General features: G+C 44.2%; 2 protein-coding genes across 6 annotated transcripts; both read right to left on the bottom strand.

Moving 5' to 3' along the window:
* Positions 1-54,408: 54,408 nt before the first annotated feature.
* On the bottom strand, positions 54,409-61,289 carry LOC125530702 (uncharacterized). 5 transcript variants are annotated; one of them, XM_048695098.2, is made up of 10 exons: positions 61,005-61,289; positions 60,739-60,936; positions 60,282-60,381; positions 60,073-60,187; positions 59,787-59,895; positions 59,416-59,581; positions 57,294-57,387; positions 55,967-56,671; positions 55,698-55,871; positions 54,409-54,690 (listed from the first exon to the last, which is right to left on the bottom strand). In XM_048695098.2, the coding sequence occupies exons 2-9, from the start codon at positions 60,905-60,907 to the stop codon at positions 55,698-55,700; spliced, it is 1,632 nt and encodes a 543-aa protein (XP_048551055.1). In that variant the 5' UTR covers positions 60,908-60,936; positions 61,005-61,289; the 3' UTR covers positions 54,409-54,690. The 5 variants fall into 5 exon arrangements, with proteins under 5 accessions (XP_048551055.1, XP_048551056.1, XP_087370313.1 ...); XM_048695099.2 differs by having other exon boundaries at positions 60,739-60,947; positions 61,005-61,267; XM_087514187.1 differs by having other exon boundaries at positions 60,739-60,947; positions 61,092-61,266.
* Positions 61,290-63,193: 1,904 nt separating this feature from the next.
* LOC125530705 (electron transfer flavoprotein subunit beta, mitochondrial) lies at positions 63,194-66,798 on the bottom strand. The gene is given in 7 exon segments (XM_087514185.1): positions 63,194-63,471; positions 64,232-64,298; positions 64,790-64,899; positions 65,039-65,135; positions 65,846-65,945; positions 66,034-66,134; positions 66,137-66,798. Coding segments are annotated over 4 exon segments (393 nt in total). The 5' UTR covers positions 66,309-66,798; the 3' UTR covers positions 63,194-63,471; positions 64,232-64,298; positions 64,790-64,899; positions 65,039-65,115.
* Between the last annotated feature and the right edge of the window lie 5,291 nt (positions 66,799-72,089).

Here is a 72,089-nt window from a genome sequence, read left to right as displayed (position 1 = left end):
AGGATATATCCCCTGACCCGGCCGTCTGCCGTCTAAAGTCTTCTTCCCCATCGCCGACAGCCATCGCACCCGCAGCACCCTTAATGTATCAGCATAGGCCTACATGGCGTCGCAAGGGAGGTGGTACTCTTCCATATGTGCTAAAGTTATTAATCTCACCCGGAAAATAGATCGTAATTTGTTTACTGTACTTTTCTTGTCCGTACCAAATTGTAGTGGCTAGTTGAAAGCAAACATTGGTTGCGAAGTAGCTTTGTCCGGTTTGCACCTTCAGATCTGCCATGGCACGGACACTATACCCGTAAAGCTAATGGTTTCCCCGCTTAATATTCACTACCATCATCGTAGGCGCTTCGTGTCGTGCTAGCACTGCTCCTCAAGACCTCAACCCAAAGCTTACGTGTTGAAATACGAATCTGATATGATGCTCATATCACTAAAACAGAGAACGTTTAATTGGTCACCTAATGTTCCTATATTTGTTTCGAAAAGCATGTGTGCCACCCACTGGTCCAGCTAGTTCCACTTTCCTGATTTTTCTCTTGATGCTTAGGGTTTTCCCCTTTTATCTACTCTACTATGATCTGCGTAGGTGCTTTCTATCGTACTAGCATTACTCCACCCTTCAAGCTAAACAACACAACAGTCAGAATTCGAAAGCTTAGTTGTTCAAATATGATTGTGATATGATACTGATATTAGTTAACCGACACATTTAATTGGTTAGCTAAAGGTCCCACTTGAGTTTCCAAATGCATGTCGCGACATATAGAGAGACAGCATAATTGCATTTCTTTGTCACTTGTTGACCGTACTTTCTTGTCCATACCAAATCTTAGTTGTTATTTCAAAGCAAACATTGGTTGCTAACTACCCTTTGTGCGGTTTGCAGCTTCAAATCTACCATCCCACTGCCACGGTCAACATTGTACTCGTCATGCTTATGTTTTCCCCATTTTATGTTGACCACAATCAGCCTACGTGGTTCGTGTCGTAATAGCACTGCTCCACCCATCGACCTAAACAAGCTCAGCTGTACAATTCATATCTGATATTATTGCTGATATTAGTAAAATTGAGAGATGTTTAATTGGTTAGCTAAATGTTCCTACTTTAGTTTCGAAATGCATGTGAGCCACATATGGAGAGACCAGAAAGAATAGTATTTCTCGGTGCGCTCTGGTTCATCATGGGTGGCCAACCGACATTATATTAAAAGACTTGTAATATCTTCAATCTGCTTGCTCTTCTGCTCTTCTTTAAGATGATACTCTTCTCTTGCGGTCGACTGGTCAGGTCGAGTTGTTCTCCCTTAGAATATTTTGAATCTGTCAGGTCAGGTCGACTTGTTCTTCTTTACTATATGTTGAAGCTATCATCTGCGAAGTGTCATCACTTCTGGAGCTCTCATATTTTGAGTAGTAGGCCACATTATATTAATGCACACAACAAATTACAACATGCATGGCATCTTTTAAAAGAATTGCAGAGATAGCACAAAGGGGTTTACAGGGAGGCAGTATTGGATTAGAATCACTTCTGCATTAGAAAGAAAATCTCGCTTGTTTTTATGTTTTCATGCATGTCAGATATTGAACATTATCAAAATGAATATGAGAATGGGCGCACGAGAGGAATATTGCGGAATGATCCACTGCCTAACAAACTTGGCATGGTGGAGGATGGCCTATCTTATTCACCCATGAAGGTGCTTGCTCTAATTTTGCAAAGTTGTATTGGTCGCACATATTTTGCTTCTGACCTCTTGCATTACTTCTACTTTGTTACACCATCTGCTTAGTTTAAGCATCATATATGAGTATATGCCATACCTATCCATTTTCTGTACCTATTCCATGTGTCGTCACACTATGTTTTTCCAGTCAAATGTTGTTCTTTCGTAATAGGTGTCCAAAAGAAGAGGGTGAGTGCAGGTCGTCAAGGAGTACAAACTAGGTATTTGGGAAAGGTAGTGATACCTGTTAAATCAGATAGATCAGTAGCCACAGAAAACACAGGCCCAACTGTACCACACTTTACCCCTACTCCAGTGGCCAAACCCCTATTAGAACTGCTGGGAGCCCAGCGTCAGGTACTGTCTATTATATCAATTCAAAATTTGAACTCCTAAATTTCTGCTTGTGCCTTACCTTCTCTCTTGTATGAAAACTAATTTCAGATGAATCTCCTTGCTCAAAGGATCATACGATCTCAAAACAATAATGGGCTTTGCATTGCTCTTGTCAGTACCTCTCTCCCTTTTGCCTTGTAACGCTGTACTTAATTAATTTCTATTTGATTATGTATCATCAGTCTGCACCTGAGCTTCATTATCCTCTGTTTCTTCCAATATTATTTGATCTATATTTACTCTTTGCAAAATGTAGAATAATGGCAACGCTTATAAAGAATTTTCTTTGGGGAATTTATTGAATTATCCTTCCATCAATATGGAGAAGGGCTTTGTCCAGCCCGTGTTAACATGTAATGTAAGTTCATCCTTCTCAAGCCTTCAAACTTTGTTCTAGTATAGATTTGGATAGGAATCATTTACTCCATTGTTGTTTGCTTTGCTGTTTACATCTGATTGGATGTTTGCAACAACTACCAGTTTCAAATTGTAGTTGTAAAAACATGTTCCTTATGCAGAACAGATCCATTTATTTGCTTATATAATTGTGAAACCTGTTACGTGTCTCCTTGTTTCTCTTTCAGACTCATTTCTCTTACGCCAGGCAGAACTTTAGGGAAGATAGTGAGCCAAACCATCTTGAGGACAGCGAGATGACCCCAAGGTCCTGTCTTGATGAAGACAGTGAGTTGAAGCTACTCACCAGCAGGTGTGAGACAACCTCTGTGCAGTCGTTGTCTCAATCAGTTCGACTTCTTCAGTCTCAACTTAAAGCGGAAAGGCTTGCTTCAGCTCAGCTCCGACTTGAAGTCAAAGATGCAATGAAGATGTCAGAGGAGTGTCGTGCGCACCATCATGCCTTAAATCTAGTGTTGATGCATCTATCGTTGACACAACTGAGGTCTACTCAGCTTCTTCAGCTGTTTGGGGGGACCCGATCTGGCCAGGCCTAGTGCCTTCTGAAGTGCTCTCAGTTTTGTATATTCTTTTGTCGGCGTGTTTATTTGCACTGGTGGCGAACCTGGATGCCCAGTGGATGTAATATGTGTGATAGCTGTGATAGCCTAGCGTAAGTTGCTTGCTTATTTATTTCCTTGTTGTCTTGTTTATTTGTTTGCTTCTAGTCATTGCAGTTCTTTTTCCGTGGTTTGCTAATGTCTGTAATAACCTATTTTTTAAAACTAGGCCACAATAACCATGGGCTAATATTTACTGTAGTGACACTGGGCCTCCTACGGGCCGTAGAAACAGTGGGCCTTCTACGGGCCGTAGAAACAATGGGCCTTCTACGGGCCCTATCATCAATGGGCCTTATACGGGCAGTATGATCGATGGCCAAACATGGGCCAATAACAGGCCGCATTATGGCCGTAAACGGGCTAGAGTTGGAATCGTCCGTTCATGGGCCGACCATAATGGGCCATCGTTAATAGGCCGTATTTGATGACGCTATGAAAACGGCCCAACGTATTAACGGACCACAAACGGGCCGACTGTAACCACGGGCTGAATTTGGCCCACAAGCAGAAAATGACAGTAACGGGCCGTAAGTAAATGAATGCTGGAAATGAGCCCAAGAATAAATGGGCTCTGAGAAGGCCGAAAGATAACATGGGCTGGAAACGGCCCAACGGAATAACAGGCCGTTAATGGGTATAAAGTGATACACTGTGCATTACGGGCCAGTTTCACCACGGGCCATTAATGGGTGTAAAGTGATACATTGTTCATTACGGGCCAGTTTCACCACGGGCCGTTAATAGGCCAAGAGTTACATAGGGCCTCATATGGGCCCAAAGACGTCATGGGCCATACATGGGCCAGAAGTGAAAACGGGCTGGAATCATATTGGGAGGCCCAGATGACGCTACTGGGCCTAATTCGGATAGGGCGTAATGGGCCTTGGGTTAGCGGGTTGTAAATGGGCTATATGCGAACAGGCCGTTAACAGGCTTTACATGGGCCGGCCCGCTACCTTTTGACCAAGTCAAACGGGCCGGCCTTTTCACAGGAATGGGCCTCTGTTGGGCCGTGCCACGTGTCGACGTATCATAGGCGCCTATCTAACCCAATGACGAGCTGACACGTGTTTCGTCCGGCCAATAAGAATTTTACACGTGGAAATTTCCCATTGGTCGGGGCTGTTAATGGGTTATCGGATCCAAAACCCGACCTGATAGCTTAACGGCGTTCCGTTACGGTGGATGCCACATGTCGGTCACCTTTGATGAAAGCACTTCTGTGACGCGCGATTTGTCGTCATGGAAGTGGACACTTCCGTGATGATAATTTTGGTAATGTCATGGAACACTTCTACGACAGCACAGGTATGACTATCTTGATTATGTCATAAATTTGTCATGGATGTACATGCATGACAAAAAACGCGACCTACTATGACAAACATGTATCATCACGGAAGTGTATTTTTTGTAGTGTCGGGAGGTATATAAAGATTTTTATCTTGGGGAACAAGCAGAACGGAAGGAAAACGGAGTCCGAAAAGTACCCGAGGTGGGCACAACCCACCGGGGCGCCAGGCGCGCCCTGGTGTGTCATGCCCACCAGGGTCACTTTCTTGGAAGTTTCTTATTTTCCTAATTTTTTAAATATTCCAAAACTGACAAAAAATATTTTTGCAGATTTTTTGGAGTCCGTTTACTTACCGTATCACGTACCTCCCTTTTTTCATGATTCTGGGGTAGTCCGGAAGATTTCCTTTATGTGTTCTTCCGATGTAAAAGTTTGGATAATATTGCTTTCAACATTAATGGGCGTACCTGAGATATAATGTTTTATTCGTTGCCCATTGACAACCTTCGGGTTAGTACCTTCGGCATTATTTATTTTGATAGCTCCGGATCGATAGACCTTCTCGATGACATAGGGTCTTTGCCATTTGGAGAGGAGTTTTCCTGCAAAGAATCTAGAACGAGAGTTGTACAAAAGAACATATTCTCCAACTTTGAACTCACGCTTTTGGATTCTTTTGTCATGCCATCTTTTAACTTTTTCTTTGAATAACTTTGCATTTTCATAAGCCTGGGTTCTCCATTCATATAATGAGCTAATATCGAATATCCTCTTTTCACCAGCATGTTTGAAATCATAATTGAGTTCTTTAATCGCCTAGTAAGCTTTATGTTCTAACTCAAGAGGCAAATGACAAGCTTTTACCTAAACCATTTTATATGGAGACATACCCATAGGATTTTTATAAGTTGTTCTATAAGCCCAAAGTGCATCATCTAATTTCTTAGACCAATTCTTCTGGGACCTATTGACAGTCTTTTGTAAGATTAGTTTTATTTTTCTATTGCTAAGTTCAACTTGACCACTAGATTGAGGATGATAAGGTGATGCAATTCTATGGTTAACATCATAATTAGCAAGCATTTTACCGAAAGCACCATGAATAAAGTGTGAACCACCATCAGTCATTAAGTATCTAGGGACTCCAAACCTTGGGAAAATAACTTCTTTAAGCATTTTAATAGAGGTGTTGTGATCAACACTACTGGTTGGAATAGCTTCTACCCACTTAGTAACATAATCAACAACAACCAAAATATGTGTATACCCATTAGAGGAAGGAAAAGGTCCCATGAAATCAAATCCACAAACATCAAATGGTTCAACAGCAAGTGAATAATTCATAGGCATTTCATGACGCTTACCGATATTACCTATTCTTTGACATTCATCACAAGACGAGACAAACTTACAGGCATCTTTGAAGAGAGTAGGCCAATAAAACCAGATTGCAATACCTTATGAGCGGTTCTGTCTCCCACGTGATGTCCTCCATAAGCTTCAGAGTGACATTTCCGTAGGATTTTTTCCTGATCATGCTCACGTACACAACGTCTAATAATACCATCTAGTCCTTCTTTATAAAGATGTGGGTCATCCCAAAAGTAATGTCTTAAATCATAGAAGAATTTTTTCTTTTGCTGGTATGTGAATCTAGGTGGTATGTATTTAGCAACAATATAATTAGCATAGTCAGCATACCAAGGTGTACTATTAGAAACATTTATTGCAGCTAATTGTTCATCAGGAAAGCTATCATTAATAGGTTGTGGGTCATCAAGAATATTTTCAAGCCTAGACAAGTTACCAGCTACGGGGTTCTCTGCTCCTTTCCTATCAGTGGTATGCAAATCAAATTCTTGTAGTAGAAGAACCCACCTAATGAGTCTAGGGTTAGCATCTTTCTTTTCCATAAGATATTTTATAGCAGCATGGTCGGTGTGAACAATCACTTTAGAATCAACAATGTAAGTCTGAATTTATCACAAGCAAACACCACTGCTAAGAATTCTTTTTCAGTAGTAGCATAATTTCGTTGAGCACTGTCTAGAGTTTTACTAGCATAATGAATAACATCCAGTTTCTTATCAACTCTTTGTCCTAGAACGGCACCAACAGCATAATCACCAGCATCACACATAATCTCAAAAGGCAAGTTCCAATTAGGTGGTTGAACAATAGGTGTAGTAATTAAGGCTTTCTTTAGTGTTTCAAAGGCTTCCAAGCAATCATCATCAAAGACAAAGGGAATATCCTTTTTGCAAAAGATTCGTAAGAGGACTAGAAATTTTACAGAAGTCTTTGATAAACCTCCTATAGAAACCAGCATGACCAAGGAAGCTATGAATACCTTTGATATCTTTAGGACATGGCATTTTCTCAATTGCATCAACCTTGGGCTGGTCTACTTCAATGCCTCTTTCAGAAATTTAATGGCCCAAGACAATACCTTCGTTAACCATAAAGTGGCACTTCTCCCAATTCAAGACAAGATTTGTTTGTTCACATCTCTACAAAACTCGATCAAGATTGCTTAAACAATCATCAAAAGGCTTCCCATAAACGGAAAAGTCATCCATGAAAACCTCAACAATCTTTTCACAAAAATCAGAGAATATAGCAGTCATACATCTCCGAAAGGTAGCTGGTGCATTACATAAAGCAAAAGGACAAGTAAAAGTGGTATTTTGTTGATCAGGTTGTGAAACAGGTATTTGTGAAAAACCAGAATATCCATCAAGAAAGAAAAAATGTGTGTTCTTAGATAATCTTTCTAACATTTGATTGATAAAAGGCAGAGGGTAATGATCTTCTAGTTGCTTTGTTTAATTTTCTATAATCAATTACCATCCTATAGTTGTGACAATTCTTTGTGGAATAAGTTCATTCTTATCATTAGGAACAACAGTTATACCTTCCTTCTTAGGGACACAATGAACATGACTTACCCATCTACTATCAGCTATAGGATAGATTATACCTGCTTCCAGAAGTTTCAATATTTCTGTTCTTACCACTTCTTTCATCTTCGGGTTTAACTGACATTGGTGCACTACTGCAGGATGCTGCTAACGCGACACAACAATAAGAGACCCTTTGACGAAACTATGTGCGATGCATTAATCGCAAACGGTGGTGTAAAAAATGTCAAAAATGGCGCAAAATGTTTGCTATGACGGATGCATCAAACACGGTTCAGATTTTAGTTCCGTGTGTGATGTAGGGCATACGGTTCAGTGCAATTAATCGTTCGCGATGAGAAGCAACAAAAGAAACGGGCAGCCAAATGAAGGTGTGTGTGATAAACAGCATATGGTTCACTAGGATGAACTGTTTGTGATTAGGCAACACAAAAGAAACAGTCAGGGAAATCAAGGTGTGTGCGATATATGGCATGCGGTTCACGCAGATGAACAGTTTGCGTTGAGACAAGAGAACATAAACGGTTCAATATAACAAGATGTGTGTGATACGCGGCAAACAGGTCTGTAATCAGAAATGTGTGGGAAGACCGATAATAACACAGACGATTGCTGCTAATAAGACATGTGTGTTGTGCAATGGGATTGCATATAGAACAACAACATATATATTACATGCATGATTAACAAATTAAACATCCAATTACATAGGTGGCTACTACAACCATGGCATTTGCACACACCAAAGTAAACTATTACATGCATAATTTCATAGGTGGCTACTACACACATGACACTTCCACACACCAATAAAGTAAACTATATATTACATGCATGATTAACTAGCATAAACGATCATCTGATCATCATCTACTTCTTGTGACACTTGCTCTGATTGTGGCTCGATCTGGGCTTGTCGATTTGGGTAACGAGGCACTTCCTCATGCCAACGATCTACTTGTGCATCTCGTAGCATGTGCACATGCTCTTGGCCATGAACCTGAGATGAGGTTCATCAAGTTGCCGCATCCAGGCCATGTGCCAGGATACGGGATTTGTTCTCTGGGCATCCTGCTTCATCTTTTCGTAGTAGGGGTCGATGATGGCCAAGGCAAGTTCGACCAGGGAGTCCTTCTTTGTGCTGCCCCAGACCCTGTAGTGGTCACGGATTTCGACAAGGTTCTCGCAGGCCAAGCCCATAATAGTGAGCGCTTTTACATTGTCGGTGATTTCCACCATGGCGAACTTGTAGTCGGTGCTATTGACAGACCTGTTGAAACGGTTGCAACGCTCTCTGGCCATGCAGTAGTGGTAGATGAGGACATGATGGTGCACGCACAACTGGGTGACGACAACCTTCTGATCTATGCCGGGACTATCGGCGGTGTACTGGAGGTCGATGGCGACCACCTTGTACTTGTCTCCAGCAAGCAACTACTCAATGGTGTTGATGTAGTCGTCAACCACGGTCGGGTCGATGGTGTACACCACCGAGAGATCCGTCTTCCTCGCGTTGGTCTCCACTTTATGCTCGCCGAACTCCATTGGAGCGCCGCTAGACATCCCCTCTCTATGTGTCGTCGTGGGTGTGCTTGTTGTGTTGTGGGGTGCGATCGAAAGGTTGAAGAGACTAAGGTTATAATGGCCGCGCGAATTAAAGGGGAGGCCGGACGGCACGTCCTGATGGCAGTTCTAATTCGCAGCGCGTAACTCCATTGTGACACACGTAACTGCATCGCGTGGCAACGCGCGCGGCGCAACCGCATGCATATGGGGCCCCCGACGTGATCATGCGCAGGCCCAACCACTGGCAAAGCGCGCGCGGAGGGACACGAGCAGAGCGCTCCGCGGTCGCCTCAACGGCGAGCAACCATATATATGAATATAGCAGTTGAACACGCAAGGAAAAGTTGTCCACAACCCGAGCGTGCCAACGGACGCGAGCAGAGCGCGTCGCGGCACCTAATGGTTGAACTGTTTGTACGAAATAAGCACGACTGCTTAATCTATGAATGAAATATGTGCATAATTACTGAATTTTAGTTGCAAAAATTAGATAGTGCTAGTGATTTTTAGCTGCATATTTTGACAAATCGCCATTGGAACCGCTGGATGTCCTCTCTGTATGTGTCGTCGTGGGTGTGCTTATTGTGTCGTGCGCCGGCCCCAAACACTGGTAGCACAACTTATAAATTGACGAATGGAGTACTAGTTACAGTGATGCATATAATTAAGCAAAGGGATCACACATGTCTATATTGACTGGAACGAGAATGCAAATAGCACAATAAGAATTAAGGAGGCAAGAAGAAATATGCATCCATCAACGTACGACCTCCTCCTCCTCAACTCAATGCGCCGGGCCACCGACCGGCGGCTAAGGAGCGGCGGCTTTTGTGGCGAGTTCAAGGTGCTTCTCAGCAAAGGCATCCAAGGCTTCCAGACGGTTGAGGAAGGCCAACATCGTAGCGTCCTCACTGGCCTTGTAGATACCTATGTACACGATTTGCTCGTACACGTGGATGTGTAGGTCGATGAATTCTTGTAGAGCGAAGCACCTCGCGGCGAGCGCGACCTCCAGGTGGACATTCTTTCTGGCGTCAGCGGGTAGTGGCAGGGCCACCAGTGCTTGAAAGAGGTTCCGACCATGGAGGCCGATCAGGGAGGCAGGCAATGAGGAGCCCGGGTGCGCGGGCTGGAGGAGTACGGCGATGTCGTCTGCGAGCTTATTGACGACAGTGAACTTGTTGGTGGTGGCAACGATCATCTGGTCCAACCTAGAGTCGTAGCTGGCATCGACGGCAGCCATCCACCAGCCGATCATGAACACCGTCTGGAGACGATCCTCTGTGCCATGCCGCAGGCCGGCGCCGTGGACCGTCTGGCACAGCCACTGGCCGCTCGCGTGCATCACCGCCATGGGTCTGGAGTGAGCACTTTTGTGCTTAGTGTACGTGCTTAGGCAAATGCTTAGGTGCGTACGATGTGGTAGATGCATTGGAATGGAGAGGTGCCTTTATATGAGTGCAAACTGTTTTGCATTCACATCGTGCTGCCTCTTTTCCCAGTCCTCCTCCCATTACTTCCCTCATGCATTCATGATGCTAATTGAAGGAGGATGCATCATTGGCCGTTCAATATTTCGGGAACCACTACCCTCTCCCTCGTCTGCATTAAAACCATATCGGGAACTGCACCACCCGCTGTCAAATCGAATAGTACTGCGACGCCCGTTGCACGCCCGGCTGAACACGCCTCCTCGCCTCCATCTATGCTTAAGTACTGAATTTTAGTTGCAAAAATTAGATACTGCTAGTGATTTTTAGCTTCATATTTTGACAAATCGCAGTGTTACAAGGTTGACAAATGGCAATGTTACTAGATCAGCAAATGTCAATCTTTCCAGTTTGACAAATGGCAACATACCCAATATGACAGATGCAAATCTTACCAAATTGTTTGTAAGTGGTTGCACACGGGTCATCCAAAACAACCGTTTGCATTGAAGAGATGCACAAATACTGCTCTCACTTTGCATACGGGTGTTCTTTCTAAAACGTTTGCGATCAAAAGCCATTAAAACCAAGACACGTGGCGCCACGTGAATGGTTCAGATTTGAATTATGCACATAAATGCAATGAGAACTCAATTAATGCATAAAAATGTCCAAACGAACCCCGAAAAATCCCAAAATTTGACACAACACTCATGTTGTTCTATATTGACATGAGAAAATTTTTGAAAGCAATAAGAGGCAATGGATATTGTTTCGTCCGCAAAGGTGGGACGTTCCCTATCGAAACCATCATGCTTGTTGTGAGAAGCTCTGGTTTGTAAGAAGCACATACCCAAACCTGCCCCAAATGGGACGAAAAATTTACCATGGCATGTTGATGCTGCTCCATGATAGCATGCCAAGTTTCATGAATTTCAGACTAGTTTTGGATTTACTAGAATTTAAAAACCAGGTATCTCAATGTTTGCGGTCGAGTGACGGTGGCAGGGTGTTTGACATTCATTCTCATTTCTTGCATGGGACCTAAGCATGCAACCAAGGACACATATTTGAATTTTCAACCAATTTATATGCATTATGGCATGTGCATGTAGTTCAAATTTGAATTATGCACATAAATGCATTGAAAAACTCAATTAATGCATAAAAATGTCCAAACGAACCCCGAAAAATCCCAAAAATTGACACAACACTCCTGTTGTTCTATGTTGACACGAGAAAAAAATTCAAAGCAATAAGAGGCAATGGATATCATTTTGTCCCCAAAGGTTGGACGTTCCCTACCGAAACCATCAGCTTGTTGTGAGAAGCTCTGGTTTGTGAGAAGCATATCCCCAAACCTTCCCCAAATGGGACAAAAAATTACCACAACATGTTGATGCGGCTCCATGATAGCATATGCTAAGTTTCATGAATTTTAGACGAGTTTTGCATTTACTAGAATTTAAAAACCAGGTATCTCAATGTTTGCGGCCGAGTGACGGTGGGAGGGTGTTTGACATTCATTCCCATTTCTTGCATGGGACCTAAGCATGCAACCAAGGACATAGATTTGTTTTTTCAACCAATTTATATGCATTAGAGCATGTGCATGTAGTTCAAATTTGAATTATGCACATAAATGCATTGAAAAACTCAATTAATGCATAAAATGTCCAAAGGAACCCCGAAAATCCCAAAAATTGACACAACACTCATGTTTTCTATGTTGACACGAGACAATTTTTCAAAGCAATAAGAGGCAATGGATATCGTTTTGTCCCCAAAGGTGGGACGTTCCCTACCAAAACCATCAGGCTTGTTGTGAGAAGCTCTGGTTTGTGAGAAGCATATCCCCAAACCTACCCCAAATGGGACAAAAAATTTACCACGGCATGTTGATGCCGCTCCATGATGGCATGCCAAGTTTCATGAATTTCAGACGAGTTTTGCATTTACTAGAAGTTAAAAAAACAGGTATCTCAATGTTTGTGGCCGAGTGACGGTGGCAGGGTTCCCATTTCTTGCATGGGACCTAAGCATGCAACCAAGGACACATATTTGAATTTTCAACCAATTTATATGCATTAGAGCATGTGCGCCTATAGTTCACATTTGAATTATACACATGAATGCATAGAAAACTCGGGTTAATGTATAAAAATGTCCAGCGGAACCCCCAAAATCCCAAAAATTGACACAATACCCCTGTTGTTCTATGTGGACACTAGGAAAAATTGAAATCGAGAAGAGGCAATGCATATCGTTTTGTCCAGAAAGGTGAAATGTTCCCTACCGAAACCATCGGGCTTGTTGTGAGAAGCTCTGGTTTGTGAGAAGCATATCCCCAAACGTGCCCCAAATGGGACAAAAAATTTACCACGACATGTTGATGCCGCTCCATGACAGCATGCCAAGTTTCATGAATTTCAGACGAGCTTTGGATTTACTAGAATTTAAAAACCAGGTATCTCAATGTTTGCGGCTGAGTGACGGTGGCAGGGTGTTTGACATCCATTCTCATTTCTTGCATGGGACCTAATTAAGCATGCAACCAAGGAAACGGATTTGAATTTTAAACTAATTTATATGCATTAGAGCATGTGCGTGTAGTTCAAATTTGAATTATGCACATGAATGCATAGAAAACTCAGTTAATGTATAAAAATGTCCAAGCGGACCCCGAAAAATCCCAAAAATTGACACAACACTCCTGTGTTCTATGTTGACACTAGGAAAAAATTAAAATCGAGAAGATGCAACCGATATCGTTTCGTCCAGAAAGGTGAAACGTTCCCTACCGAAACCATCACACTTGTTGTAATAAGCTCTGGTTTATGAGAATCTTATACCCAAACCTGCCCCAAAGGGACAAAAATTTTACCACGGCATGTTGATGCCACTCCATGATAGCATGCCAAGTTTCATGAATTTTGGTCGACTTTTGGATTTACTAGAATTACAAAAGCAAGCACCTCAACGTTTGCCGGAGAGCCACGGTGCCATGGTGTTTGAAATTCATTCCCACTTCTTGAATGGTACATAATTAAGGATCAACCCATGGACACATATATCATTTTACAACCCATTTTGGTGCACCGGAGCATGTGCATGCTATTTAATTTTGAATTGTGCACCTGAAATGCCTAGAAAAATCAAGTTACCGTATAAAAATGTCCAAACGAATCCTGAATAATTCCAAAAAATTTGACGACACACCTATAGTTGCATGTTCACTACAGATAGAAGTTCTAGCAATTCAAACACCATCCTTTGCAGCTGTGACCCCATTATGTATTTCAAATCAAGATGAAAAATCAAGTAGATCGCACATAGTTTATCATCACCAACCATGTGAGATGCAGTACAAAATATCCTAGAGCACCGTCGGTGTATAGTACGCCTATGGCTTACTCGAGAAGGTTCGTTGGCTACAGTCCACAGCCTGCTCTGAATAAGGGACAGTGTCTGATGACACTTTGCGCACCAGTTTTTTCATTGAAGCGATTCCAAATTTTCGGCTTCCGCAGAAATATCTACCTCCCCGCCCCTCCCCCTTACCAAAAGCCACATTTCCCCTGTTTTCTCCTTCCTTTCCAAGTTCAAACCAACACTCCTTGCTTGCAGCGCCGCCTCCTCGCCGGTGACCCTCCTTCACGCTGCTCGGCCTCGCCTATCTAGGCAGGTAATCCACACCTGAACCCCATCCTCCTCCTCCTTCCACATCCCACATGCCTTGACCGCCGGCACGAGCGCGACACCTTCGACCCAAATCACCGACCCCTCCACCAAATAAGCACTATCCTAAGCCATAGTGCATGCAGTATAGCCAGCATCTCAAGGAGCATTTGGCAGCAGAGAAGCAAATTGCGGCCGCACGCGCGGATGAGGTCGCGATGGCTGCCATTCGTGCGGACCCCCAGATCTTGGTGGAGCACCTCGCCATCTAGGCCACCATCGACACCTCGCGCACCGACGCCGCGGCGCGGTTGGCTGTTTTAAATGACAGTTCGTGGCGTTTTCTCGAGGCCACCGTCGGTGCCTTCGACGAAGACTATGAGGTGTTTTCTCAGCATGCACGTGCTTACCTCATCTCGAGAGCCAGCAGGTTGGTGCCCGGAGCGGCTCGAGCAACTCACCACTACGATGAGGGCACCCACGATGCGGAGGCCTCACCCTCTTCCATGTTCAAGGAGCCAATCGTCATCGATATCTCCGACAATGAGTAGCTTGTCTTATTAGCTCACTATAAGGACCCATGTTCAGTTTGCTAGCTACTGCCCTTCCTTAACAAATTCTAGTGAATTGTGATATCTACTTTTACCATGCAATCTTCTGCTCTACTGTATATGTTCTATATGTTGTGCAATGTGGTGTTCAGTTAACTGTTTGGTTCAATTCTGCAAATGTGATGTTCAATTCTTTAGGGTGCAATTTTCCAAGTTGTCAAGCATGCTTGGTTTGGTTAACTGTCTGATCTTCTATTAGGAGTATGTTATATTGTGCAATGTGGTGCTCAGTGAACGTTTGGTTAATTTGTTGTGGTGTTTAGTTAACTGTTTGGTTCAATTCTGCAATGCGATGTTCAATTGTTGTGTGTGCATTCCGTTATTGAATACCATGCGAGAAATAAATCAATTTTGGTTGTACTAAATACATGAGAAACAAATACAATTGCTATATTTCCAAGTTATTAAGCATGCTTGGTTTGGTTAACTGTCTGATCTTCAATTAGGAGTATGTTATATTGTGCAATGTGGTGCTCAGTTAACATTTGGTTCATTTGTTGTAGTGTTTAGTTAACTGTTTGGTTCAATTCTGCAATGCGATGTTCAATTGTTGTGTGTGCATTCTGTTATTGTATACCATGTGAGAAATAAATCGAATTTGGCTGTACTAAATACATGAGAAACAAATACAATTGCTATATTTCCAGGTTGTTAAGCATGCTTGGTTTGGTTAACTGTCTAATCTTCTATTAGGAGTATGTTATATTTGTGTAATGTGGTGCTTAGTTAACGGTTGGTTCATTTGTTGTGGTGTTTAGTTAACTGCTTGGTTCAATTCTGCAATGCGATGTTCAATTGTTGTGGCTGCATTCTGTTATTGTATACTATTATACCTTGTCTTTTTATTCCTTTTCCCCATTTCCAATATAGAGAAGATATTTATGCACAACCTTGTTTTCAGGCCTTTCCAAAACAGTTCACTGATGGTGACCTCTCAAACCACCTGTATGGACAGGAGGCGATGAAGGTATTCATACAACACCCACGGTTCAATATTGAAGTGTTCCTGAAGAGGAAGAATGATGGACGGTCAATCATCCACAGGCACTGGCCTAAAGTTGCAAAGACCTTCAACATCAATGAAGGCTCAATATTCACCTTCCGCTTCAGCAGTTTTCCTGATGAGATGCATCTGTCTATGTACCGTCAATGATGCTTATTTCGAAAGGTTCTAGATGTTGCATGTGAAACTTGGTGTTGGTGCAGTTGTGTAATGGGGTAGCTGAGTGCTGAAGCTATATCATGATGTACTCTGATGTATTTCAATTATGAAATACTGCTTCCGTAATATGGGAATGAAATATATTATGTGTTTAATATGAATGGCAATTAGATTAATAAATGGACTATTAATAATAGGGCAATTAGTCTGCTAATTGGTTTTTGCTATTGCAAACGGTTATTGAGAAAATACCATGGGTGATGACCTAAGGAAACACACATAGTTTCTTGGGATAAACCGTGTTGGATCGATGAGCAATTACACACGACATTCTCTTCAAAACTGTTTGCGTTAGGCCACCTTGCGCAAACGTTACCGCATAACAGATGTGTGTGATGGATAGCCTTTGCCACACAGTTTCTTCTACGCACCGTGTGTGATGCATTCAATAACGCAAACGATAAAATTATTAATATTGTGTGCGATGGGAAGGCCATCACAAACGATTTAACGAGGAAAATTTTGATGTACCTACGAAAGAAAACATTTTCCTTGCAGCGACTGTGTGGGATGTACATACGAATGGAAACGTTTAGCGAGGACTGACTGTGTGGGATGTACTTACGACCGGAAATGATTTCGCATGTATAATTATATTTTTTAGCAGTACTATACGTATAACCGTATTTTCTCGCTGGCCAGTCGCACACGACCTCATTTTGCCGAGCGTATGTGCCAGGAGGGAATATCCCCGATGCTTTCTGGGTTGTGTGGGAAGGACCCCCCTATCGCACACACTCACTAGGTGACGGTTCCGAATGCCGTCACGGAAAGGGGTTAAAGACCGTTTGTATAGCACCGACGTGTACCAGTGGTGATCAATAACGGGTTTAGCATCAGGTTCCATATTAATCTTGTGCTGACATAGAGTGGGTCTAATGCCCTTAAGATCGTCAAGAGTATATTCGATAGCAGCTCTGTGCTTCCTTAGAACTTTCAATATTCTTTCTTCTTCATGTTCTGAAAGGTTAGCACTAATAATAACAGGATATATCTTTTTCTCATCAAGATAAGCATATTTCAAAGTGGCTGGCAATTGTTTTAATTCAAACACAGGATCACCCTTGAGGACCTCCTAGAGTTTCAATAGGCAAATTGTTCTTAAGCAGAGGTTGTTGTTCGAAAAAGATTATATCTATTTCATTTCTTTCACGCATATGCAAATCATTTTCATGGTCAAGCAAATATTGTTCCAAAGGATTAGTAGGAGGTACAACAATAGAAGCAAGACAAATAATGTCATCCTTACTAGGCAAATCTTTCTTATGAGGTTGTCTACTAAACTTGGAAAAATTAAATTCATGAGATTCATCAGCAAAGCTAACACCGAAAGTTTGTTTCTTACAATCTATTCTGGCATTGATGGTGTTCAAGAAAGGTCTATCAAAGATAATGGGACAAAAGTCATCTTGTGGGGAACCAAGAACAAGAAAATCAGTAGGGTATTTTATTTTCCCGCACAAGACTTCAACATCTCTAAGAATCCCAATGGTGATATAATATCTCTATTGGCATGTTTAATAGTGACATCTATGTCTTCTATTTCAGCAGGTGCTATTTCATTCTTAATATCTTCATATAAGGAAAAAGGAATAGCACTCACACTAGCACCTAGGTCACATAACTCATGATAACAATGGTCTCCTATCTTAACTGAGACAACAAGCATGCCAACAACTGGTCTATGTTTATTTTTTTCATCGGGTTTGGCGATTCTAGAAGCTTCATCACAGAAGTAAATAACATTCCCATCAATATTATCGACCAAGAGATCTTTAATCGTAGCAACACTAGGTTCAACTCTGATTTGTTCAGCTGGTTTGGGTGTTCTAACATAACTTTTGTTAACCACAGTTGAAGCTTTAGCATGTTCCTTCATCCTAACAGGGAAAGGTGGTTTTTCAATATAAGTAGTCGGAACAACTGGATCAACATTGTAAATGGTAGTTTCTTCTTTAGCTTTTACCAGTTCTTTAATTTATTCTTTAATTGGTGGGTGATATTTAAACCACTTCTCCTTAGGGAGATCAACATGAGTAGCAAAAGATTCACAAAAGGAAGCTACTATCTCAGAGTCAAGTCCATATTTAGTGCTAAACTTTTGAAAAGCATCAGTATTCATAAAAGATTTAACACAATCAAACTTAGGTTCAATACCTGACTCTTTACCTTCCTCGAGTTCCCAATCTTCAGAGTTGCGTTTAATTCTTTCTAAAAGATCCCACTGAAATTTAATAGTCTTTTTCATAAAAGAACCAGTACAAGAAGTATCGAGCATGGATTGATCATTACGAGAAAGCCAAGCATAAAAATTCTGAATAACAATTTCTCTTGAGAGCTCATGATTGGGGCATGAATATAACATTGACTTAAGACTCCCCCAAGCTAGAGCGATACTTTCTCCTTCACGAGGCCAAAAATTATATATATAATTCCGATCATGATGAACTAGATGCATAGGATAATTTTTTTGCTGAAATTCCAATTTCAACTGATTCCACAAGATCCAATATCATCGCATAGCCTATACCATGTCAATGTTTTTCCATTCAAAGATAAAGGGAAAACCTTCTTCTTAGCTTCATCTCCGGGTAAACCTGCAAGCTTAAACAATCCACAAATTTCATCAACATATATCAAGTCCATATATGGATGTTCGGTTCCATCTCCTGCATAAGGATTAGCTAGCAGTTGTTCTAACATACCCAAAGGAATTTCATACTCAATATTTTTAGTAGGTGCATTAAGTTGAGGGCAACTAATTGTGGTTCCGGTCGAGGTGAAGATACCTCGAACAAACCCATCAAAGGATTGTTTTCCATAGTATCAAGTGACAATAAATTTCAGCACGTAGTAATAATGTTTCCTTACCAAGAGCGCTTCACTCCCCGGCAACGGCGCCAGAAAATAGCCTTGATGACCCACAAGTATATGGGGTCAATTGTAGCCTTTTCGATAAGTAAGAGTGTCCAACCCAACGAGGAGCAGAAGGAAATGACAAGTGGTTTTCAGCAAGGTAATGTCTGCAAGTGCTAAAATTGTAAGTAGCAGAGTAGTTTGATAGCAAGATAATTTGTAACGAGCAAGTAATGATAGTAGTAACAGAAGTGCCGCAAGGTAGCCCAATCATTTTGAGGCAAAGGAAAAGCCAAAACGGTCTCTTATGGTAAGCAAAGTGTTCTTGAGGGTACACGGGAAATTCATCTAGTCACATTCATCATGTTGGCTTAATTCATGTTCGCTACTTTGATAATTTGATATGTGGGTGGACCGGTGCTTAGGTGTTGTTCTTACTTGAACAAACCTCCTACTTATGATTAACCCTCTCGCAAGCATTCGCAACTACGAGAAAAGTATTAAGAATAAATTCTAACCATAGTATTAAACTTTTGGATCCAATCGGTCCCTTACGGAAAATAGCGCATAAACCAGGGTTTAAGCTTCTGTCACTCTCGTAGCCCACCATCTAATAACTACTCCACAATGCATTCCCTTAGGCCCAAATATGGTGAAGTGTCATGTAATTGGCATTCACATGACACCACTAAGGGAATCACAACATACATATCATCAAAATATCAAACACATATCAAGTTCACATGATTACTTGCAACATGATTTTTCCCGTGACCTCAAGAACGAAAGTAACTACTCACAAATGATAACCATACTCAAGATCAGAGGGGTATTAAATAGCATAATGGATCTGAACATATAATCTTCCACCAAATAAACCATATAGTAATCAACTACAAGATCTAATCAACACTACTAGTCACCCACATGCACCAATCTATAGTTCCGGTACAAAGATTGAACATAAGAAATGAACTAGGGTTTGAGAGGATTGGTGTTGTTGAAGATGTTGATGAAGATAGCCCTCCCCAAGATGGGAGAGTTGTTGGTGATGATGATGAAGATGATTTCCCCCTCCAGGAGGGAAGTTCCCCCGGCGGAATCGATCCGCCGGAGGGCAAAAGTGCTCCTGCCCAAGTTCCGCCTCGAGACGGCGGCGCTTCATCCCGAAAGTCCTTCCCTTCATTATTTTAGGCCAAAATGACTTATATAACAGAAGACGGGCACCGGAGGTGGGCCGAGGAGGCCACCACCCAACAGGGCGCGCCTGGGCCTCCAGGCGCGCCCAGGTGGGTTGTGCCCATGCTACCTCTTGAGCACTGCGTTGGATTTCCCCGAAGAGGAGAGGATGATGCAGCAAAGCAGCGTAAGTATTTCCCTCAGTTTTTGAGAACCAAGGTATCAATCCAGTAGGAGGCTACGCTTCAAGTCCCTTGTACCTGCACAAAACAATAGCTCAACGCAACCAACGCGCTTAGGGTTTGTCAATCCCTTCACGGTCACTTACGAAAGTGAGATCTGATAGATATGATAAATAATATTTTTGGTATTTTTGGTATAAAGATGCAAAGTAAAAAGTAAAACCAAAGCAATAATAAAGTGATGGAGATTGATATGATAAGAAAGAGACCCGGGGGCCATAGGTTTCACTAGTGGCTTCTCTCAAGAGCATAAGTATTCTACGGTGGGTGAACAAATTACTGTTGAGCAATTGACAGAATTGAGCATAGTTATGAGAATATCTAGGTATGATCATGTATATAGGCATCACGTCCGAGACAAGTAGACCAAAATGATTCTGCATCTACTACTATTACTCCACTCATCGACCGCTATCCAGCATGCATCTAGAGTATTAAGTTAAAAACAGAGTAACGCCTTAAGCAAGACGACATGATGTAGAGGGATAGTTTCATGCAATATGGTAAAAAAACCATCTTGTTATCCTCGATGGCAACGATACAATACGTGTCTTGCTGCCCCTTATGTCACTAGGAAAGGACACCGCAAGATCGAACCCAAAGCTAAACACTTCTCCCATGGCAAGAACAACCAATCTAGTAGGCCAAACCAAACTGATAATTCGAAGAGACTTGCAAAGATAACCAATCATACATAAAAGAATTCAGAGAAGATTCAAATATTATTCATAGATAAACTGGATCATAAACCCACAATTCATCGGTCTCAACAAACACACCGCAAAAAATAAGATACATCGAATAGATCTCCACAAGAGAGGGGGAGAACATTGTATTGAGATCCAAAAAGAGAGAAGAGGCCATCTAGCTACTAGCTATGGACCCGTAGGTCTGAAGTAAACTACTCACACTTCATCGGAGAGGCTTGGATGATGATGTAGAAGCCCTCCGTGATCAATGCCCCCTCCGGCGGAACTCCGGAACAGGCCCCAAGATGGCATCTCATGGATACAGAAAGTTACGGTGGTGGAATTAGGTTTTTGGCCCTGTCCCGGATCGTTTGGGGATACGTGGATATATATAGGAGGAAGAAGTACGTCGTGAAGGAAATATGCCCTAGAGGCAATAATAAAGTTATTATTTATTTCCTTATAATCATGATAAATGTTTATTATTCATGCTAGAATTGTATTAACCGGAAACATAATACATGTGTGAATACATAGACAAACAAAATGTCACTAGTATGCCTCTACTAGACTAGCTCGTTAATCGAAGATGGTTATGTTTCCTAACCATGAACAATGAGTTGTTATTTGATTAACGAGGTCACATCATTAGTTGAATGATCTGATTGACATGACCCATTCCATTAGCTTAGCACCCGATCGTTTAGTGTGTTGCTATTGCTTTTCATCATGACTTATACATGTTCCTATGACTATGAGATTATGCAACTCCCGTTTGCCGGAGGAACACTTTGGGTGCTACCAAACGTCACAACGTAACTGGGTGATTATAAAGGAGCATTACAGGTGTCTCCAAAGGTAGATGTTGGGTTGGCGTATTTTGAGATTAGGATTTGTCACTCCGATTGTCGGAGAGGTATCTCTGGGCCCTCTCGGTAATACACATCACATAAGCCTTGCAAGCATTACAACTAATATGTTAGTTGTGAGAGGATGTATTACGGAACGAGTAAAGAGACTTGCCGGTAACGAGATTGAACTAGGTATTGGATACCGACGATCGAATCTCGGGCAAGTAACATACCGATGACAAAGGGAACAACGTATGTTGTTATGCGGTCTGACCGATAAAGATCTTCGTAGAATATGTAGGAGCCAATATGGGCATCCAGGTCCCGCTATTGGTTATTGACTGGAGACATGTCTCGGTCATGTCTACATTGTTCTCGAACCCGTAGGGTCCGCACGCTTAAAGTTACGATGACAGTTATATTATGAGTTTATGCATTTTGATGTACCGAAGGTTGTTCAGAGTCCCGTATGTGATCATGGACATGACGAGGAGTCCCGAAATGGTCGAGACGTAAAGATTGATATATTGGAAGCCTATATTTGGATATCGGAAGTGTTCCGGGTGAAATCGGGATTTTACCGGGTTACCGGGAGGTTACCGGAACCCCCCGGGAGCCATATGGGCCTTCATGGGCCTTGGTGGAAAGGAGAAAGGGGCAGCCCAAGGTGGCTGTGCCACTTCCCCCTCCCCTAGTCCTATTAGGACTAGGAGAAGGTGGCCGGCCCCTCTCTCCCTCTTTCCACCTTTGGGGAATCCTATTTGGAATAGGATTGGGGGGAGTCCTACTCCCGGAAGGAGTAGGACTCCTCCTGCGCCTCTCTCCCTGGCCGGCACCCCCCTCCCCCCTTGGCTCCTTTATATACTGAGGTAGAGGCACCCTAGAACACAGAAGTTGATCCACGTGATCTATTCCTTAGCCGTGTGCGGTGCCCCCTGCCACCATATACCTCGATAATACTGTAGCGGAGTTTAGGCGAAGCCCTGCTGCTGTAGTACATCAAGATCGTCACCACGCCGTCGTGCTGACGGAACTCTTCCCCGACACTTTGCTGGATCGGAGTCCGGGGATCGTCATCGAGCTGAACGTGTGCTCGAACTCGGAGGTGCCGTAGTTTCGGTGCTTGATCGGTTGGATCGTGAAGACGTACGACTACTTCCTCTACGTCGTGTCATCGCTTCCGCGGTCGGTCTGTGTTGGGTACGTAGACAACACTCTCCCCCTCGTTGCTATGCATCACATGATCTTGCGTGTGCGTAGGAAAAATTTTGAAATTACTACGAAACCCAACAGTGGCATCCGAGCCTAGGTTATTTATGTTGATGTTATATGCACGAGTAGAACACAAGTGAGTTGTGGACGATACAAGTTATACTGCCTACCAGCATGTCATACTTTGGTTCGGCGGTATTGTTGGACGAGACGACCCGGACCAACATTACGCGTACGCTTACGCGAGACCGGTTCTCCCGACGTGCTTTGCACACAGGTGGCTTGCGGGCGACTGTCTCTCCAACTTTAGTTGAACCAAGTATGGCTACGCCCGGTCCTTGCGAAGGTTAAAACGGAGTCTATTTGACAAACTATCGTTGTGGTTTTGATGCGTAGGTGAGATTGGTTCTTACTTAAGCCCGTAGCAGCCACGTAAAACTTGCAACAACAAAGTAGAGGACGTCTAACTTGTTTTTGCAGGGCATGTTGTGATGTGATATGGTCAAGACATGATGCTGAATTTTATTGTATGAGATGATCATGTTTTGTAACCGAATTAACGGCAACTGGCAGGAGCCATATGGTTGTCGCTTTATTGTATGCAATGCAATCGCGATGTAATGCTTTACTTTATTACTAAACGGTAGTGATAGTTGTGGAAGCATAAGATTGGCAAGACGACAACGATGCTATGATGGAGATCAAGGTGTCGCGCCAGTGACGATGGTGATCATGACGGTGCTTCGGAGATGGAGATCACAGGAACAAGATGATGATGGCCATATCATATCACTTATATTGATTGCATGTGATGTTTATCTTTTATGCATCTTATCTTGCTTTGATTGACGGTAGCATTATAAGATGATCTCTCACTAAATTATCAAGAAGTGTTCTCCCTGAGTATGCACCGTTGCGAAAGTTCTTCGTGCTGAGACACCACATGATGATCGAGTGTGATAGGCTCTACGTTCAAATACAACGGGTGCAAAACAGTTGCGCACGCGGAATACTCAGGTTATACTTGACGAGCCAAGCATATACAGATATGGCCTCGGAACACGGAGACCGAAAGGTCGAGTGTGAATCATATAGTAGATATGATCAACATAATGATGTTCACCGATGAAACTACTCCATCTCACGTGATGATCGGACATGGTTTAGTTGATTTGGATCACGTGATCACTTAGAGGATTAGAGGGATGTCTATCTAAGTGGGAGTTCTTAAGTAATATGAATTGAACTTAAATTTATCATGAACTTAGTACCTGATAGTATCTTGCTTGTTTATGTTGATTGTAGATAGATGGCTCGTGCTGTTGTTCCGTTGAATTTTAATGCGTTCCTTGAGAAAGCAAAGTTGAAAGATGATGGTAGCAATTACACGGACTGGGTCCGTAACTTGAGGATTATCCTCATTGCTGCACAGAAGAATTACGTCCTGGAAGCACCGCTGGGTGCCAGGCCTGCTGCTGGAGCAACACCAGATGTTATGAACGTCTGGCAGAGCAAAGCTGATGACTACTCAATAGTTCAGTGTGCCATGCTTTACGGCTTAGAATCGGGACTTCAACGACGTTTTGAACGTCATGGAGCATATGAGATGTTCCAGGAGTTGAAGTTAATATTTCAAGCAAATGCCCGGATTGAGAGATATGAAGTCTCCAATAAGTTCTATAGCTACAAGATGGAGGAGAACAGTTCTGTCAGTGAGCATATACTCAAAATGTCTGGGTATAATAATCACTTGATTCAGATGGGAGTTAATCTTCTAGATGATTGCGTCATTGACAGAATTCTCCAATCACTGCCACTAAGCTACAAGAGCTTCGTGATGAACTATAATATGCAAGGGATGAATAAGACTATTCCCGAGCTCTTCGCAATGCTGAAAGCTGCGGAGGTAGAAATCAAAAAGGAGCATCAAGTGTTGATGGTCAACAAGACCACTAGTTTCAAGAAAAAGGGCAAAGGGAAGAAGAAGGGGAACTTCAAGAAGAACAGCAAGCAAGTTGCTGCTCAAGAGAAGAAACCCAAGTCTGGACCTAAGCCTGAAATTAACTGAGTGGTTCTACTGCAAGCAAACTGGTCACTGGAAGCAGAACTGCCCCAAGTATTTGGCGGATAAGAAGGATGGCAAGGTGAACAAAGGTATATGTGATATACATGTTATTGATGTGTACCTTACTAATGCTTGCAGTAGCACCTGGGTATTTGATACTGGTTCTGTTGCTAATATTTGGAACTCGAAACAGGGGCTACGGATTAAGCGAAGATTGGCTAAGGACGAGGTGACGATGCGCGTGGGAAACGGTTCCAAAGTCGATGTGATCGCGGTCGGCACGCTACCTCTACATCTACCTTCGGGATTAATATTAGACCTAAATAATTGTTATTTGGTGCCAGCGTTAAGCATGAACATTATATCTGGATCTTGTTTGATGCGAGACGGTTATTCATTTAAATCAGAGAATAATGGTTGTTCTATTTATATGAGTAATATCTTTTATGGTCACGCACCCTTGAAGAGTGGTCTATTCTTATTGAATCTCGAGAGTAGTGATACACATATTCATAATGTTGAAGCCAAAAGATGCAGAGTTGATAATGATGGTGCAACTTATTTGTGGCACTGCCGTTTAGGTCATATCGGTGTAAAGCGCATGAAGAAACTCCATACTGATGGACTTTTGGAACCACTTGATTATGAATCGCTTGGTACTTGCGAACCGTGCCTCATGGGCAAGATGACTAAAACACCGTTCTCCGGTACTAAGGAGAGAGCACCAGATTTGTTGGAAATCATACATACCGATGTATGTGGTCCGATGAATATTGAGGCTCGTGGCGGATATCGTTATTTTCTCACCTTCACAGATGATTTAAGCAGATATGGGTATATCTACTTAATGAAACATAAATCTGAGACATTTGAAAAGTTCAAAGAATTTCAGAGTGAAGTTGAAAATCATCGTAACAAGAAAATAAAGTTTCTACAATCTGATCGTGGAGGAGAATATTTGAGTTACGAGTTTGGTGTACATTTGAAAAACTGTGGAATAGTTTCGCAACTCACGCCACCCGGAACACCACAGCGTAATGGTGTGTCCGAACGTCGTAATCGTACTTTACTTGATATGGTGCGATCTATGATGTCTCTTACTGATTTACCGCTATCATTTTGGGGTTACGCTCTAGAGACGGCCGCATTCACGTTAAACAGGGCACCATCAAAATCCGTTGAGACGACGCCTTATGAACTATGGTTTGGCAAGAAACCAAAGTTGTCGTTTCTGAAAGTTTGGGGCTGCGATGCTTATGTGAAAAAACTTCAACCTGATAATCTCGAACCCAAATCGGAGAAATGTGTCTTCATAGGATATCCAAAGGAAACTATTGGATACACCTTCTATCACAGATCCGAAGGCAAGACTTTTGTTGCTAAATTCGGAAACTTTCTTGAGAAGGAGTTTCTCTCGAAAGAAGTGAGTGGGAGGAAAGTAGAACTTGACGAGGTAACTGTACCTGCTCCCTTACTGGAAAGTAGTTCATCACAAAAAACTGTTTCTGCGACACCTACACCAATAAGTGAGTTAGATAATGATAATGATCATGAAACTTCAGAACAAGATACTACTGAACCTCGTAGATCAACCAGAGTAAGATCCGCACCAGAGTGGTACGGTAATCCAGTTCTGGAAGTCATGCTACTAGATCATGATGAACCTACGAACTATGAAGAAGCGATGGTGAGCCCAGATTCCGCAAAGTGGCTTGAGGCCATGAAATCTGAGATGGGATCCATGTATGAGAACAAAGTATGGACTTTGGTTGACTTGCCCAATGATCGGCAAGCAATTGAAAATAAATGGATCTTTAAGAAGAAGACTGACGTTGATGGTAATGTTACTGTCTACAAAGCTCAACTTGTCGCAAAAGGTTTTCGACAAGTTCAAGGGGTTGACTATGATGAGACTTTCTCACCCGTAGCGATGCTTAAGTCTGTCCGAATCATGTTAGCGATTGCCGCATTTTATGATTATGAAATTTGGCAGATGGATGTCAAAACTGCATTCCTGAATGGATTTCTGGAAGAAGAGTTGTATATGATGCAACCGGAAGGTTTTGTCGATCCAAAGGGAGCTAACAAAGTGTGCAAGCTCCAGCGATCCATTTATGGACTGGTGCAAGCCTCTCGGAGTTGGAATAAACGTTTTGATAGTGTGATCAAAGCATTTGGTTTTATACAGACTTTCGGAGAAGCCTGTATTTACAAGAAAGTGAGTGGGAGCTCTGTAGCATTTCTAATATTATATGTGGATGACATATTGCTGATTGGAAATGATATAGAATTTCTGGATAGCATAAAGGGATACTTGAATAAAAGTTTTTCGATGAAAGACCTCAGTGAAGCTGCTTACATATTAGGCATTAAGATCTATAGAGATAGATCAAGACGCTTAATTGGACTTTCACAATGCACATACCTTGACAAGATTTTGAAGAAATTCAAAATGGATCAAGCAAAGAAAGGATTCTTGCCTGTGTTACAAGGTGTGAGGTTGAGTAAGACTCAATGCCCAACCACTGCAGAAGATAGAGAGAATATGAAAGATGTTCCCTATGCAACAGCCATAGGCTCTATCATGTATGCAATGCTGTGTACCAGACCTGATGTGTGCCTTGCTATAAGTTTAGCAGGGAGGTACCAAAGTAATCCAGGAGTGGATCACTGGACAGCGGTCAAGAACATCCTGAAATACCTGAAAAGGACTAAGGATATGTTTCTCGTATATGGAGGTGACAAAGAGCTCACCGTAAAAGGTTACGTTGATGCAAGCTTTGACACTGATCCGGACGATTCTAAATCGCAAACCGGATACGTGTTTACATTAAACGGTGGAGCTGTCAGTTGGTGCAGTTCTAAACAAAGCGTCGTAGCGGGATCTACATGTGAAACGGAGCACATAGCTGCTTCGGAAGCAGCGAACGAAGGAGTCTGGATGAAGGAGTTCATATCCGATCTAGGTGTCATACCTAATGCATCGGGTCCAATGAAAATCTTTTGTGACAATACTGGTGCAATTGCCTTGGCAAAGGAATCCAGATTTCACAAAAGGACCAAACACATCAAGAGACGCTTCAATTCCATCCGGGATCTAGTCCAGGTGGGAGACATAGAGATTTGCAAGATACATACGGATCTGAATGTTGTAGACCCGTTGACTAAGCCTCTTCCACGAGCAAAACATGATCAGCACCAAGGCTCCATGGGTGTTAGAATCATTACAGTGTAATCTAGATTATTGACTCTAGTGCAAGTGGGAGACTGAAGGAAATATGCCCTAGAGGCAATAATAAAGTTATTATTTATTTCCTTATAATCATGATAAATGTTTATTATTCATGCTAGAATTGTATTAACCGAAAACATAATACATGTGTGAATACATAGACAAACAAAATGTCACTAGTATGCCTCTACTAGACTAGCTCGTTAATCGAAGATGGTTATGTTTCCTAACCATGAACAATGAGTTGTTATTTGATTAACGAGGTCACATCATTAGTTGAATGATCTGATTGACATGACCCATTCCATTAGCTTAGCACCCGATCGTTTAGTGTGTTGCTATTGCTTTTCATCATGACTTATACATGTTCCTATGACTATGAGATTATGCAACTCCCGTTTGCCGGAGGAACACTTTGGGTGCTACCAAACGTCACAACGTAACTGGGTGATTATAAAGGAGCATTACAGGTGTCTACAAAGGTAGATGTTGGGTTGGCGTATTTCGAGATTAGGATTTGTCACTCCGATTGTCGGAGAGGTATCTCTGGGCCCTCTCGGTAATACACATCACATAAGCCTTGCAAGCATTACAACTAATATGTTAGTTGTGAGATGATGTATTACGGAACGAGTAAAGAGACTTGCCGGTAACGAGATTGAACTAGGTATTGGATACCGACGATCGAATCTCGGGCAAGTAACATACCGATGACAAAGGGAACAACGTATGTTGTTATGCGGTCTGACCGATAAAGATCTTCGTAGAATATGTAGGAGCCAATATGGGCATCCAGGTCCCGCTATTGGTTATTGACTGGAGACGTGTCTCGGTCATGTCTACATTGTTCTCGAACCCGTAGGGTCCGCACGCTTAAAGTTACGATGACAGTTATATTATGAGTTTATGCATTTTGATGTACCGAAGGTTGTTCGGAGTCCTGGATGTGATCATGGACATGACGAGGAGTCTCGAAATGGTCGAGACGTAAAGATTGATATATTGGAAGCCTATATTTGGATATCGGAAGTGTTCCGGGTGAAATCGGGATTTTACCGGGTTACCGGGAGGTTACCGGAACCCCCCGGGAGCCATATGGGCCTTCATGGGCCTTGGTGGAAAGGAGAAAGGGGCAGCCCAAGGTGGCTGCGCCACTTCCCCCTCCCCTAGTCCTATTAGGACTAGGAGAAGGTGGCCGGCCCCTCTCTCCCTCTTTCCCCCTTTGGGGAATCCTATTTGGAATAGGATTGGGGGGAGTCCTACTCCCGGAAGGAGTAGGACTCCTCCTGCGCCTCTCTCCCTGGCCGGCACCCCCCTCCCCCCTTGGCTCCTTTATATACTGAGGTAGAGGCACCCTAGAACACAGAAGTTGATCCACGTGATCTATTCCTTAGCCGTGTGCGGTGCCCCCTGCCACCATATACCTCGATAATACTGTAGCGGAGTTTAGGCGAAGCCCTGCTGCTGTAGTACATCAAGATCGTCACCACGCCGTCGTGCTAACGGAACTCTTCCCCGACACTTTGCTGGATCGGAGTCCGGGGATCGTCATCGAGCTGAACGTGTGCTCGAACTCGTAGGTGCCGTAGTTTCGGTGCTTGATCGGTTGGATCGTGAAGACGTACGACTACTTCCTCTACGTCGTGTCATCGCTTCCGCGGTCGGTCTGTGTTGGGTACGTAGACAACACTCTCCCCCTCGTTGCTATGCATCACATGATCTTGCGTGTGCGTAGGAAAAATTTTGAAATTACTACGAAACCCAACACGTCGGTGGAGCTTCGAGGGGCCCACGAGGCAGGGGGCGCGCCCCCTACCCTCGTGACCACCTCGTGGCTTTCTTGACGGGGGTCCAAGTCTCCCGGGTCTTATCTGATGAGAAAATCACGTTTCCAAAGATTTTATTCCATTTGGACTCCGTTTGATATTCTGTTTCTCCGAAACACTGAAATAGGCAAAAAAACAGCAATTCTGGGCTGGGCCTCCGATTAATAGGTTAGTCCCAAAAATAATATAAAAGTGGAAAATAAAGCCCAATATAGTCCAAAACAGTAGATAATATAGCATGGAGCAATCAAAAATTATTGATACGTTGGAGACGTATCAGCCCACCTGGTGGCCCCCCTCTGGTACTTATTTGCTCCAATATTTACTAAATATTCCATAAAAATCCTCAAGAAGTTTCATATCATTTGGAGTTGTGCAGAATAGGTAGCTTGACGTAGCTTTTTCAGGTCTAGATTTCCAGCTGCCAGAATTCTCCCTCTTTGTGTATACCTTGCATAATATGAGAGAAAAGGCATTAGAATTACTCCAAAAAGCATTATTATACAATAAAACAACATAAAAATAGTAGGAAAATATGATGCAAAATGGACGTATCAATTGATTATGTTGGCAGTGTCAACCCTCGGGCACCAGAGGAAACTCTAGATCCGCTTCGCCAGACCCGGCGATGGAGACATTCCTTCCTTGGAAACGCTGCCTTGGTACCTGTGGTGTCTACTGGAGTAGAAGCTGGTGTTGGTTGCCTTAGTGGTCTCATGAGGTTTCGGGCGGTGTGGTGTTGGACGATGGTTAGTTCTATGGGCATGGGCCTTCGGAGCACTATGTACATCATCATCGGTGCCTCTTGGACGACATCTTCCTCAAGTCTGTCTACTCTTGTTGTCCACCTACCGATCTCTGGGCACCAAGGGTGGGGTGTGTTGAGTTGGTCTAGCTTGGAGTTTGGTTGTGCTTTCGAGGTGTTTGGCATTGCTTGAGATGTAGCCTTTGGCTCTGTATCCTACCTCTTAGCCATTCATAGTTTGAGTCCGACAAGGCCAGTTATGTGTTGTTGTCATCATGGCAGGTGTGGTCTTTCTGTCATCTTGGCTCTTCTTCAATGTTACGAGTGGACCTCTCCATGGTGTATCCTTGCATAAGAAGGGAGCAATTAGTTCATTTTTCATCCCAAAAGCGAGAAGAACCAGGTCTCTCTTGAAAAAACATGAATCTAAGCAAGGGTTGGCATCATCAAAGATGCTCACATTCTTTGTAACCAGATGCCCTAGGCCATAGAGATGAAGGTTTCCGCCGATAATGGTTTTTAAAAAAGATGATAATAATTGTACCATAAACATGTTGAGCGCTCAGCACTGAAATAATCTGGATCATTGTATTGACATGGTTTGATGATCAAGATTAATTGGATATGTCTCTTTGGGACCTTTTATATTAGTATAGATCTGCGCCTCGTTGAATGTGAAGGAAATATGCCCTAGAGGCAATAATAAAGTTGTTATTTTTTATTTCCTTATATCATGATAAATGTTTATAATTCATGCTAGAATTGTATTAACCGGAAACTTGATACATGTGTGGATACATAGACAAAACATTGTGTCCCTAGTAAGCCTCTACTAGACTAGCTCGTTAATCAAAGATGGTTAAGTTTCCTAACCATAGACATGTGTTGTCATTTGATGAACAGGATCACATCATTAGGAGAATGATGTGATGCACAAGACCCATCCGTTAGCATAACATATTGTGTTGGGGGACGTAGCATGCAATTTCAAAAAAACTCCTACAATCACGCAAGATCTATCTAGGAGATGCATAGCAACGAGAGGGGAAGAGTGTGTCCACGTACCCTCGTAGACCGAAAGCGGAAGTGTTTAGTTAACGCGGTTGATGTAGTCGAATGTCTTCACGATCCAACTGATCCAAGTACCGAACGTACAGCACATGTGTTCGGCACACGTTCAGCTCAATGACGTCCCTCGAACTCTTGATCTAGTAGAGGGTCGAGGGAGAGTTCCATCAGCACGACGGTGCGGTGACGATGTTGATGATGTGATTCGTGCAGGGCTTCACCTAAGCACTACGACGCTATGACTGGAGGAGTAAACTGTGGAGGGGGGCACCGCACACGGCAAAGAACAATTTATGTGCTTTGGGGTGCCCCCCTGCCCCCGTATATAAAGTAGGAGAGGGGGATGCCGGCCGGCCCCTATAGGGCGTGCCAAGAGAGAGGAGTCCTATACTAGGACTCCAAGTCCTAGTAGGATTCCCTTTGGTGGAAGGGGGAAGAAGAAAGGGAGAGGGAGAGGGAGAGGGAAGGAGGGCCGCGCCCCCTCCCCTACTCCTATTCGGACTCCCCATGGGGGGTGCCACCCCCTTGTGGGCTGTCCTCTCTCTCCCCTATGGCCCATGATGGCCCATTGCTTCCCCGAGGGGTTCCGGTAACCCCTCCGACAGTCCGTTTTTACCCGGTACCTCTCGGAACTCTTCTAGTGTCCGAATAACATTGTCCAATATATCATTCTTTATGTATTGACCATTTCGAGACTCCTCGTCATGTCCGTGATCTTATCTGGGATTCCGAACAAACTTTAGTCATCAAAAACACATAACTCATAATACAAATCGTCATCAAACGTTAAGCGCGCGGACCCTATGGGTTCGAGAACTATGTAGACATGATCGATACACATCTACAATCAATAACCAATAGCAAAACCTGGATGCTCATATTGGCTCCTACATATTCTACGAAGATCTTTATCGGTCAAACCGCACAACAACATACGTTGTTCCCTTTGTCATCGGTATGTTACTTGCCCGAGATTCGATCGTCGGTATCATCATACCTAGTTCAATATCATTACCGGAAAGTCTCTTTACTCGTTCCGTAATGCTTCATCCCGCAACTAACTCATTAGTCACATTGCTTGCAAGGCCTATAGTGATGAGCATTACTGAGAGGGCCCAGAGATACCTCTCCAATACATAGAGTGACAAATCCTAATCTCGATCTATGCCAACCCAACAAACACCTTTGGAGACACCTATAGAGCATCTTTATAATCACCCAGTTACGTTGTGACGTTTGATAGCACACAAGGTGTTCCTATGGTATTCGGGAGTTGCATAATCTCATAGTCAGAGGAACATGTATAAGTCATGAAGAAAGCAACGTCAATAAAATTTAACGATCATTATGCTAAGCTAACGGATGGGTCTTGTCCATCAAATCATTCTCTAATGATGTGATCCTATTCATCAAATGACAACACATGTCTATGGTCAGGAAACATAATCATCTTTGATTAACGAGCTAGTCAAGTAGAGGCATACTAGGGACACTTTGTTTTGTCTATGTATTCACACATGTACTAAGATCTGGTTAATACAATTCTAGCATGAATAATAAACATTTATCATGATATAAGGAAATATAAAATAACAACTTTATTACTACCTCTAGGGCATATTTCCTTCAGTGTCACACTTGCACTAGAGTCAATAATCTAATTCACGTCACCATGTGATTTAACACCAATGGTTCACATCTGTATGTGATTAACATCCATACTTCACATCACCATGTGACCAACACCCAAAGGGATTAATAGAGTCAATAATCTAGTTCACATCACAATGTGATTAACACCCAAAGGGTACTACGGTGTGATCATGTTTTGCTTGTGAGAGAAGTTTAGTCAACGGGTCTGCTATATTTAGAGCCGTATGTATTTTGCAAATTTTCTATGTCCACAATGCTCTACATGGAGCTACTCTAGCTAATTGCTCCCACTTTCAATATGTATCCAGATTGAGACTTGGAGTCATCTGGATCGGTGTAAAAGCTTGCATCAACGTACTTTTTACGACGAACTCTTTGGTAACCGAGAAATATTTCCTTAGTCCTCTTAGGTAACTAAGGATGACTTTGACCACTATCCAGTGATCCACTCCTGGATCATTATCGTACCTCCTTGCCAAACTCATAGCAAGGCACACAACTGGTCTATTACATAGCATGGCACACTTTATAAAACCTATGACTGAGGCATAGGGAATGACTTTCATTCTCTTTCTATGTTCTGCCGTGGTCGGGCTTTGAGTCTTACTCAATTTTACACATTGTAATATGGGCAAGAACTCCTTCTTTGACTGGTCCATTTTGAACTCTTTCAAAATCTTGTCAAGGTATGTACTCGTTGAAAAATCTTATCAGTCATCTTGATCTATCTCTATAGATCTTGATGCCCAATATCTAAGCAGCTTCAACGAGGTATTTCTTTGAAACACTCCTTTCAAACACTCCTTTATGCTTTCCAGAAAATTCTACATCATTTCTGATCAACAATATGTCATTCACATATACTTATCATTAGTGTTGTAGTGCTCCCACTCACTTTCTTGTAAATATAGGCTTCTATGAAAGTCTGTATAAAACTATATGCTTTGATCAACTCATCAAATCATATATTCCAACTCTGAGATGCTTGCACCAGTCCACAGATGGATCGCTGGAGCTCGCACACTTTGTTAGCACCTTTAGGATTGAAAAAACCTTCTGGTTGCATCATATACAACTCTTCTTTGAGAAATCCATTAAGGATTGCAGTTTTGACATCCATTTGCCACATTTCATAAAATGTGGCAATTGCTAACATGATTCGGACGGACTTAAACATCGCTACAGTTAAGAAAGTCTCATCATAGTCAACCCCTTGAACTTGTCGAAAACCAATTTGCAACAAGTTGAGCTTTGTAGACAGTAACATTACCATCAGCATCAGTCTTCTTCTTGAAGATCCATTTATTCTCTATGGATTGTCGATCATCGGGTAAATCCACCAAAGTCCATACTTTGTTCTTTATATATGGATCCTATCTCAGATTTCATGGCCTCAAGCCATTTATCAGAATCTGGGCTCATCATAGCTTCTTCATAGTTCGTAGGTTCATCATGGTCAAGTAACATGACCTCCAGAACAGAATTACCGTACCACTTTGGTGCGGATCATGCTCTGTCAGACCTATGAGGTTCTGTAGCAACTTGATCTGTAGTTTCATGATATTTATCTTTAGCTTCTTCTCCAGTTGGTGTAGGCATCACGGGAACAGATTTCTCGGATGAGCTACTTTCCAAATTGAGAGCAGGTACACTTACCTCATCAAGTTCTACTTTCCTCCCACTCACTTCTTTCGGGAGAAACTCCTTCTCTAGAAAGGTTTCGTTCTTAGCAACAAAAATCTTTCCTTCGGACTTGTGGTAGAAGGTGTACCTAATTGTTTCCTTAGGGTATACTATGAAGACACATTTCTCCGATTTGGGTTCGAGCTTATCGGGCTGAAGCCTTTTGACATAAGCATCACATCCCCAAACTTTAAGAAACGACAGCTTAGGTTTGTTGCCAAACCATAGTTCATACGGTGTCGTCTCAACGGATTTTGACGGTGCCCTGTTTAAAGTGAATGGAGCTGTCTCTAATGCATAACCCCAAAACGATAGTGGTAAATAGATAAGAGACATCATAGATCGGACCATATCTAATAAAGTGGAGTTATGACTTTTGGACATGCCATTACGTTGTGGTGTTCCAGGTGGCTTGAGCTGTGAAACTATTCCACATTGTTTTAAATGAAGGCCAAACTCGTAGCTCAAATATTCTCCTCCACGATCAGATCGTAGAAACTTTATTTTCTTGTTACGATGATTCTCCACTTCACTCTGAAATTCTTTGAACTTTTCAAATGTTTCAGACTTGTGTTTCATTAAGAATATATACCCATAACTACTCAAATCATCTGTGAAGGTTAGAAAATAACGATACCCACCACGAGCATTGAGGGAGTCCTGGATTAGGGGGCTCCCAGAAGCCGCGCCCGCATCAGCTCCGACCCTTAGTTCGGAGCCAACTGCGCCAATCGAGGACGGGTGGTTAGACACCGCCTTAGGGGCTGCAGTCTCAACGGCGATCGAGCCGAACACCAGCATAACCCTCTACGCAGCCCGTGACTCCAAGGTGCCGGACTCCTTTTCTGACTCCGAACCGCCCGCGCCCCTGCCAATCGAATCCGATTGGGCGCCGATCATGGAATTCACCGCCGCAGATATCTTTCAGCACTCGCCCTTCGGCGACATTCTGAATTCACTAAGGTCTCTCTCTTTGTCAGGAGAGCCCTGGCCGAATTACGGCCAACAGGATTGGGATGCGGACGACGAAGAAATTCGACGCCCACCCACCACCCACTTAATAGCCACTGTCGATGACTCAACCGACATGCTCGACTTCGACTCCGAAGACATCGACGGTATGGACGACGATGCGGGAGGTGAAAAGGAACCGCCGCCCACAGGGCGCTGGACGTCCACTTCATCATATGACGTATACATGGTGGACACACCAAAATAAGACGACGACAAGGAACGGAAGGATGCACCGGAGGCTTGTTCCCTCGAGAAGCAGTCAAAGCGGCGGCGCAAGCGCCGCCCCAAATCCCGCCTCGGCAGAAATAACGATCATACAGACCCAGCGTTGGAGTAGGGCGAACCACTGCCGGACCACGGCAATACAGAGAATCAAACCGAACAAACCAATTTTGTCAAAGATAATAGTCTGGGCGACATAACGCCGGACAGGCACCCGGAGCAGCAGAATGCCCGTCAAAGGCTCATTGCCACCGCGAGGAGTCTGAAAAAGCAGAAGCAAAGGCTCAAGGCTGCGCAAGACACACTCCAAATCAGATGGAGTAAAGTACTCGACAAAGCAGCGAGGTACGGTGACAATCGCCCCACCAAGAGCTACCCAAAGCGGAAGTTGCTACCTGAATTCGATGAGGAGGCCTCAGACCCCCCACGACCAAAAATCAAAACAGCCACCTGGCCGGATAGACGACCTCACGGCCAACATCGAGCAGCAAACAACGCCACTCACAAGCCAATACGTGATCCACGCGAGGGCTCGCACCAAAAGGACGGCGCAACCAGATCCATCTATGGACCACGCAAGCGCGCCCCAGCATACAATGTAACACAAAAAACATCTGAACAATGCGGTACACCTAGATACAGGGGTGCCGCACACCCCCTATGTTTCACCGATGAGGTACTAGACCATGAATTTCCAGTGGGATTCAAACCCGTAAACATAGAGGCATACGACGGAACAACAGACCCTGGTGTCTGGATTGAGGATTATATCCTCCATATCCATATGGCTCGAGGAGATGATCTCCACGCCATCAAGTACTTACCCCTCAAGCTCAAAGGGCCAGCTCGTCACTGGCTTAAAGGCCTCCCCGAAAACTCCATTGGAAGCTGGGAAGAGCTCGAAAACGCTTTTCGGGCAAATTTTCAAGGGACATATGTCCGACCTCCGAACGCGGATGATTTGAGTCATATAACTCAACAGCCCGAAGAGTCAGCCTGAAAACTTTGGAACAGGTTTCTTACTAAAAAGAACCAAATTGTCGACTGTCCGGACGCCGAAGCCTTGGCAGCTTTTAAGCATAGCGTCCGTGACGAATGGCTCGCCAAACACCTCGGCCAAGAAAAGCCGAGAACAATGGCAGCATTAACAAGCCTCATGACCCGCTTTTGCACGGGTGAGGACAGCTGGTTAGCCAGATGCAGCACCAGCGACCCCAGTACATCTAAAGTTAGAGATGGAAACGGGAAATCACGGCGCAACAACAGTAACAAACGTCGGAATAAAGAAGACAGCACGAAGAGCACAACAGTAAGCGCCGGATTCAAAAGCTCTCGGCCAAATTAGCAAAAGCCGCCCTCTAAAGGCGCCAGAGACGAACTGTCCAGCCTAAACAAAATTCTGGACCAAATATGTCAGATCCATAGCACCCCTGGTAAACCTGCTAATCATACCCACAGAGAATGTTGGGTCTTCAAGCAGTCCGGCAAGCTCAACGCCGTACACAAGGGGGAGGATACACCAAGCGAAGACGAGGATGAGCCTCTCAAGCAAGACACTGGGAAGCAAAAGAAATTCCCACCAGAAGTCAAAACAGTAAACGTGTTACACGTGATCAAGGGAAGAAACAAAACGGCACTCCCAGAAAAATATGCCCAAGTGCCTATCACCGCGGAGTCCTGCCACTAGTCGTCTCAACCAATCACTTTCGACCATCGTGATTAGTCAGCAAGTATCCGGCGTACAGGATGGGCTGCCCTGGTATTAGACCCAATAATTGACAGATATCAACTCACACGAGTCCTGATGGACGGTGGCAGTAGTCTAAACCTGATATATCAGGATACAATCCGTGAAATAGGGATAAACCCAACAAAAATTTGCCATAGCAATACTACCTTTAAAGGAGTAATGCCAGGCCCAGGGGCTCATTGCACGGGCTCCCTGCTACTAAAAGTTATATTCGGCTCCCTCGATAATTTCCGTAGCGAACATTTAACCTTCCACATCGCTCCGTTCCAAAGTGGCTATCAAGCACTACTCGGACGCGAAGCTTTCGCTCGCTTTAATGCAATACCGCACTACGCTTCCCTCACACTCAAGATGCCCGGTCCACGTGGCATCATTATAGTAAACAGAAGTATTAAGCGATATTTGCGCGCCAAAGAGAGTTCGGCTGCCTTGGCAGCCGCACACTGAAAACGGCCTCACCAACTAAAGCATTTAACAGGTCGTCAAGACCTCAGACACGGTTAGATGAGTCCGGCACAGCTATATGTAATTCATACCAGATCAATGGTCACACCCCTATACAAGGGGCTCAACGTGCGCAGACAAGTGGCAATTTTTACTCATCTTGAATTATACTTGGTTCCCTTAAAAACTGTCCTTTTGCACGACAACTTTTTCACCTAAGTTCCTCTCTTTTACAGATGATCATCGTGCTACACCCGTCCAGGATACGGCACAGCGGAGACACAGGCGCAGACGTGCAGCAGGGACCCGCTCCAAGGATTCTTTTTAGATTAAGACCCTGCGTAAACCTTTTTTACTGTCTCTTGTTGATACATATCCATCAAATTCTTAGCACAGTTGAGAAGGATGCTGACGTCTTGGCATGTGGCCACGTCAGAATAATGCACGTACCTGGACACAAGGGGCTTCTTACGAAGGGCACTATTTAGTCCCGGTTTATACCATAAAGACCGAATACCTTAGGGAGTGTTCGGCGTCGCGAGTTTGGCCTTATATGCATCAGCTCCGAATCATTGTCTTTGGTCAAATGTTGGGCTTGCCCGGCTCCTGTGTTTTGGTGCCTTACGTTCCGCTTTACCGGCTAAGGTAGCACCAGGAGAACTACTGCGATTGTGCCCTGGTTCATCCGGACGAGCACCTCAGTCGAGAAAGCCGAAAACTAACTGTCATGATATAGCGTGAGACTGGTCAACCACTCGGTGACCTATCGGAATGTTAGAATTCCTCCGCCTTAACGAAGGGCCATTTTCCGGCCAGGCATGTACGCACCCTGCGATCGGGAGAGTGCGGAGCCACCAGGGGCTATCTAGTAGCCCCACTGTCAAACTCCTATGGCTAAGTGAAAGTGTTAAAGCATTATAGTCCGGTTGCCTCGCTCGCTACGCTATCACCTCCTTAATAGGACCAAGACATTGGGTTAAGTGTGAACACGCATTTTTTGCGAGCACCTCCGCATTATATGCGTAGTGGTTGAAGCCGACGGCTGCAATCTTTCAGGTTATACACATGTATACATAAACGGCCACACAGGAGGCATCATACTACTTTTAGGCAAAAAGTATAAACATAACCTTATAAAAACTTCATAAAAGCATTGTGCTTACAATGAGAATACATATCACTCAAACATAATATTCTTCGAGCACTGGGCCTCTATCAAACGAGCACCCTCGAGAACCTCCTCGAAATAGTGCTCGGCAGCCACCCGGCCTATGGCCGAACCCTGCGCCGCAACAGTGGTAGCGTCCATCTCCGCCCAGTATGCTTTAACACGGGCAAAGGCCATCTGCGAGCCTTCTATGCACGCCGACCTCTTCATCACATTACTGCGCGGCACCGCGTCAAGGAACTGCTGCACTAAGCTGAAATAGCTGTTCGGCTTTGGCCTTTCCGGCCATAGCTGATCCACAACAGACCTCATGGCGAGTGCGGACAACCTATTCAGTTCGGCCCATTCGGCTAGCTGGTCAGTCAATGAAAGCGGACGCTCTGGAACGTGGAATTGCGTCCAGAACAGCTTGTCCACTTCACGATCTGTCTGACCTTGGAAGTACTTGGCCGCATCGGCAGCGCTCGCTGCCAAATCCATATACGCATCTGCCGAACTCCACAGCCGATCCAGAGGGGCATACCGTGGATCTCCGAACTTCCTCCGTAACATGAAGGGTTTCCCAGCCGCAATATCCTCGGCTTCCCGCAGCTCCTCCTTCTTCGCTCTCATAGCAGAACGGGTGTATTTGTCTTCCGCCGTGGCCTTCTCAAGGTCCGTTGCCTTCGCTCGGTTTTCTTTTTCAAGGACCCGGCAACGGTCGGCAGTGTCTTTTAATTCTACGGCCATCTTGGCCATCTTCTCTTGGCTCTCGCAATGTGCGTCCTTCTCGGCTTTCAACTCTTCGGTCACCTTCAAAGCAGCCGCATTACTAATCCTCGCTTGTTCCTTGGCTCGGGGAAGTTCTGCCCGCAAGGCTTCCACGGTGGCAGCTCCATCTGCAGTCACAACATATTAAAGATACTGGCGTCATGTTGCTCTTACTATATGGTGTTCACCGGATAAATAACACTTACCATGTGCCTCGTCAGGCCTCTTGTTAACAAGCTCGATGTCGGCGTCTGCCGCATCCAGTTGCCGTTTTAATTTGGCAAACTCACTAGTCCGGCTAGCCACTGGAGCTTCCACCACCTGCACATAGGGGCAGTCTGGTTATTGCCTGGGAATATGATCCTCTGTTCGACGCCGTTCTCGACGACAACCAGAGTCTCAGGGGCTACTATCTACACAGGGCACACCTAACATGTGCAGTACTATCACATATTATCTCACGCACCTCAAAGCCTGTCATTAGACTCATGAAGGCTTCATGTAATCCGCTTTCGGCGGACGAGATTCTCTCCATCACCGTACCCATCAGCATACGGTGTTCTTCTGAGATGGCCGCTCGCCCCACCAACTCCCTCAGAACGTCCAACCGCACACCAGACGGTGCCGGACTCTTTTGTATGCTCTCTTCGGGAGCCGGACATTGGGGACTTCGGGGGTCTACGGGATTATCTTCTGGCCTCGCCGGATCCGGAGAGGCCCTCTGTGACGACACTTCGGGGTCGCCCGCTTCTGGAGCGAAGGAGTCCGGGGGAGGCGTTTCGCTCTCCATCATCTCTGGAAGAAGATCCCCCGAAGACGAGCTCATTTGAGAGGGGCTAAGGCCCGAACTGCAAGATATATGCGGTGGTTATTTTCTCAGAGAAAAGAAATAGCATACCTTTACTATTAAAGTATTTTGGATCACTTACAACTCGTTGGAGGGCTGATCCCCCCGCGGACTTTGTGCGGCAAAAGCACCCCCCGAGGCAGGACCCTCTGTGGGAGACTTCTTCTCCCGTTTGGAGGCTTCGGCTTCCGGATCCTTGGAAGCAGTCATTTTCCTCCCCCGGCCGTCCTCCTTCGTGGTGACGCTCGTTCCCTTGGTTGGAACGGGCAGCGACGGGGGCCCGCGTCCGCCCGTATTATCCCCCCGGTATCTTCCTTCAAGGGCTCCGGGCAAGGTGCGACCTCGAGCATCTTTTCCAATACCGGATTTTCCAAACCCTCAGGGAGGGGGGCCAAACACCGAATCATCTTCGCCTTTGTTAGCCAGTCCTGGTCAAAAAGCAAACTCTCATAAATAACTTCGAATAAAAGACAGTGTGTTCGGCTAGAGGATTTCTTACTTGTTCGGCGGCACGGTTACTGCTCAGGCCCATGTCCTCAGTAATATCCAGACATTCTACTTGAGGTCCGAAGAATGACTTGTACATCTCCTCGTGCGTCAGGCCGAGGAAACTTTGAATGGCACGTGGTCCCTCTGGGTTGAACTCCCACAAGAGAAGGGGCCGGCGTTTGCAAGGCTGGACTTGACGAACCAGCATAACTTGTATTACCGCAACCAAATTAAAATCTCCCTCGAAGAGATCTCAGATGCGGCTTTGCAGTATAGGCACGTCCTTGGTTGGACCCCAGCTCAGACCTCTGCTAATCCATGACATCAGTTGTGGTGGGGGGCCCGAGCGGAAAGCGGGGGCAGCCGCCCACTTGGCACTTTTGGGAGCCGTGACGTAAAACCACTCCCGTTGCCATAATTCGGACACCTCTGGAAAGGAACCTTTCGGCCATGGAGCTCCTGCCATCTTGCCTATTGATGCACCTCCGCACGCTGCATGTTGCCCCTCGATCATCTTCGGCTTTACTTCAAAGGTCTTGAGTCACAGGCCGATGTGAGGGGTAACGCGGAGGAAGGCCTCACACACGACAATAAATGTCGAGATGTGGAGAAAGGAGTCTAGAGCTAGATCATGGAAATCTAGCCCGTAATAGAACATCAAACCCCTGACGAAAGGATCCAGAGTGAGGCCTAGACCTCGGAGGAAGTGGGAGATGAACACAACGTTCTCGTTGGGTTCGGGAGTAGGGACGATCTGCCCTCGAGCAGGCAGCCGATGCAAAACCTCGGCGGTCAAGTATCTGGCCTCCCTCAACTTCTTAATGTCCTCTTCCGTAACGGAGGAGGGCGTCCATCGGCCTTGAAGGCTGGATCCGGACATGATTGAAGATCCGGAGCACCTAACCTGGGCTTTGGGTGTTAGAACTCGAGGCGGGGGAAGGGTTCGATTGAGCACGAAAGGGAAAAAGCAAAAACCTTGTCCCCTTATAAAGAGGGTGAATATCAAGCGTCCTCTCCGTAGTCGTTTGGGACTTGCCTATAATCTAGGAGTCCTAGATACATTTGGGTTACCCACGACCGCATTAATGAGAATCCCGTAATTGGGGGAACACGATCTCCGCTTCGGCAAGACGTGTCAAGAAACCGCCTCATGTTATGTGTGGAGGTGGTTAAAAGAAACGGTTCGAATAATCACTGGGCCATGACATAACGTCATACTGCCAAAACAAGCTAGCAAATTAGATCTGCGAAAAAAATATTCTCTCTGCAGTGGAATGTGGAACTTATTTTGCAGGGTCAGACACTATCCTCGTATTCAAATTCTTTTGTGATGTATTCGGAGAAGGAACCCGCCTTGCAATGCCGAAGATAATACTACGCGCCGGACTCATCGTCATTGAAGCCTGGTTCAGGGGCTACTGAGGCAGTCCTGGATTAGGGGGTCTCTGGACAGCCGGACTATCTCCATTAGCCGGACTGTTGGACTATGAAGATACAAGATTGAAGACTTCGTCTCGTGTCCGGATGGGACTCTACTTGGCATGGAAGGTAAGCTAGGCAATACGGATATGAATATCTCCTCCTTTGTAACCGACCCTGTGTAACCCTAACCCTCTCCGGTGTCTATATAAACCGAAGGGTTTTAGTCCGTAGGACAACAATCACAACATACAATCATACCATAGGCTAGCTTCTAGGGTTTAGCCTCTCTGATCTCGTGGTAGATCTACTCTTGTACTACCCATATCATCAATATTAATCAAGCAGGACGTAGGGTTTTACCTCCATCAAGAGGGCCCGAACCTGGGTAAAACTTCGTGTCCCCTGCCTCCTCTTACCATCCGGCCTAGACGCACAGTTCGGGACCCCCTACCCGAGATCCGCCGGTTTTGACACCGACAAGCATCAACACTCATTGGACTGCATACATCGGTATGTATTATTTCCAATAAGTCACTAGCTCGTTCCATTGTTCCGGAGAATGGAGTTTTAGTCATCTTGCCCATAAGGCACGGTTCACAAGTATCAAATGATTCATAATCAAGTGGTTCCAAAAGTCCATCTGCATGGAGTTTCTTCATGCGCTTTACACCAATATGACCTAAACGGCAGTGCCACAAATATGTTGCACTGTCATTACCAACTTTGCATATTTTTGGCATCAATATTATGAATATGTGTATCACTACGATCGAGATTCAATAAACCATTGACATTGGGTGTATGACCATAGAAGGTTTTATTCATGTAAATAGAATAACAATTATTCTCTGTCTTAAATGAATAACCGTATTATTCATGCTCAACGCAAACACCAAATAACATTTAGGTTCAACAGTAATCCCGAAAGTATAGGGAATGTGCGATGATGATCATATCAATCTTGGAACCACTTCCAACACACATCGTCACTTCACCCTTAACTAGTCTCTATTTATTCTGCAACTCCTGTTTTGAGTTACTAATCTTAGCAACCGAACAAGTATCAAATACCCAGGGGCTACTACGAGCACTAGTAAGGTACACATCAATAACATGTATATCAAACATACCTTTGTTCACTTTGCCATCCTTCTTATCCGCCAAATATTTGCGGTAGTTCCGCTTCCAGTGACCATTTCCTTTGCAGTAGAAGCACTCAGTTTCAGGCTTAGGTTTAGCTTTGGGCTTCTTCACGGGAGTGACAACTTGCTTGCCATTCTTCTTGAAGTTCCTTTCTTTCCATTTTCCCTTTTCTTGAAACTAGTGGTCTTGTTTAATCATCAACACGTGATGCTTTTTCTTGATTTCTACCTTCGTTGATTTCAGCATCATGAAGAGCTCGGGAATCGCTTTTGCCATCCCTTGCATATTATAGTTCATCACAAAGTTCCAGTAACTTGGTGATGATGACTAGAGGACTCTGGCAATCACTATCTTATCTGGAAGATTAACTCCCACTTGATTCAAGCGATTGTAGTACCTAGACATTCTGAGCACATGCTCACTAGCTGAGCTATTCTCCTCCATCTTTTAGGTGAAGTACTTGTCAGAGGTTTCATACCTCTCGGCGCGGGCATGAGCCTGAAATAAAATTTTCAGCTCTTGGAACATCTTATATGCTCCGTGGCGTTCAAAACGTTTTTGAAGTCCCGGTTCTAAGCCGTAAAGCATGGTGCACTAAACTATCAAGTATTCATCATATTGAGCTAGCCAAACGTTCATAATGTCTACATCTGCTCCTACAATAGGTCTGCCTAGCGGTGCATCAAGGACATAATTCTTCTGTGCAGCAATGAGGATAAACCTCAGATCACGGACCCAGCCCGCATCATTGCTACTATCATCTTTCAACTTAGTTTTCTCTAGGAACAATCAAAAACATAGGGAAGATACAACGCAGGCTATTGATCTACAACATAATTTGCAAATATTATCAGGACTAAGTTCATGGTAAATTAAAGTTCAATTAATCATATTACTTAAGAACTCCCACTTAGATAGACATCCCTCTAGTCATCTAAATGATTACATGATCCAAATCAACTAAACCATGTTCGATCATCACGTGAGATGGAGTAGTTTTCAATGGTGAACATCACTATGTTGATCATATCTACTATATGATTCACGTTTGACCTTTCGGTCTCAGTGTTCTGAGGCCATATCTGCATATGCTAGGCTGGTCAAGTTTAACCCGAGTATTCTGCACGTGCAAAACTGGCTTGCACCCATTGTATGTGAACATAGAGCTTATCGCACCCGATCATCACGTGGTGTCTCGGCACGTGCACTATAGCAACGGTGCATACTCAGGGAGAACACTTATACCTTGAAATTTAGCGAGGGATCATCTTATAGTGCTACCGTCGTACTAAGCAAAATAAGATACATAAAAGATAAACATCACATGTAATCAAAATATGTGACATGATATGGCCATTATCATCTTGTGCCTTTGATCTCCATCTCCAAAGCACTGTCATGATCTCCATTGTCACTGGCTTGACACCTTGATCTCCATCGTAGCATCGTTGTCGTCTTGCCAACTATTGCTTCTATGACTATCGCTATCGCTTAGTGATAAAGTAAAGCAATTACATGGTGATTGCATTTCATACAATAAAGCGACAACCATATGGCTCCTGCCAGTTGCCGATAACTTTGTTACAAAACATGATCATCTCATACAATAATTTATATCACATCATGTATTCACCATATCACATCACAACAAGCCCTGCAAAAACAAGTTAGGCGTCCTCTACTTTGTTGTTGCAAGTTTTACGTGGCTGCTACGGGCTATTAGCAAGAACCGTTCTTACCTACGCATCAAAACCACAACGATTTTTCGTCAAGTGTGTTATTTTAACCATCAACAAGGACCGGTCGTAGTCAAACTTGATTCAACTAAAGTTGGAGAAACAGACACCCGCCAGCCACATGTGTGCAAAGCACGTCAGTAGAACCAGTCTCATGAACGCGGTCATGTAATGTCACTCTGGGCCGCTTCATCCAACAATATCATCGAATCAAATTAAGACGTTGGTGGTAAGCAGTATGACTATTATCGCCCACAACTCTTTGTTTCTACTCATGCATATCATCTATGCATAGACCTGGCTCTGATACCACTATTGGGGAACGTAGCATGCAATTTCAAAAAAAATCCTATGATATCATGCAAGATTTATTTAGGAGATGCATAGCAATGAGAGGGGGAGAGTGTGTCCACGTACTCTCGTAGACCGAAAGCGGAAGTGTTTAGTTAACGTGGTTAATGTAGTCGAACGTCTTCACGATCCAACCGATCTAAGTACCGAACATACGGTACCTCCGTTTTCAGCACACGTTCAGCTCGATGAAGTCCCTCAAACTCTTGATCCAGTAGAGGGTCGAGGGAGAGTTTCGTCAGCACGATGGCACGGTGACGGTGTCGATGATGTGATCCACGCAGGGCTTCACCTAAGAACTACGACGCTATGATCGGAGGAGTAAACGGTGGAGGGGGCACCGCACACGGCAAAGAACAATTGATGTGCTTTGGGGTGCCCCCTACCCCCGTATATAAAGGAGGAGAGGGGGAGGCCAGCCGGCACCTGTAGGGCGCGCCAAGAGAGAGGAGTCCTACTAGGAATCCAAGTCCTAGTAGGATTCCCTTTGGTGGAAGGGGGAAGAAGGAAGGGAGAGGGAGAGGGAGAGGGATAGGGGGGGCGTGCCCCCTCCCCTAGTCCTATTCGGACTCCCCATGGGGGGGCGCTCCACCCCCTTGTGGGATGTCCTCTCTCTCCCCTATGACCCATGATGGCCCATTGCTTCCCCGGGGGGTTCCGATAACCCCTCCGGTACTCCGTTTTTACCCGGTACCTCTCAGAACTCTTCCGATGTTCGAATAACATTATCCAATATATCATTATTTATGTCTCGACCATTTCGAGACTCCTAGTCAGGTCCGTGATCTTATCCGGGACTCCGAACAAACTTCGGTCATCAAAAACACATAACTCATAATATAAATCATCATCAAACATTAAGCGTGCGGACCCTACGGGTTCGAGAACTATGTAGACATGATCGAGACACATCTCTGATCAGTAACCAATAGCGGAACCTGGATGCTCCTATTGGCTCCTACATATTCTACGAAGATCTTTATCGGTCAAACTGCACAACAACATACGTTGTTCCCTTTGTCATTGGTATGTTACTTGCCCGAGATTCGAACGTCCGTATCACCATACCTAGTTCAATCTCGTTACTGGCAAGTCTCTTTACTCGTTCTATAATGCTTCATCCCGCAACTAACGCATTAGTCACATTCCTTGCAAGGCTTATAGTGATGAGCATTACTGAGAGGGCCCAGAGATACCTCTCCGATACACGGAGTGACAAATCCTAATCTTGATCTATGTCGACCCAACAAACACCTTCGGAGACACCTGTAGAGAATCTTTATAATCACCCGGTTACGTTGTGATGTTTGATAGCACACAAGGTGTTCCTCCGGTAGTCGGGAGTTGCATAATATCATAGTTAGAGGAACATGTATAAATCATGAAGAAAGCAATAGCAATAAAACTTAACGATCATTATGCTAAGCTAATGGATAGATCTTGTCCATCACATCTTTCTCTAATGATGTGATCATGTTCATCAAATGACAACACATGGCTATGGTCAGGAAACATAACCATCTTTGATTAACGAGCTAGTCAAGTAGAGGCATACTAGGGACACTTTGTTTTGTCTATGTATTTACACATGTACTAAGTTTCCGGTTAATACAATTCTAGCATGAATAATAAACTTTTATCATGATATAAGGAAATATAAAATAAAAATTTTATTATTGATTCTAGGGCATATTTCCTTCATATTAATCGCTCAGTTTTATTGCTACTGCTTTCTTCATGTCAAATACATATTCCTTCGACTATGAGATTATGCAACTCCCGGATAACGGAGCAATGCCTTGTGTGCTATCAAACGTCACAACGTAACTGGGTGATTATAAAGATACTCTACAGGTATCTCTGAAGGTGTTTGTTGGGTTGGCATAGATCGAGATTAGGATTTATCACTCCGGGTATCGAAGAGGTATCTCTGGGCCCTCTCGGTAATACACATCATAAGAAGCCTTGCAAACAAAGTGACTAATGATTTAGTTGAAGGATGATGTATTACGCAACGAGTAAAGAGACTTGTCGGTAACGAGATTGAACTAGGTATGAAGATACCGGCGATCGAATCTCGGGCAAGTAACATACCGATGGAGAAAGGGAATAATGTATGTTGTCATAACAGTTCGACCGATAAAAGATCTTCATAGAATATGTAGGAGCCAATATGAGCATCCAGCTTCTGTTATTGGTTATTGACCGGAGAGGTGTCTCGGTCATGTCTACATAGTTCTCGAACCCGTTGGGTCCGCACGCTTAACGTTCGATGACGATTTTGTATTATATGAGTTATCTGATTTGGTGACCGAATGTCGTTTGGAGTCCCAGATGAGATCACAGATATGACGAGGAGTCTCAAAATGGTCGAGAGGTAAAGATTGATATATAGGACAATAGTATTCGGATACCGGAAGTGTTCCGGAGGGCATCGGGTACTTATCAGCTCACGGGAAGGTGTTTCGGGTACCCCACCTTTTTTGTTACTTAAGTCTAGACCATGTTAAGTTTTCTGAAAATCCATGTTTAATGCATTTTGCATCGAACTATGACCAATCACACATAGGAAGCGACCGGGCGAGCGATTGGGCCAGCCAATCTGTAATATATACAACGTTATGGTTTTGGGAATCTTCTAGAGGGTTCCTAGCGGTTTTTATCGGTTTTGGGAACCTTCTAGAACCTTCTCTCTCATTTTCTTTTTCTGCTTCTCTCTCATTTTCTTTTTTTTCTTTCTTTTTTATTTCCTATTTTCTTTTTCCTTTTGAATATTTATTTTGTTTGAAAATTTGAAATAATTATCTGGAATTTCAAAATATGTTCTCGTTTTTAAAATTTGTTCCCAATTTCAACAAATTTTCAAGAATTTCAAAAAATGTTTTTGTTTTCAAATTTTGTTCACGATTTCAAAAAAATGTTCGCGTTTCAAAAAATGTTCTTTTAAAAAAATCGCAATTTAAAAAATCAGGTATTTCAAAAATGTTCTCATTTTCGAATTTTTCTATGTTCGTGTTTTCAAAATTTGTTCACAACTTCATTAAACTGTTTGGGTTTTGCAAAAAATGTTCGTGTTTTTAAAGCTAAATTACAAAAGCTGTTCACATTTTTTCAGAAAACAAATTTGGAATATCAAAAAATATTTGCGGCATTTCAAAATTATTCACAATTTCAAGAAATTTTTCTAAAATGTTTTCCAAATATCAACCCTGTTGTGCGTTGCTATAGAGTTTCACGCCTTCATGTTCAGCAGCAACTGTGTGGTGGAGTGGCTAACTGGTCGGAGTCGCGAGTGTGGTGTGAACGAGATCATGGGATCTAATCCTCACGTGCTGTGTTGTTTTCTGGGGTTTCTTAGGCCAATTCCACCGCGCGACTTTATCCTGTCCGGCCTCGTTCGTTTGAGGTAAAACGGACAAAGGAGCCGGCCCAGCGCGCGACGGTCTGGACCTATCTTGTCTGTTTTATATCCGGGCCGACCCATTTCGAGCGCAAACTTGCGCCGAGTTTGGGTCGCGACGGACACCAAACGGACGCGTGGCTCGTCCGCATCGGAGCCGCGTGGCAGGCGGCCACCTACCTCCCACCTGCCCACATCAATGCGTACGAGCGGGCAGCCCCACCTGTCATCCGCACGTCGAACGATCGCCGTCCTTCTTTAAGTGAGAAGCGTGGACAGGTCGTCGTCCACACTGCCCCACGCCACCCCGTGGCCTCCTCGAAACCCGACAGTGCCGAATCCAAACCCTAGCCAAGAACTCGCCGGCCGGCCGCCCGCAGCCATAGGCCTCTGGAACTACGGCCACAAAGGCAAGCACGACCGCGAGGCTGGTTCCTCGTCGGGACGCCGCCGCGGCTCGGTGAAGAAAGAGGAGCCCGCGTCGCCATCGCCACCACGTCGGGCCCCCGCGCCGCCCGCCTTCTCCATCGCGCCCGCCGCCAGCTCGCGCGACCGGCACTACATCGAGGCGGCCGTCTGCCGCCGTTATTGGGAGACGAGGACGCCGCTGCCCTGGAGCGACGTCCGCCTCCCCAATAACTGGCATCTGTCGGCCGACCGCGTGCCGATCCCGCCCGTCCTGCAGAGCGGCCGTGCGTGCCGCCAGGAGATCGAGCGCCGCCGCCGCCTTCTCCCGGACAACCTCTACCACGACGAGAGGTACGCCCCCGACTCGACATTGTGGGACACGTGGTTCCGCGATGAGCACGACGTGCAGCGGGCGTCGTTCTTCGCCGGCACGTCGACGGGGCTGCGGCGGCAGCGTGAGCCCCGAGCGGCTCCCCAGGCACACGGGCGTACGCGGGTCCGCGGCTTGACGCCCACGCCGTCGCCATCTCCATCGCCACCCCCACCTCCTCGCATGACGGCAGAGGAGGAGGCCCGGCTCATGGCGCATGTGCTGGAGGACTCCATGCACACGCACGACGAGCGCCAATGGGCGGACCTCGAGGCGACGATGGCCCTCTCCGCGGCCGGCGACGTCGCCATCCCCGAGGAGCCGCCGGTGGCCGCGTTGCACCCTGACCTGGTGGGCCAGGGGTGGAGCTGGTCGTGCTCCGCTGAGCAGATGGCGGCCGCCCTGGGGGGGCGTGAACTGGTGCCCCACGCCGCCGTGATCGCCAGAGCGGGAGGCCTCGCCTCGAGAGGAAGTGGTGCAGGCACCACCGGCCACCATGCAGCCCGCCGCCCCCTTGCACCACGGATCGCCGGCCCACCTGTGGACGCTGCCGGAATACATCGACCTTGTCAGCGACGACGACGACGACACCGGCGGCCAGTGAAGACGGCGACGGCCACGGCATCGACGGGCGCGGCAGGAGCGCGCGCGGGGGAGGCGTTTATTTTTGGTTTTATGTTAATTATGAACTAGGCCGTTTAAGTGGACTGAACTGGGCCGTTTTGTGGCCGTAACCCCTATATATATGTTTTATGTTTTTTTAACTGCTTTTATTTACTTTTTTAGTCATTTCAATTAAGTTTTTAAATTATTTTTATTCATGTCCACCCGGACAGGTTTTGGGATGCGGCCGCGCATTGGCCACATCCACGACCCATCAGACAAACGCGGACGTGGACGAACCCATCGGCGTTCCAAAGAGACAAAATCCGGCCAAACAAAACATCTGTTTAGGATCGCGCGATGGAGTTGGCCTTAGGTTGCGCGACAGGAAACACAAGTGGCTTTCACGCCGGTGGGCTGGCCAAGTTGAGCGTCGCCCGTTTGCGTCGAGCTCCTATATGAGACAAAATGCGTCATATAGGAGGTCTCCAGTTTTCTTGTTCCTTATCCAGGTAGACATGTCTACTCCAAAACGAATCGTGGTTGGACTGGCCACTTGGGGATCACATTACGCGACTACCCGAGGCGGTCGATCATACCTGCCCTTACGATGGCGTCATTCCTGTGCTCTACAACCTCAAGGTTTAAAATAGACTTTAGTCGCTCTTTGATGTAAATAATGTGTATCGTGGCGAAATTATAATTAAGGGGTACTTTTTGCAAGGAACAGTCTCATCTTCTCTTGTGGTGATAGTGGCGTAATCTACGTGCGATTCTTGTCACAACCTATGAATTTTTGTGAGATTTCTTCACATACACGGGAGGCATGTGAGTTTGTTTGTGCTTTTCTTTGTAGAGTTGTTTCTTCAAAATAATTTATCTCTTGAACCATCTGTTCAAATCATGAATCGTTTTTACTGTTGCATTTCTCGCGTCAAGATTCTCGAACTTTGACAGGTTTCGACGAACATTTCTTTAACCCAATCCCAAAAACCAAACAAAAAATCGAGACAAAAGACTAAATACTGAAAAACCGGTAACCATAAAAAGAAAAGGAAAATAACCATAAAAGCACAAGTGTATTTCACGGGGAAGTTGTCATTCACTAGGAAAAGCAGTTATGCTTTCACGCGGAAGCACATTTGTGCTTCACTTTTGGGAAAAGCATAAACACAATTGCGCCTCTAGCCCAAGTACAACCGTATTTCACTTTTGAAGAAAAAAAACTTAAGCACAATTGTGCTTCATGCGGACTATGAAAACACAATTATGCTTCATGCGTGTTTCAGTTTAATAAAATGCATAGATGAACAACTGTGCTTCTTGAAAAGAAACCAAAAAGACGAAAGAAATAGAAATAACAGAAAAACAAGAAAATAAAAAACAGAAAAAAAATACCCCACCAAAACCAATAAAAACAAAAACAAAGAAAAAAACGTCCCAATGTGGTAGCTCGGTGGACGGACATGGCTCGACAACGTCGTCCAGGAGGCACGAACAGATCAGGCTCATGAAAAAAAATCCTCGCCTGCTCGCCGTCGACCATTTCAGGCTGCATGCATGGAGGTGCAAGAACATCTTCAGCCACCTCTAATTCGACCCGTTAAATGTCAGTGACATGGTGTGCCTGTTTTGAGCCTTTATTTATGACGGCTGCTACAAATCATCCGACTGATTTTGTGGGAAATCAGTTGGGTCCCAGCCATCCGATCAAAGCTCTCACAGACGTACGATTAGTCAACTTAGACCGTATCGCTCGCACGCAATACGACGCCGAACGTGGCCTCGTCTTCCTTGTGTCGCAGCCTTGCCAGAAATCCCCACACACTGGATCCCTGAGATAGGCGCCCCGAACTCCAGCGAGCGGCCCTGAACTAGCTCGCAGCCGCCAAGCCGCGCTCGCTTGCAGCAACAGGCTTGCCCCAGCCGTCCCTAGCCTTGCAAACGCATCACCGCCGCCGGTCGTGGCAACAACGTAGACTCCAGGCGTGCAGTTGCGACAGGGGCTCCCCCAAGAGCCGCCGGCAAAGCTGCATTGAGCCACCGGCGACGCTGCATTGAGCCACCGATGATGCAACATTGAGCCGTCGGGAAGTGCTGCGATGCAGCACGGGGGAGCCGCGGACGAGCGCTCCATTGCAGCTCCGCCGCCGGTGCCGAGCGCTCCATGGCAGCTCCGCCGCCGGCTCTGAGCGCTCCATTGCAACTCAGCCGCCGGCCGAGCGCTCCATCGGCACACTAGATTGCATCGCAGTGCAGACGAGGTTGCAAATAGCGCAACGTAGCGCAACTGCCGTGGACAAGTTGTTGTCCCATCTCGGCGGACGTGGATGAAAGCAGCACCGGCGTTCGTCAACGAGCGCCGTTTCGATCACCAGCAGCACCTCCCGGTTCCCCCGCTGCTGTGGTGGTGCTCGCCATGGCTCCGCTCCATGGACGCTGCTTTGCAGCTAGGCCGCCTGCAGCAATGCAAGGGAGGAGCTCCGGCTGCTAGTGCCCACAGCCGGCGTCAAACTATTCTGATTTTCAGCTGCTGGTGGTGCTCGCCATGGCTAATCTCCTCTGCCGAAGAGTTGTAAGAGGGAGAAAAGAGAAGAAATGAGTGAAGGAGCTTCGTTAGAGATAGGATAAGGCTGGGGCGGCGGGCTGCCAGACGTGAGTACGTGGCACATGGAGGACGCTTACGATAGAGAAAGAGCAGTCGGATGATTATGAACGTTTTCCCCTATTCATTCATCCGTGCAGGCAAAATCCTTACTTTCTTTCTCATATGTCCGGTCACTTACACATGATTGATATAGATGAAGAGAAAGAAAGAAAAGAATAATTAAAGACAGAGAAAAGGTGATCCAGAGTGAGGCCACATCTTATGTTGCGGATTGACCGGACGCGCCCCCACTTGTCCGTGAGCCTTCATATCCTCCCATATTTAAGATAGATATGAGGGTTCACGCGCCCCCGCTTGTCCGCGAGCCTTTGTATCCTCCCATATTTAAGATAGATATGAGGGTTCACGGACAGCCCAGACATATAGGGAAGATATGAGGGGTCCAGTTAGGTCAAAAGTTTTTAGGCGAATGACAGAATGAGACAGACAGCAAAACAAACAAGCACAGAATTTAGCATCCACAACAAGTCTGTTCTTCTCTTGCATTCCATTGGAGCATGAAGGTGTTCTGCTCTGTGTTTACGCATCAGAAGACTGACAAGTCAAGAAAACACATACTAGAAATAGAAAGTATTATCATCAAACATTTCACACCATATTCACAAGCATATACTAGACCGCCATCTGGACTCGCCGACACTTGATTGGGGCAGCAACAAGTAATGAAGTCCAACCATGTATCCACAGCTCCTACCAGCCACGCACAAGTTGCCTGAAACCAGGGCAGCGGTCCTTCACATGAGCAGGCATAAAAGAGACATCGAGTTAAATGCGCACTACCAGAGTAAATCAACTGCAAAGCTAAAGCAGAGGCTAGGCCTATCAAATACTCCCTCTGTAAAGTGATAATACTATAAGATCTTTTTAAGATCACTACTTTAATGATCTAGTAAAAGATCTTATATAAAAAGGGAGTAAATAGTAATTACATGCACTTGTGTGAAAGGCACTTGATTCCTCTTTGATTGCTGTGCAAATGTCACACAAATCCCAAGGCTTGTGCTATCTACTCCATTTTACACTCAGCCATATAAAATGTGTCGCCTAATACTACAACTTGTGCGAGCAAATCTTCCATCAAAGTCTATCCGCTGTACTCAGATGCAAGACTTAGAGAGTCATATCCTGGCAATACTGGTGTAGCTAAAGTTACAGCTATACCTAGCACAGATTATTCAGTTATGTGGTCTCTCAGTACTTTACATCTAATGGCTTGAATTGTCCTCAAGAAGAATATATCAACAAAAAAAGTACCAAATGCAACTCCTGAAGCTCTAAAAAGGAAACCCCCAATTGGACACTGAGGATGCAAGTCCATTGGACACTGAGGATACCCAGGGGCTGGTTGGTCTCGGGCCCAACCTGGGGATTTGAGCAGGTAATGGCAAAATGCTTACAAAGAACTGTTCAGAGACATAAATCTGAATGGTTTCCTAAACTTTGATGTTAAGCAATCTCTGGAATGATTTCTTTCACCATCATGATCCGTGCAAGGCCTTGAATTTATTCAAGCCTCATAATCAGAACTACTACCAAGTATTTTTTTCCCCTTCAGAAATACCCCATCCGTCCCATATTAATTGTCGCTCAGACGGATGTATCTACGTCTAGATACATCCGTCTGAGCGACAATTAATATGGCTCGGAGGGAGTATACATTTGCTTTTGCCAGGGGTATTTTTTGAGCACTCAGGCATGTACTATCTGCTATCACACACTACTTTAGAGTTTTAACTTACCTAAACCAGAACAGGCACTATTTCTTCCATTCGCTCTGGTGGCAGATTTTTATCCTTGAAACGCTTGTAGGTAAACCACCAATCAACTGGATGTTTTCCCCTGCAAGTGGCTCCAGCTACGCCTATGCCAATAGCACATATGGCTCTAGGCAACCCTCCACATGCTGAAACCATCTAATAACCAATACAAACTATAAATTATAGTGCACAGTTTTTATTTGTAGGTTAAAAGTATATCTGAAAAGTTATTATGTAGAAATATATATTACCTGTTTTGCATATTCATAAATTTCAGTATCAGCTTCTGTGATTTTTACTCCCGCATTATACTCGAAAAGACTCCAAGCATCTTCATCCCCAAGACACTTCATCTCCAGAGTGTTTGTTAGGGTGCATCCCATGCGAGCACATACTACCTGACTCCTCGACGTAAGAACAACTTTTTGCCGATGCCCAAGAGCCATCGGCAAACCAACAGCTGTTAAATCTGGGTACACTTCATCTTGCACATCGTCTAACAGAACCAAAAAACTGACATGCTCTAGGTACTCCATGATGATTTTAGCTCGGTAATGCTCCTCTAACAATGAGATTGTCTCCCAATCCAATTTCAAAAAATATGCGACATAATTTTGCATCACTCTCACGCTACTGCCACCATCAAGAAATATGACGTGACGAAATGAATCGGCATAGCTATCAGCGATGAGCGAAAGAAGCCGTGTCTTGCCAACACCCGACGTGCCCCATAGTCCAAATATAGACTCATCCGATCGTTCACTTTGTATGAATTCTAAGACCTTATTCTTATAAGTGTCCATCCCATAAAGGCCACGAATACGTGGCACTATTTGCCGAGCACGAACTGGGGTTTCTAACATTCCTCGCTCCTCTGAGGTCTTTGCCTGATTACCCACATAACGAGCACTGAACTCCCACATTAAAATGCTGATTTCATACATTATGGCACGAACCTGATTAAGAGCAATAACACAGTCAATAAGTCACACATGAAAAAGCACTTATCTAATTTTCACAAGTGTGGAAGAAGTTAATCAGGTTATTCAAATAAATAAATATCAATGCAAGAATCACACGCGTGCTAGAGACAGATTTTACTACTCCCTCCGTTCCTTGATATAAGGTGTATAGATTTTTGAGAAAAAGTCCGAAATATAAGGTTTATTGCGTTGCACCACTCGTTTGGATAATTTTTTAAGGGATTTGATTACATTTCCTTATATAGGGCAAGCTCCCCTATTTTCTCATGTCAATTAGTCAGGTGCAATCTCTCCCAAAACTTGTGAAATTTTCCCTCCACATGCGTTCTTTAATTTCCGTGCCAAAAACTATACACCCTATATTGAGGAACGGAGGGAGTAAATAAAATTGTGGAGAAAGCATGACATGGAAGTAAAGTTATCATTGTATAATTACCTCCATAATAATATAATGCACATAATATGGTATGGAATGAGTCAATTGTCAAGGGAGGTTAGTAATTATGTAGTGGCAGGCCTCTAGGCAAAGCAGCAACATGGTCAATATGTGGAGTGACTCTTATTTGCTCGGGCATGGATCAGCAGATTATCATACCTGTAACTTGGGCATCCATAGGCAGATCATCTTGGGCACCAATAAGCAGACCATGAAAGCAAGCATTAATTGATGATGCACTAGAATCATGTGTCTGAAACGAGGGAAATTGTCAGATCATGTAATCAAAATTATACTCTTTGTTTGTACCCTAGAAGACAACTCCGCCTATGTTGTCTCAACATAGCCGGTCCCAAGCCCAATTAAACGAGGGTTGTGATAGGCTTGGCAAGCCAGCGTCAAAACTCAAAACACTCTTAATGGAGATGAACCCAGAAGAAAATCTTTGGGGCATAACCCTCTCAGCGATGCGCCATATCAGAACCCCGGTGTGGTATTAAATGGGCAAGGGCCGGGCCGTCACCCCCCCCCCCCCCAGGTGGCGCGCAGTATCTTGATCTGGATACGGTGACAAGTGAGCAAGGATCAGGTCGTCACATCGCATCCTTAGTGGCGCGCTACATCAACGCCCGCGTGTAGTGAAAAATGAAGGGTCTTCGCTTTTGACTCGACGACTATGAAGAATAAGGAAGCTAGCCGAGCCTAGGAGGAATCGTTTAGGTAGCTGGAAAATAGGAACCCTGACAGGTAAGCTTCGGGAGCTAGTTCATACAGCGGTGAGGAGAGGTGTTGATATCCTTTGAGTCCAAGAAACCAAATGGAGAGGATAGAAAGCAAAGGAGGTGGAGATACCGGTTTCAAGCTATGGTACACGGGGACAACTGCAAACAGGAATGGAATAGACATCTTGATCAACAAGAGCCTCAAGTGTGGAGTGGTAGACATCAGGAGGCGTGGGGACCAGATTATCCTGGTCAAGCTGGTAGCTGGGGACTTGATTCTCAATGTTATCAACGTGTAGGCCCCGCAAGTAGGCCACAATGAGAACACCAAGGAATTCTAGGAAGGCATGGAGAACATGGTTAGGAGTACCTATTGGCAAGAAGCTCTTCATAGGAGGAGACCTCAATGGCCACGTGGGTACATCTAACACAGGTTTTGAAGCGATGCATCGGGGCTTTGACTATCGCATCGGGAATCAAGAAGGAGAAGATGTCTTAAGCTTTGCTCTAGCCTACGACGTGATCATAGCTAACACCCACTTTAAAAAGAATCACATCTAGTGACTTTTAGTAGTGGTAAACACTCTAGCGAGATTGATTTCATCCTCTTGAGAAGAGAAGACTGGCGTGCTTGTCTTGATTGTAAGGTGATACCTAGAGAGAGTGTTGTCCCTCAGCATAAGCTTGTGGTGAATGACTCTCTTTCGGATTCGTGTCCCAACAGGATAAGCGCACCAAAGTCACTAGAACGAAGTGGTGGAAACTCGGGGGTAGCTCAAGCATTCAAAGAGAGGGTCATTAAGGAGTATAATGTCAAGAGAGGTCGATGTAGACCAAACTTGACATAGGAGGAGTCCGTAAAGCAAGATATGAATGACTGGAGTATCACCAAAGAACCAACCATGAACAGAGGTGCGTAAAAGCTAGATATCCATGTGCCAAAGCCATGAGTTGGTTGTGAGATGTTATGGGTTTCAGCATAGCCTACCCCAACTTGTTTGGGACTAAAGGCTTTGTTGTTGTTGTTGTTGTTGTTGTTGTTGTTGTTGAGTAGTTGATATATAAGAGCATTAGGACATATTGGTCAGCATTACAATTACAATATACTTATAGAACAAGGGAAACTCTAGTGGTGGACAAAATGCATAGGTAGATGAATGCAATGAAATAATGTATGGCATAATGATGCAACGCAGTGGCGTTCGCAATTTTTTCAATGATTGTTAAATAATTGTATCCAATAAATGCATCAAATATATTGTGTGGATCATGGATGTGACACTTCCCCATCTCCAAGACATGCCCTTCACCACACAACCAAACAAACAACCATGTCACATGAGCAAATCCAACCTTAATGTGGTGAAATTGTTAGTAGAACTAGACTGGATGAAGAAACACAAATGTTTGAAAAGGAATGAGGAAAGTATTTGTTGGACTGGTGCTCACCACATTAAGTTTGGTAAGAACAATCATGCACGGTTGAATCAAATTCCACTTTACACATAAAGAAATAAAGTGCACACAATCATGGAGTCTATGGAATTATTGGTTCATACCTTTCTGGTTGAATTGGTCTTGTCCTTTTCGCTAACATGAGAATAAAAAAAAGAGGCACCATTGCAGCACATAAATGACCAAGAGTATGCCCACTGACAATATGAAGTGTCCACGTATAAATTGGTTTGTCTGCAACCTCTTCTACTCTTGCAAGAACGTAAAATCCTGAAATTTTATTTTCAATAGAAGAAAAAAATCAGATTGTATAACTTAGGTCATATTGAATTGCACTTTCAGTAAGAACAACCAGAAGTTCATGTCCTATGAGAAATGAACTATCAAAAACCAAGTACATTGAGGTGAATCACAAATAGCAACCTACACAAAAAATGAAAATGCATGCATTATATTGAGCAAGAATAATACTAACCGACTGCCCATAACCAGTAGCTCGTTGATTCAAACGACTTTGTTCCTGCCGAATCATCAAACCTTTCGATAATGAAAATCACCTCAAAAGATGTGAAAGCGATCATAATCTAGACAAACAAACCAACATGTCACCCTTCAGTATATTAAACATCAAGAGAGTAGAAGCAAAAAAAAAGGGGGGGGGGGGGGGGGGGGGGTACCAATTATTCCTTTCCAAGCAATTTTACATACAAACATGGTGCTGAATGTTAGTCCTACTGCATAGAAGTCTAGGAAAGACTTACTGGCAATGTGTCCCAAAATAGGGCGTCATTTTTCGGGTTGAGATGGTAAAAGAATGAAGCAAAACCAACAACACTGACACCAGCAAAGAAGAGTGTGTAGAGACCCCTCTGTGAGCTGCCAGCGCGATTAAGTATTAACATTAGAGTGTTTCATATATTAATTATAGTTAAAACAGGAACCAAAATTGGCATAAGCATCAAATCTGCACCATGGCCTACAGTAGCTTTCACAGTGCTTAAGGATGAGCCCGGCAAGACCGACAAAAATGAAGGGGATTATTGAGACAACATTCAGCGTATTAGGGATCCCTACAAAATAAGACATAAACGTTATTCAATATTAATTAACCAATATAACTATGCCCAGACTTAAATTTCATGAAAAAAATGGTTATGATTTGTATTCTATCAATCAGAAGTGTTTTTTTAATGGAGCATAATTTAGCCAAATTTATGTTTTACTTTCTTTTGAATGGAGCTTAATTTAGCCAAATCTATGTTTTACTTGTTCTGAATCTCTGCTGTCATGTGTATTCTTGACTTATAAACCTATCAAATTACGAACTTAAAATTATTAAAACAGCAAAATTGATGTGAGTATGCAGCAACAGAACAGGGGGCAAACCGATGATAAGACAAAAGTGCAAAGTGGATATTAATAATTACCAAGGAGAAGTGTGCGTTGGTCGGCGAAGTCGTGATAGTCCTCATCATGCGGGATAGCGGCTATGATAAGCATGAGCACAATGAATATACCCGTATACGCCCCCCAATTCTTCGTACTCCCCAAATCCATGGACGCCTCCACCGACTTCTTCCTCCACCCCACATCCATCACGGCTACCTCGTAGTTATCCTCACAAACTTGTTGCAATCTAAGATCAGAGAGCAAAAGTAGTTCAAGATCAGACGACAACGAAATCGTGAGTTACCTCCCCGTTGAGCTGCGAGGCGAGCTCGGTCCGGCAGCGGTGAAGAGAAGGGCAGGCTGGACCAGAAGGAGAAGATGGGTGGCAAACCGCTCCAGCGGACGGCGGTGGTTGGTAGCGGTGGAGAAGATGGGGCGCCGGAGGCAGCCAGCGGAGAGGGGCAGAGGAGGTGACGGCTATGGCGGCTCCGCTCGGGAGGGGAGGGGATAAGTTGCGCTCGGGAGAAAAGAAAAGAAAGGGACGGGTTAACCCTAGCGGGCTTGGTGGGTCGTGCGGGCAATCCAGTGTCCGCGCTCAGATTTACTTTTTCGGACAAAGGCAGCGAGGGGACCTCGTATATGACGCATTTTGCGTGCCCTGTGTGCCGGCCCAGTCGCGCGACACATATGCGTCAGCCGGTTGACATTTTCGCAAGATGAGCCGCCCTCATCAATCACAAAGGAAAAGGGAAAAGGCCGTCTCCACGTTTAATCCACTGGAGCCGTAGGTAGAGCGCAGGGCCCCAAGGTGGGCGATGCTTATTCTGCTTTTTACTCCAGGTTGATTTGATTCAATTCATTTTTTGGTATTGGCACTTGCTTCCCACGCTATGTGATTTTGTTTTATTATTTTGGGGTTGCATTTGTTTAATGTGTTTTTGGCTTTAAGGCTTCTGTAGATTGATTTTACGCAGCCGTGGAAACTGCTTAAGGCCTGCATCTATCTAGTTACTAGACTCTCATGATTTTCTGACCTCTGGTGGCTTGGGGTTGTGGAGGGCATTTCTAGGGGAAAATATCTGGTGCTCCGGGAGCACCTAAGCTTAGGTGCTCCCGTGCGACCTCAGCCGTTGGATCTAAAATCCAATAGCTCCTGTGAGATGGTGAATATTTTTGCAAGAAAGCCCTCATAGAATCTGAAAAATGCGCGCAAGTACAGCAGCTACAGCAGCTTCTCATACGCTGTTGGATCTGAAATTCGATGGCCCAAAAGCCCGTATCATGGGAGCACTTAAGCTTTCGTATCACGGGATACTCTCCCGCATTTCTAGCCCGTTTGTCAATGTATACCTTTTTTTTCTGCTTCACATTAAAGACACGGCAAAGTCAATAATTAACATCTCAATTTACTGCAAACAACGCTTAACGCTGCATTAAAGTTAATTAAATAGGAAAATCACATACTATCTTATGTTTATGAACCAATTTATAAACTGGTCAGGACGAATGCCTCACCAGACAAAAGTGCTCTGCCTGCGTACTATACCAGTAAAATCGCGCCTTGTGTCTTTAGAGCATCTCCAATAAAAGATGTAGATGAAAAAATAATCAGCTTTCGTATCTTCAATGTTCAAAAAGCCACCTCCAACAGATGATGTAGATATAAAAAGTCAGTTTTGCTAAATCACATCTAGATGTGCCATAAGTATTGCGCATCTAAGTCATATGTCATTGATCTTACATTAAGATTCATGTGGATATCTTTTTTTTTTCTTTTTCTCTTTATGCTTGATTCACTCACTTAGATGTGCAATAATTAGAGCACATCTAGATGTGCCCTGGACACACTCATAAAAAGTTTACATCATCTGGGCCAAGTGATGTAAAATACAACATCTGGAGATGCAAATTTGCATCTCCACGCCAGCCCCTGTTCATTTCTTTTTCCCCACCGCACATCTTCTTTCTCTTGCCGCCCGCCGCACTGTCGCTGCCGCTGCCGCACACCCAGCCACCGCACCACGCCGTCGTCGCCCCGTGCTGGATCTGGCCGCCAACCACCCCCGCCCACTACAAGAAATATGTCAACTTGTGACCTTGACTATTGGTCACTGAAAGGTCATTGTTTTTTATTTGCGACCTTTTTGTGACAAAAAACAGAAGGTCAAAAGCTGGCGGTTGTAAACTGAAATTAACAACCTTTTCTGTGAGAAGGTCGTAGACGTTTGTGACCAAAATATGCATCCGACGTGGTAATCTGATGTGGCACAAGAATCAGCCCGGTCCAATTCGATTTTCTACATGAGCCTAGCCCAACAATTCAAGCTTTTTTCCAAGTTAATTCTTGTGGGCTACATGGGCCAAGCCCAATATTTCAGCTTCTTTATTTTTTGGCCTTGGCCTTCTTAAAATCATTTATTTTCTATTTCAATAATTATATTTTGAAACTGGTCCCACTAGTCATAATGCCATACATCAATCACACATGTCAGAAATTTCAAAATTGCTCAGATTATATTCATAACTGGGTCCCACTGGTCAAGTTTCCATTTCACATCTTTTCAACATACATAATCATTATTTCAAATAGGACAGAACAGATATAATTCATTAACACTACATTAGACTTTTACAATATTACAATTTACACCTGGCTTCACACTTCAGAACCAAAAACTCTTTGCCAAGTACAGAACCAAAAACTCTTTGCTAAGTACTGCTTCACACTTGGCTTCACGGCTTCACACTCCAAAAAAATAGGCCTGGAGCTCCTGTAAAAGAATGAACATAAAGGCCACCAAAATTAGAGTGTACTGCTGCTGAGGCCAGAACCAAACAACTTCAATATTACAATAAAAAGAAGTCTCAGGTTTATCAAGCACAGCAAAACAGCACTGTGGCCATCAGTCGGATCTGAATATAGAACAAAAGAGGTCTCAGGTTTAGACTGAAAAGGAAGAGCTAGTTATGCATGATGTCTCAGGTTTAAACAAAAGATCAAGACCACAATTTTAACAAGAGATATATAGTCAGTCCAATTGAACAAAACCTAGACAGTAGCATTATGAGTATTTAAGTGGAGATGTAGCAGGCAATCAAATGAAATTATTATGGAGACGATGAATAAAATTAGGCAATCAACAGCTTAAGCATCACAAGAATGAGCAGTACAAGAATGTGTTAGCAGCACAAGAATTAGCAGCACATACATGTCTGCACGATCCAACAAGAATGATTATATTCAATTTTGTTAGCAGCACAAGAATGAGCAGTAGCAGCACAAGCAGCACCACCACCAGCACAAGTGCACACCTATTCAAGCAAGCAGCTAGCAGTAGAAGCATTCAAACAGCAGCAGCACTGTCACATGTCATATCTTATAAACTTAGGCATGTGTTCTCAGGTTATCCTTAACATCACGCACTATCTTGGGTAATTAGCAGCAAACAATACATATCAGTACAAGGCTAGGCAAGATAATAAAGACTTGGGAAAAGATAGCAGAGTTTAAAAAATGATACATGCCCACACCTCATTCTAATAATGTTGGTGCAAGCATAGGCTCGTTTTCCTTTCAGCCACGAAACGTGAGCCTGAACTGGAGTAAACAGGCATAAGAATGTATGTCAGATGCAGCCAAAAAACAAACAAGATGATTAATCATTGGCAACGAACAGTTGAAACTACGCAAGCCTTCCATTTCCTTGTATGGCATGTTTGTTTAGCTCTTAGATACACAAGGATTGGTTCCACACAAGGCTATATTTTCTAGCTAATGCTCCTCTGTTCGTAAATAAAAGTCTTGTATTTACGAACAGAGGTAGTAGTAAATATCAACATAGGAATTTGCACTGCGAAGCATGCTACTCTGAACATTTACTGCAATGAAGAAACCTACAATTTAGTGTCAGGGTTCCCTTCACTTTGGAAACAAGTTATGCACACTTGATGTGTTTATGATGGCAGGGTACAAATTATTTGAAAAGGAAACAAGGAAAGAGCCACATTTGTTCTTGTTGATTTAGCAAGTGTACTTGCAAGTGAATGTAGTACTATGCAATGAAATATAGGATTGGATCAAATCAGAACCTCTCTTTGTTTCTCTGACATGGATGAGCCTGTTAGGTCCCGTAAAATCTCTACCAGGTCCTTGAAGGATACTTTCCCCTTGCCATCAATGTCATACACCTTAAATATCACTGCTCAATGGAACACAAACCAGATCAACACCGGACCAACAAATTAATAGTCATCATAAGGATCAGAGAGACCCAAACCAACATACACTCCTTTCAAGATAGACAGCAAAAAGAGGAAAAGAAACGTGATGAGCATTACACTCAATCTTTTGCTGAAGGCTGGCCCTTGCGCTGAAGGTAGAGAGAAAAGAAACAAATTCCTTGAAGTTCAATCCATCAACCATACGTAGCAACCTCTGCAAATAGAAGAAATGGAAGCTCAAAATCAGTCTCACCTCCATAGTTGACACTGCTGAATCTCCTAAATATAACTAAAACAGTAAAACTGAGTAAAGAAAGTCAACAGGCTATGTTATTTGTAAGGGAGGTCGTGTTTTGCTGGAAAAACTACACTATATGTACAAATCAGATACACTGAGTTTTACTGGGGAAGAAAAACGAGATGCAAATCTTCAGTAGAAATGATCTATATGGAGATTTTTGTGGTCTATGATAAGTGTTACATATTTGAAAAAAAGCATTATACCAGTCTTTGAAAACTATAACTCCGTCCGTACCCAATCAAAGATAGCCAGAGCTTTTTCCAAGCAGATGTGGAAGGTGCTTGGCTTCATAGAGATATTCAGGTTCCACATGTATGGTAAAACTCCCTATGTCGATCGATTGCGTACAGGTTCTGTGATTGGTATAATGCTGGATTATTTTTCCCAATTAGTGGAAAAACTGAGTGGGGACGGAGCTGTATACAATACCACTAGGAAAATAGTAGTAGAGGCAAGTGTTGTGTGTGTAATCCAAGGACAGCGCATAAAAACAAGAGGCACGCACTGGTACTACAGTCAGTTAGTGAGTCATCTGGAGGTGGCACGACGGGGACAAAGCGAGCAGGGGAACAAAATTGTCCGTCTCGGCGACGAGAGAGGGAGGGGGAGGGGGAGGGACGGACCTGGGAGAGCGGTTGGTGGAGAACTCCGGGATGGAGAGGAACTCGTCCTCGGAGACGAATCCCTTGGCGCTGCGGTGGGCGACTTCACCTGGAGGGAGCACTGTGCACGCGCAGGCAGGAAGCAGAGCAAGTCAGACACCATGAAAGATGAGGCAAAAAACTGACTGAATCGAGGCCGATCTGAGAACCTGCTTGCCGAGGATGAGGAGGCCGGGGGTCTCCTGGAGCGCGAGGATGCGGAGGATCTTGGCGACGGCAAGCGGGAGGAGCGGGCGGGCGGGGTCGGGTCGGGGTCGTGGAGGACGTGGACGGCGCAGTCGGCGCCCATGGCGAGTGCGGTGCGGAGCGTGTCGGCGGCCTGCGCGGGACCGACGGTGGCGGCGACGACCTCGGAGGCGGCGCCGACCTCGCGGAGCCGCAGCGCCTCCTCCACGGCAATCTCGCAGAAGGGGTTCATGGACATCTTGACGCTGGCCGTGTCGACGCCCGTCCGGGAATCGGGACAGGAAGAAGGCGTGGTGGAGTGAGAGGATTGGCAGTGTGTGGCCGCAGCGGCGATGTGGGAGGGGATTCGTCTCTGAACTGAATCAAATCGGGATTGGGTTGGGTTGAGGAGCAAGGGAGGGAGGTCGCCGGTGGTTATGGGGTTAGGGGAGGTCGCCTGTGGGGGTAGGGGTGGGTGTCGGTGGCGGGATTGGATATGAACCGGTGGTGGGGAGGGCGCAAATCCGGAAGCAACGCGGCGGATCTGGCTGCCGCCTCTGCCTCACCTGCTGCTGCTCGACCGGGGAGAGAAGGTGAGGAGGGGGTTTCAGGGCGGCGGTGTGGGGGGAGGGCGTAGGCCGGCGGCAGCGGCGGCGGTGATATGGGTGGGAATCGAGACAGGAAGAGGTGGGTGGCGGCTGCGCGAGGGGAGGGGAGGGGAGGGGAGAGGTGGATCGCTAGGGTTGGCTGTGCGAGAGAGAGGGGTGGATCGGGTTAGCTGAGAGAGCGAAGGGGTACGGGTGGAAACGGATCGGATGCGGATCGGATAGTGCTATTACCACTTTCATTTTCATATTTTTAAAACGAATACGAATCCGAATACGGATGTTCTTGGATACGGATGCGGCTCGGATATTATTCAAATACAGATACGTATCGGATATTTTCTTGATTCGGAACGGATACGAATAATATCAACATGTTGCTTAAGTAAATTAGTCGATAGCTATGTGACCTAAAATAATCAACTTGCGACATACAATAAGTCAATGATAAATAGGTTTATGAATAAATACTATTGTAATGCATAATAATTTATAAGTTTAATCATATAAAGAGTAAAATTTAACCACTTATTTGGCTTTTATGTTGGATAATTGGAATATTGGGCCTAGAATTTAAAAAAATACCTCCCATAATCTTATTCGGATACGGATATATCCACTTCCATATCCATATTTGTGTCAAAATCTCCTACCATATTTTATTTTGTATTTGTTTAATAAATACGGATACGGACAATTTCCATTTCCATTTTGGTTCGGATGCGAATGTTTCGGATACGAATAGGCATTTTCTCGAATACGAATATCGGATATTTTGGATTATCCGCTACCACTTTCCACCCCTACGAAAGGGTGGATGGACGGATGGATGGACAGATGTTTGCCATGTCACTGATCCATGCCACAACTGGTTCCATCAATCAAAATTAAGCATTTTTTGGTTTTTTTTCTTATAGTTTGTACCCTCTTATTCAGGCAAACATTTAACCTCTTATAGTTAGTTTAAATAAACCAATATTTTGTACATGTGTGTATTTAGGCATGACAAACAATGTTGATTTGGGAGGTTTTCATTTTTCTTTGCTCAAAAGAATCATTTTTCATTTTCTGAGTGACCAAAATGTGTTTTTTTGTAAAGGAACTACCATACATTTGTTGCAAAATGGCACTAAATCATTTTTCTAAAATATTAGTCCATATTTAATGTATAATTGACCAAACGTTGGGCGTCAAAAGCTTTTACCCACCTCTGATGAAAAAGACAAATTTCCGTCGATTCAGCAGGAAGCGGGTCAAATTTAAACTGCAGCTGCATCATAGTTTGCTCTTTATTTTTTCCAAAAATCATTTCTAGGTACATAACTATCTATTTAATCAGAGAAACATCAAAATATTTTCAAGATTCAACAACTAGCTAGGAACGGTCAAGCCCGCCGTTTTGACCGCATTTTGAAATGCATAATTTTTTTTAAAAAATGGCATAGTTTGTTCAAATGATCTCATATTATGCACAATGGTGCATCTTAGAATTCCAAACAATGTTGCCTAAGGGATTTTTCATTTTCTTTGGACGAAAAATTCATTTTTCATTTTTCGAGTGCCCGAAATGAGGTTTTTTGTGAAGGATCTACCATATATTTGTTGCAACATTGGACCAAATCAATTTTATAAACACTAGGCCATGTTTAATGCACAACTGACCAAATGGTTGGGTGTCAAAAGTTTTGATCCACCTCTCGTGAAAAAGACAAATTTACGCCGATTCAGTTGGAAATGGGTTAAATTTGAACTGTAGCTGCCTCATAGTTTGCTTTATATTTTTTCTAAAAATTATTTATAGGTACATAAGTATCTATTTCATCAGAGAAACACCAAAAAATTTCCAAGATTCAACCACTAGCTAGGAACGGCCATTCCCGCCGTTTTGACTGCATTTTGAAACGGGCATAAAAATTCAAAATAAATCAAAAATTGGAAAACCTTCGCATTGTGTCATTATATATGACCAAGTTACCAGAAAAAATAATAAATTTGTAATACGGCAATTCTTTTAAAAAAGTGTTCTCATAAACGAGCTATCATGCGTGAAGATTCATGACTTTCAAGCCAAATGGTCAATCCTATGGACAAATTCATGGCATAGTTTGTTCAAATGATCTCATGTTGTGCACAATGGTGCATATTGGAATGGCAAACAATGTTGCGTAAGAAAGTTTTCATTTTCTTTGGACGAAAAAACCACTTTCCATTTTTCGAGTGCCCAAAATAAGGTTTTTTGTGAAGGACCTCCCAAATAATTATTGCAAAATTGGACCAAATCATTTTTATAAAATACTAGGCCATATTTAATGCACAATTGACCAAATGGTTGGGTGTAAAAAGTTTTGACCCACCTCTCGTGAAAAAGACAAATTTCCGCCGATCCAGTTGGAAGTGGGTCAAATTTGAACTGTAGCTACCTTGTAGTTTGCTCTTTCTTTTAAAGAAAATCATTTCTAGGTACATAACTATCTATTTAATCAGACAAGCACCAAAAAAATCCCAAGATTCAACCACTAGCTAGCAACGGTCATTCCCGCCGTTTTGACCGCATTTTGAAACGGGCATAAAAAATTCAAAAAAAATCAAAAATATGGAAAACCTTCATATTGTGTCATTATATATGACCAAGTTACCAGGAAAAATAATAAACTTATAATACGGCAATTCTTTTAAAAAATGTTCTCAGATATGAGCTATCATGCGTGAAGATTCATGGCTTTCAAGCCAAATGATCAATCCTATGGCCACATTCATGGCATAGTTTGTTCAAATGATCTTATATTGTGCACAAGGGTGCATATTGGAATGGCAAACAATATTTCCTAGGGAAGTTTTCATTTTCTTTGGACGAAAAAACCATTTTCCATTTTTCGAGTGCCCAAAAGGAGGTTTTTTTTTGTGAAGGACCTCCCAAATAATTGTTGCAAAATTGGACAAAATCAATTTTCTAAAATACTAAGACATATTTAATGCACAATTGATAAAATGGTTGGGTGTAAAAAGTTTTGATCCACCTTTGGTGAAAAAGACAAATTCCCGCCGATTCAGGAGGAAGCGGGTCAAATTTGAACTGCAGCTGCCTCATAGTTTACTATTTATTTTTTCCAAAAATCATTTATAGTTACATAAGTACCTATTTAATCATAAATACATGATTTGGTGGTGATACGTTGAGGTTTGGGCGGTGGCCAAGGCCCCCCAACTCTAGAGCGCGTAAGCTCGCATTGCCCGCCACGTGGTCACCGCGTGACCGTGGCGTTGCCATGTGTTCGGGGCAGCCTAGGCATGTCTAGTGGGTTGAGCACTCCCCAGGTAGGTGCTAGGAAGAAAATTACAACATAAGATTCTCACGAGGAGACCGATCGATGCTCAAACATGAATTAGCAGCCAAGTGTTTGATTAGCGGTACGGGAAATGTACATGGCTAATGGGCGTGAGTTTTGGCTGAGGATGATCAGTTACTAAGAAGACCGTCTTCACAAATTTTTAGCTCAAAAGGAGGAGCCTAGGTGGTACTTGCTTTGCAAACTACCACACTGGACATAAATACGAATGTTGAAGCTCGGCTCAAAATAATGAATGGATTGAGCTGACATTTGGTGGAGGATGGTTATTTTGGCATAGGAAAGCACTATAGAAAATGGATACTATTTGGACATGCCAAAGTGGTACATCCTTCACAAACTGTTGTTCTGAACAGAATAGGAAAATGAATATTTTTGAATTATTTTTGAACTAGGCAAGGAAGGTTTTTACATATTTGACGAAGATATGACCCAAAGAATTTATGAGATTTTTTGGAAATTTTGGGAATGATAGAAATATAGGTTGCTGATGGACATGACACATAGGCAAAACTGATGAGGTGGCGCCTAGTCATAGCAACCCACCACAATTTACAAGGCTATGACCATCTATATTGGTCGTTAACAACTAGAAATAAGGCAGCGGACTAGTGCTGTTTGCTCTATGACCATTTTATGTAAGGAAATTATGACCTTTCTGACCAAAATAGTCGCAATGGTTTAGGGTTTGGAGCCCCCCGAACAGTTTTTGACCAATTGGTCTGAAATGGTCATAGATCTATGACCATTTCTTCCAGGGTCACTGACAGAAGGTCACTAGTTGACATTTCTTGTAGTGGCCGCCGGTTCCGCGACTCCACCTCCGTCGGCCGCCTCAAATCAGGTCTGATTCGCCACCGTCATCACCGCCCGATTCTCCACCATCGTCGCCGGATTCGCCACCACATAACCCCCACCCCAAGCTCCCACCCCACCGCCACTGCCTCCAAGCCCCGCCCCGAGCCCCGCCCCCCACACCTCCGCCGCCCGATTCGCCAACGTCGTCGCCACTCGATTCTCCACCATAGCCGCCTAATTCGACATTGCGAAGCCCCCGCCCCGAGCCCCAATTTGCCGCCGCCCGACACCAAGCCTCCGCCCCAAGCCCCCGCCGCACGACGCTAGCCACTAAGCCACCGCCCCGAGCCCCCACCCCACTGCTGCCGCCCAGATTCGACCACCGCGCCGCCCCTGCCGCCCCGTCATCGACATGCGGTCGAAGAAGATTACGAAGAGAAGACGGGGTTCTTCAGCATGCGGGCGAAGCCGTCCTGCAGCTTTGACATGTAGTTCTTAAAGGAAATATGCCCTAGAGGCAATAATAAAGTTATTATTTATTTCCTTATATCATGATAAAGGTTTATTATTCATGCTAGAATTGTATTAACAGGAAACATAATACATGTGTGAATACATAGACAAACAGAGTGTCACTAGTATGCCTCTACTTGACTAGCTCGTTAATCAAAGATGGTTATGTTTCCTAACCATGGACAAAGAGTTGTCATTTGATTAACGGGATCACATCATTAGTTGAATGATCTGATTGACATGACCCATTCCATTAGCTTAGCAACCGATCGTTTAGTATGTTGCTATTGCTTTCTTCATGACTTATACATGTTCCTATGACTATGAGATTATGTAACTCCCGTGTGCCGGAGGAACACTTTGTGTGCTACCAAACGTCACAACGTAACTGGGTGATTATAAAGGTGCTCTACAGGTGTCTCCAAAGGTACATGTTGGGTTGACGTATTTCGAGATTAGGATTTGTCACTCCGATCGTCGGAGAGGTATCTCTGGGCCCTCTCGGTAATGCACATCACTTAAGCCTTGCAAGCATTGCAATTAATGAGTTAGTTGCGGGATGATGTATTACGGAACGAGTAAAGAGACTTGCCGGTAACGAGATTGAACTAGGTATTGGATACCGACGATCGAATCTCGGGCAAGTAACATACCGATGACAAAGGGAACAACGTATGTTGTTATGCGGTCTGACCGATAAAGATCTTCGTAGAATATGTAGGAGCCAATATGGGCATCCAGGTTCCGCTATTGGTTATTGACCGGAGACGTGTCTCG

The sequence above is a fragment of the Triticum urartu genome, chromosome 3A (assembly GCF_056163025.1).
Source record: "Triticum urartu cultivar PI428250 chromosome 3A, HENAU_Tu73, whole genome shotgun sequence".
Classification (NCBI taxonomy): Eukaryota; Viridiplantae; Streptophyta; class Magnoliopsida; order Poales; family Poaceae; genus Triticum; species Triticum urartu.
Note: the sequence above shows the minus strand (reverse complement) of the source record. Positions and strands in the feature narration are given on the sequence as shown.

Excerpts from the sequence above, each read along its gene's own strand:
- LOC125530702 (XM_048695098.2), bottom strand. The coding sequence starts at position 60,907 with ATGGATGTGGGGTGGAGGAAGAAGTCGGTGGAGGCGTCCATGGATTTG. Across the intron at positions 59,896-60,072 it reads TATTTTGGGACACATTGCCA|ATTATGATCGCTTTCACATC; the intron begins GTAAGTCTTTCC and ends TTGTTTGTCTAG. Across the intron at positions 56,672-57,293 it reads TATGGATGCCCAAGTTACAG|GTTCGTGCCATAATGTATGA; the intron begins GTATGATAATCT and ends GCTCTTAATCAG.